The following is a 72089-nucleotide window of genomic DNA, read 5'->3' as shown; positions in this document are numbered from 1 at the left end:
CTGTGGATAGTTAGAAGCATGTGTGCCAGTGTGGGACAGTATATTGGTGTCCTATTGCTTGTATTCAATAGGTGGTGGAAAACCTGAAGTGTCTGGGGGTGTGAGAGCGCTGTGTTTGGGGGCGATTCCGTTGGTCTATAACCTGTGTGATAGGTAGAGAGAGACTGCGGGCTGAAATCTTGTGTGACCTCATACAGCGAACACCCCAAAGTCACGGCAGCTGGGAGCGTGTTCGTGACAATCACCTTTAGTGGCCCGAAAATTGAATCAACAATCTTAGACTGTACCAAGGATAAACTGTCTCTATTCAATTCTTTATTCTTGTCCATATTAGTCTGAATCAGTCACACACCGGGTGATCAGACGGCGAACCCGATCCCCAACAGACTTACCTGCTCATGTCGGTGCTCCACTCCGTCCTGTGCACCGCCATCTTGGATTCGGGTGTGTGCATGCACAGACCCGTTCTCTGTAAAAAAAACCCCTCTCCTGCTCCACTATTGGCCAGACAAATTGGCTCCAAATTTAAAAGGCACCTCCCTTGGACACCCGGTGCCTGTTATTTTAGTCACCTTCCTGGTGCTAGTCGTGGCTCCCTCCTTGCCTACCTGGTTGTCTGCAGAACTGACGCTCTATCCACTCTTCCAGTGTTACTATTCTGATTGTCCGCAGAGCTGACCCTCTACAGTTGTCCACAGAGCTGACTCTCTCCACTCCATTCCTGTGTGGTACTCGGCTTGATTGCAGAGCTGACACTCCATCTCCTGGTCCTGTGTGATAATATTAAAGTATTTTCATCATTTTTCAATAAGCATTGTCTAAGCCCTAGGTTCCCAAACTGTGCGCCAAGGCTGCCAGGGATACCGCGGCACTGTCACCCAGCATCCTCCTCCCTCCTCGCTTCTGACAAGTGGCAGGAGAGAGGAGGATACTGGGCCCTGGGTGCCTTCGGATTGATAAGTTCTTTTTGTTTGTTTTTTTTCTCTCTTCCTGGCCATGGCGGGATGCAAAGGGGGCAGAGCGAAGATGCAGAGGAGGCAGAGAGGGCAGAGCGAGGATGCAGAGGGGCCACAGCGAGGATGCAGAGGGGGCACAGAGAGGATGCAGAGGGGGCACAGAGAGGATGCAGAGGGGGCAGAGTGTGGATGCAGAGGGGGCAGAGAGGGCAGAGTGAGAATGCAGAGAGAGCACAGTGAGGATGCAGAGGAGCACAGTGAGGATGCAGAGGAGCACAGTGGGGATGCAGAGGAGCAGAGTGAGTGGATGCAGGGGGGGCACAGGGAGTGTGGATGCAGAGGGGTACAGAGTGTGTGGATGCAGAGGGGGCACAGAGTGTGTGGATGCAGAGGGGACACAGAGTGTGTGTGGATGAAGAGGGGGCACAGAGTGTGTGTGGATGCAGAGGGGGCACAGAGTGTGTGGAAGCAGAGGGGGCACAGAGTGTGTGGAAGCAGAGGGGACACAGAGCGTGTGGATGCAGAGGAGGCACAGAGTGTGTGGATGCAGGGGGCACAGAGAGTGTGGATGCAGAGAGGGCACAGAGTGTGTGGATGCAGAGGGGGCACACAGTGTGTGGATGCAGAGCGGACACAGAGTGTATGGATGCAGGGGGCACAGAGAGTGTGGATGCAGAGGGGTACAGAGTGTGGAGATGATGCAGGGGCACATTGTGTGTGGAGATGATGCAGGAGCACAGAGTGAATTAGCTGTAAATTATTCTTTGACAGAAATATAATTGAAAAAAATATATAAAAATATTATTTTCCCTTTCTGTCTTGACCTAAATACTTATTACGTTTTTTGACCCAGCTACTTATAAAATGGGACTGATCGGTAATTATTTTGGAGGGGTGCCTTGAAAAAATTAAGGAGACTCTAAGGGTGCCGCAAACTGCAAAAGTTTGGGAACCACTGGTCTAAGCAATTTATGTGGTTCCAAAGCACAAGCAATTTATTTAGCAAAAAGCAAAAGTTTAGCAGCTCAATAAACAAGTACAATACAGCCGATAACAAATACATACATACATACATACACCGTGCTCGCTGCGCTACGCTGGTACCAGCTACAGTCCTTCAGTCCAGAAGACTGGTCAGAAATGACTGTTTATCTGGTTCCAGCGAGCTGTATATAAACACTTAGTGATATAGTGAAAACAATACAGATGAGTTGGCTTGCTTCCCTAGGTTCAGACTTCCGGAGGGTCCAGTGCAATGCAGGTCATTGGCCAATTCAAACAACCCCTCCAAGGGTGGGGCTCAACATTCCAAAGGTGGGGGTCTGCTCTCCAGATGATGCACTCCGATTTTCCCACCCAGAATCCAGTTTAAACTAGTCTATTTACACTACACGGACAATATCATTCTAATCATTTATACCCGACAATCTATAACTACCATACGCAATGTGCGTTTTGTTTGGCGATTGCACTGGATGTCTGTGAATAAATTGGGGATTAGAATGATACTAAACATGATATGTTTCCTGTAACCTGAACCTTAAATATCACTAAAGTGTACATATAACCTTAATATATATAACTATAAACCAAATACCATCTGCTCATAAACGACTGTGGAATGGAACCATTATAAATATATGAAATATGTACATAAGTAAATGTGAGAGTGCAAGTGTATGCATACATGTTTTATCGTGCGATCATGCCATGACACGTAACACATGGCGTACTGCTCGCAATCGCAGAGTAAAACAATATTAATCAATATACTTTCTTTTATCCAATTATACGACTTTGACAGCTCCACACTTTGATAGTACAATAAACTATCAACTTAAAGATTTTATATGTAGGATCTCAGTACCACGTTTCATTGCTCTATAACAGTGGTTCCCAAACTTTCTCAGCTCGAGGCACCCTTAGGGTCACCATAATTTTTCCAAGGCACCTCTAAGCAAAAATAATTACCGGGTAGTCCCGTTTTTTAAGTAGTTGGGTCGTAAGATGTATTTAGACCCCTTCACCATCACATTGTGCCCCTTTATCATATCACTCTGTGTCCCCCTCTTCGCTATCTCACACCCTGTGTCCCCCTCTTCGCCATCTCACTCTGACCCCCCTTCAGCGTCTCTCTCGGTCCCCCTCCTTCAGCGTCTCTCTCTGTCCCCCTCCTTTAGTGTCTCTCTGCCCTCCTCCTTCAGTGTCTCTGTCCCCCTCCTTCAGCGTCTCTGTCCCCCTCCTTCAGCGTCTGTCTGCCCTCCTCCTTCAGTGTCTCTCTCTGTCCCCCTCCTTCAGTGTCTCTCTCTGTCCCCCTCCTTCAGTGTCTCTCTCTGCCCTCCTCCTTCAGTGTCTATCTCTGCCCTTCTCCTTCAGTGTCTCTCTCTGTCCCCCTCCTTCAGTGTCTCTCTCTGTCCCCCTCCTTCAGTGTCTCTCTGTCCACCTCCTTCAGCGTCTCTGTCCCCCTCCTTCAGCCTGTCTCTCTGTCCCCCTCCTTCAGCCTGTCGCTCTGTGCCCCCTTCAGCCTCTGTGTCTCCCTTCAGTGTCTCTCTGTCCCCTTCAGCCTCTCTGTGTCCCCCTTCAGCGTCTCTCTCTGTCCCCCTTCAGTGTCTCTCTGTCCCCTTCAGCCTGTGTCCCCCTTCAGCCTCTCTCTGTCCCCTTTCAGCCTCTCTGTGTCTTCCTTCAGCCTCTCTCTGTCCCCCTTCAGCCTCTCTCTGTCCCCTTCAGCCTCTCTCTGTCCCCTTCAGCGTCTATCTGTCCCCTTCAGCCTCTCTCTGTCCCCTTCAGCGTCTATCTGTCCCCTTCAGCGTCTCTCTGTCCCCTTCAGCGTCTATCTGTCCTCTTCAGCGTCTATCTGTCCCCTTCAGCGTCTATCTGTCCCATCCAGTGTCTCTCTGTCCCCTTCAGCCTCTCTCTGTCCCCTTCAGCCTCGCTCTGTCCCTTCAGCCTCGCTCTGTCCCCTTCAGCTTCTCTCTGTCCCCTACAGCGTCTATCTGTCCCCTTTAGCGTCTCTCTGTCCCCTTCAGCCTCTCTCTGTCCCCTTCAGCGTCTATCTGTCCCCTTCAACATCTATCTGTCCCCTTCAGCGTCTCTCTGTCCCCTTCAGCGTCTATCTGTCCCCTTCAGCGTCTCTCTGTCCCCTTCAGTGTCTATCTGTTCCCTTCAGCGTCTCTCTGTCCCCTTCAGCGTCAATCTGTCCCCTTCAGCCTCTCTCTGTCCCCTTCAGCCTCTCTCTGTCCCCTTCAGCGTCTCTCTGTCCCCTTCAGCCTCTCTGTGTCCCCCTTCAGCGTCTCTCTCTGTCCCCCTTCAGTGTCTCTCTGTCCCCTTCAGCCTGTGTCCCCCTTCAGCCTCTCTCTGTCCCCTTTCAGCCTCTCTCTGTCCCCTTCAGCCTCTCTCTGTCCCGTTCAGCCTCGCTCTGTCCCCTTCAGAGTCTCTCTGTCCCCTTCAGCCTCTCTCTGTCCCCTTCAGCCTCTCTCTGTCCCCTTCAGCGTCTCTCTGTCCCCTTCAGCGTCTATCTGTCCCCTTCAGCGTCTCTCTGTCCCCTTCAGCATCTATCTGTCCCCTTCAGCGTCTCTCTGTCCCCTTCAGCGTGTCTCTCAGTGCCCCCCTTCACTTACCTTCTTCCCTGACATCTTCTCTGCTGATGCTCACTGAGACTGCCGGACATGATGAGGTCACGCCCCCGGCAGTCAGTGAGGAGGAGGATCCTGCGCTGGATGTTGGGTAAGTTGTTTTTTTTTGTTTGTTTTTTCTATTTTCTTTTTTTTTCTAGGCGATCCCGACGCCCCTGTGACACCCCAGGGAGCCGCGGCGCACAGTCTGGGAACCGCCGCTCTATAATGTAAGTCCCCCTTTGTGTATGACCACACTGTCTGTAGATCTCAGACAGGTTACCATAAAAGAGAGTCAATCCTAGAAACAATTTTACTTTTACTATAGAACATATATCTCTGGAGCTTGGAGATAACCTTTGTATGCCCTTCAAGGGTGCAATAGAACATGTATCAACAATATAGAATATTTTACAACAGTTCTTTATGCCTAATAGGTTCATCTGTCCAACGCATGTCTTTAAGCTCAGACAACATTTAAACACTGCATGTTCACCAATAACATCATCAACCTAAGGTAAAATATACACTCCAATAATATTAACATATCCTTTCTTCAACACTTGTGGGGCAGGCAATTGTCTTTTCGTTCTTCCCAGTCTCCCAATACTCCACTTTCTTTGTACGTGAAACAGTGATCGGCCTGCCAAATATTGGGAGACTTCAAACTAAGGGACCTAGCTGTTTTACCTTTCCCCTAGTGACCTCCCAACCCATAATTTGGGTACCTCAGGAATAATTAGTGGAAAGAGAACTAGTCCTACTCGATATAATCTATGAGGCACGTGAAAGCACACCCAGCACTTAGTTTGGTCTAAAACCTTACCCATCCAAGAATGATAATCATTCTCAAGGATGCCTGCTCAAGTCCGAATATTACTGAACTGGCATCGCTGGATGTACCTCTCTTCAACTATGGGGTCAACACACTTACGGATGTAATACTCCTCAGACAATAGCCCCTCACACTTTCTGCAAGCTCCAAGGCTTCAAAATTTACCTTCTACCCCTGAATTGAATAGAGTAATTGGCTGGACTGATTGTGCTAACACCTTCTCCTTCATCCCCAACTCCTCAATATTACTACCTGAACCAGCCTCTGTCACTCGTTCACAATTGAAAGAATTGACTGTCTTGAAAAGAGAATGAGAGAGAGAAACACAGAACAGGAAAAACAGGAAAAACTACTACTTCATGCTGGACAACTGTCTTTGCAAAAAGTCCTTGGCTCAGGTGTTGCTAACTGCAATTGGGGTCTCCCAGGACAGATTCACGAGTGTAATTGGAACCTTCTCTGGGTGTTGGCTCCTCTGCAGCGGATGAAATGGGTACCAGCATCTCTCTGCTATCCCTAAGGATGTGATGCTTGTCGTCAATACTTTGTACATGTCTGTCAAACAACCTAAGCATGGGAAATTACAATTCCACAACTTACACTCCCAGTCCAACATCATAACCATTAGTGTAACATCTCAGGAGACAGTGTTTTGAACGTTCTTGTTTGCTGTCTCACTATTTGCTTTTCCTCTCAAGGTCTAGAACAGTGTCTCCGTTACAATCTCATCACAAGAAAAAGTCAAAAACATTTCAAAAGGCAACAGGTTAAGAGGCAGTTTAGGAGTGATTTTGATAGTGGGGAGAACTAGTGGCCAAAGCTACCAGCCGCTCCAATCAAGTTTCAACCCTCATTCTATTCAATTCGTTCTAACCAGTACCGTTAAGTTATTTTCCCACTGGTTTGTGGTTAATCAAAAGTATGTAACTTACTATCACTGCTCATACGTTATACAGTTATTACCAATAACACGAATACCCCTATCACCTTTTATAACTCTAGGGATACCACATTCAATAATAAAAGCCCTGAGTATGACACAGTAATACATTAGGATCATTTCATTACACCTTTACCCAGATATATTTCATCGGTACACCAGTGCATACTTGAGGATCCTGCAAGGTGGTAATTGGATGACATGGATTTGTTTTACCCGGAGAAAGTCCATCTGTAGGAGGGGTATGGGATGGCTCTATTGGTATCATCTTCCTGAAACTCTCTCAATCAAGACAGGACATGGCCTTCCTACCAGCTTGAGAAGAAACATCTGATGCACCCCAATATACTCTTACCAGCTAGCACATACCGTACCTTCTGTACCCAGCTGAGCCAGACCATGTGCTGCCTCCGCTAGGTCTGAAACATACACTCTGGGAGCTACTGGTCTACCTTGTACATCTCTCCAGGGTCCAGAAGACTCCTGACCACCTCCCTTCACCTTCCAGACTGTTTATTCTTCAGGTAACACAAATCTCATATATTAAGTCATTTGTGTGTGTATGTGTGTGTGTGTGTTTACACAATTTAAAACAATACAAAGAAAAAATAAACATGGATTTGTCGGCTGTCACATAAAACCCTGCTGTGTATTTGACAGCCATGTCCGCCCTGGTGTGACAGTCAAGTACAGTCGTGTGTGTAAGTGTGGACTTAACTAACAGCTACTTCAGTTAGTAACTGTGTCACTGTCACAAGTCCTCTATGTAATGTCCTACTTATGTACTACCATTGCTATAAAAAGTTCTTCAGTCGCCTCAACGTCACCCCCTAGACTAGAAAAATACTGAAGACCAGTGTATATCAATTGATTTTCCCTCTGCCAACTCACATGTCATTTTCAATACCACACATTCAGCTACTTGGCTAAGTGAGAAGGGCAAAGGGGTCTATCTCTATAACACTTTCTTCAAATATATAACAGTATCCAGTACATGTCTGTCTAACAGTAAAAAAATATAAAACATGAAAATTTTACATTTTCTAGGGTTTCACATTATGTCAGGTCTTGTTTCAAAAATCCTACTCCAATGTTCTACACAGAGATGCATATCTCTATGACTACTTAATTTACCTTAAGCTAGTCTCCTGTCCCCACCCTTTGTGCATATATATAAAAGGCACACTTTGCACAGGAGACAAAAAGGCAGATATGCAATCTATAAAACATGAATCATATTCCACAACAAAAACCTCTGCTTAAAATCAGCAGCTTCTATAAGCAAAAAAACAAACCCTTAGCTACTTCCATTACGATGTCAATGTAGTGTGTGTTACCCCTGACTCTGTCTGATGTCACAAATGTCTTAGCCCCATGAATGAGACCACGTGTATGTGTTTTCGTATCTTCTTTACATGAAAAGAGTGAGATACTGACAAGGGAAGTAAGGACTGTGAAATAGGAAAGCAAAGAAATAATAAGAACACAAGGATTCGAAAACAAACAGAAAAGCAGAAAAGGAGATTTTACAGCAAACATGACAGCTGGATCAGACACTATGGGAAAATGGCTCTACTTATTCCACTAATCCCCTTAGCTATTCACTAAACTATGACTCCTCCCCGTACTTAACTGGGGGGTCTTACGTCACCCGTCCAATCTAGTGTCATCCATCGCTAGCTCATATGGAACTCGGTATCACCATAGCTATATACCTTTGCGACAGACTTCCTGACTTATAATAGAGAAGTGCAAAATTAACCCTTAGTGACACATACTTTGTATCTCACATGTGTTTCTACCTGAAATACATAAAACAACATTTAGAGCATAGTATGTACATACTTCATTTTGAATAATGACTTTCAGCCAAATAAAATATCATGTGTCACTGCAACCTAAAACAAAGAGTGTTACAATGATCCATTGTTAATTTGTCTTTCAGGAGAAATTTTTGTACTCCTCTATTAATCTCCTTGATTACCAAGCATATATCTTTTTTGTTTGCCTTTATCTATGAAAAAAAAAGAACAAGATAGTTATTTTCAAACAACAAAGAAAACAAACATTTTCATTCCTTACCATCGGCCAGCGATCATGAAAGTAAACGCAAGACAACTTAAAACAAACAAGCAATATACCTTTAAGTCAATTTCTTTCTAAACCTGCACACTGATACTTACTACTGATTAGCATTTGCCTTGCCTGGTCCTAATCTGCTAGCTTTCGCTCTAATATTTTCTATTTTCTTTACAATCTTTCCTCAAGTGTCCCTTCTTAAGACAGTTAAAACACTTTAAAGATTTCTGTTTCTTTCGTCCCTTATAGTGGGTTTTATAAATCTGAGGTTGTGAATGTGATCTTTCTAAAGTCTGGATACTCATCATCATTAGCCTATCACTCTGCACCTTTTCCCTTTTACAAATGTTTTTATCGTGTTCTACGGCAGACTCTCTAATTTAATTTACCGTGAGACCTTCCAATAAGGCAACAAGGTTTGTATACTAGTCTTTAGATCCTCCCTAAGACCATCCATTAATACTGCAACAGCTACTTCCCTGTGTTCCACATTTTCCTTTATATTTGGTATCCCTGTGTACTTAGTCATGGTTGCCAAAGCCCTAGCAAAATAGTCAGCTGCAATCTCACTACCTTTTTGTTTAATAGTGAAAATTTTTCTCCAGTCCACTATAACTGGAAAATATATGGCCAACTGTGAAATTATATGTCTAATATTTCCTGATTATCATCTTCGGTTAAGGATCTATCGTCCTCCAACACACAATCCTTAATGAACTTTTTTATATCAGTATTGAGAGGAGGACAGGACTTAGACACCACTCGCCAATCTTTATTAGTAGGCTCATGTGCATTACCTAAATGTCTAATAAATTTCTGATACTTGTCCAAATCTTTTTCTAGGATCAGGGAAATCAGACATAATTGAAAACAGTTCAGTCCTAGTCCATGGAAAATGCATTGCTACATGTTTTATAGGAACTACACCATCTTTGTCCGCCTTCCCATTGGGAACTGCTGCTGTGCGGACAGGATGTAAACCTACCAAATCACTACATTTTGGATTACTTGCTGCAATTACTGTTGCAGTACAATGAATGTCCCCCTTTCTATTCATTTCTATATTATTCTTACCAATTTCCCTACAATCTACTTTGCACGCAGCGGCTAGATTGATTTTCCTTACTAACCATTATTCCTCTGCTGAGCCACTCTGCCAATCTTTACATTGGCTGCCTGTATTTCAACGAACCCAATATAAAATTCTACGAACATACAAGGCCATCAACAAAATTGCACCGACATACATTTCCTCACTTGTCTCAAAATATCTCCCAACTCGATACCTCCGTTCTGCACAAGATCTACGTCTCTCTTCCACTCTCATCACATCCTCCCACTCTCGGTTACAGGACTTTTTTAAGGCTGCACCCACTTTGTGGAATTCCCTCCCACGCACAGTAAGACTTTCCTCTAGTCTTCAAACCTTCAAGCGTTCACTGAAAACCCACCTCTTCAGATAAGGTTATGATATTTCTTAGCCACCATCTTAATTTCCCTAGATTACCCTATTACCATCCTCTACACTGCTAACGCAAGACAACAACCCTCTGACCAATATTGCAACACACACAGCCCACTCAATACTTTTACCTTTGCATTCTAGCTGGTCCATTGTGCAATATGATGTAGCACATGTCCGTCTGTTTCTAACTCCCATTGTCCTATAGATTGTAAGCTTGCGAGCAGGGTTCTCTTAACTCTCTGTCTGTATGTATTACCCAGTATTGGCTTATCAATGTTTGTTCCCAATTGTAAAGCTCTACGGAATTTGCTGGCGCTATATAAATAAATGATGATGACGATGATGGTTGATATTATAAGTTATATACACGTTAGTGATATTCAAGGTTCAGATCACAGGAAACATATCATGTCTGGTATCATTCTAATCCCCAATTTATTCGCAGACTCCCGGTTCTATCGTCAAACAGAACACAAATTGCGTATGGTAGTTATAGATTGTAGGGAATAAATGATTAGAATGATATTGTCTGTGTTTGTAAATAGACTGGTTTAAACTGGATTCTTGGTGGGAAAATTGGAATGCATCTGCAGGAGAGCTGACCCCCACCCTTGGATATTTTCGTTTGAACTGGCCAATGACCTGCATTACACTGGACCCTCCTGAAGCCTGAACCTATTGAAGCAAGCCACATCATCTGTATTGTTTCACTGTATTCACTAACTGTATATAAGCAGGAGCTCTGGACCCAGTAGTCAGTCTACTTGACTACAGCCTTCAGACCTGAATGACTGTACACTGGATCGAGAGTGCCTGCGATAAGTAACGGCTGTACTTATTTTATTCTTACTTTTTACTCTGCTACATTTTGCTAATAAATTGAATTGTGCTTTGGAACCACATCACTGGAAGTGGACAATCGTTATTGGACAGCAATTAGACGCTCATAACAAATTGGGGGCTCACGGCGGAGGTTACCCTACCGGACTATATGCAAGGCCTACGGATTTCGGTTCCTCAACAACGGGTGGAGACGCATCATATACAAGTAAGAACGCAATATGTTAAAAACCTATTGTTCATTCTGTGTTGTGAAACCGAATGTCCGTTTTTGCATAATCTAAAGAACTTGAATCTAGGGACAAGAAAGAGAATTGTTTCTTTTTATTGTCGTTTTGCGTTTTAAATGTATTGCATTGCATAGCGTATGTGTATTTCCTGCATTGCGTATGTGTACTTCCGGTGTTGTTGCCACATGTTTAAGCAGTAGTTTTGATAGACTATTATATATGTATAATATTATCACTTGTTAAAACCTCTGAAAAGATATTACTATTGTTTGGGAAATTGATTTCCTGTGCTGAAAACAAAAAAGTGTATATTGTGTGATTGTTTGATTCCACTTTGTGGAATTCCCTCCAACGCACAGTAAGACTTTCCTCTAGTCTTCAAACCTTCAAGCGTTCACTGAAAACCCACCTCTTCAGATAAGGTTATGATATTTCTTAGCCACCATCTTAATTTCCCTAGATTACCCTATTACCATCCTCTACACTGCTAACGCAAGACAACAACCCTCTGACCAATATTGCAACACACACAGCCCACTCAATACTTTTACCTTTGCATTCTAGCTGGTCCATTGTGCAATATGATGTAGCACATGTCCGTCTGTTTCTAACTCCCATTGTCCTATAGATTGTAAGCTTGCGAGCAGGGTTCTCTTAACTCTCTGTCTGTATGTATTACCCAGTATTGGCTTATCAATGTTTGTTCCCAATTGTAAAGCTCTACGGAATTTGCTGGCGCTATATAAATAAATGATGATGACGATGATGGTTGATATTATAAGTTATATACACGTTAGTGATATTCAAGGTTCAGATCACAGGAAACATATCATGTCTGGTATCATTCTAATCCCCAATTTATTCGCAGACTCCCGGTTCTATCGTCAAACAGAACACAAATTGCGTATGGTAGTTATAGATTGTAGGGAATAAATGATTAGAATGATATTGTCTGTGTTTGTAAATAGACTGGTTTAAACTGGATTCTTGGTGGGAAAATTGGAATGCATCTGCAGGAGAGCTGACCCCCACCCTTGGATATTTTCGTTTGAACTGGCCAATGACCTGCATTACACTGGACCCTCCTGAAGCCTGAACCTATTGAAGCAAGCCACATCATCTGTATTGTTTCACTGTATTCACTAACTGTATATAAGCAGGAGCTCTGGACCCAGTAGTCAGTCTACTTGACTACAGCCTTCAGACCTGAATGACTGTACACTGGATCGAGAGTGCCTGCGATAAGTAACGGCTGTACTTATTTTATTCTTACTTTTTACTCTGCTACATTTTGCTAATAAATTGAATTGTGCTTTGGAACCACATCACTGGAAGTGGACAATCGTTATTGGACAGCAATTAGACGCTCATAACAAATTGGGGGCTCACGGCGGAGGTTACCCTACCGGACTATATGCAAGGCCTACGGATTTCGGTTCCTCAACAACGGGTGGAGACGCATCATATACAAGTAAGAACGCAATATGTTAAAAACCTATTGTTCATTCTGTGTTGTGAAACCGAATGTCCGTTTTTGCATAATCTAAAGAACTTGAATCTAGGGACAAGAAAGAGAATTGTTTCTTTTTATTGTCGTTTTGCGTTTTAAATGTATTGCATTGCATAGCGTATGTGTATTTCCTGCATTGCGTATGTGTACTTCCGGTGTTGTTGCCACATGTTTAAGCAGTAGTTTTGATAGACTATTATATATGTATAATATTATCACTTGTTAAAACCTCTGAAAAGATATTACTATTGTTTGGGAAATTGATTTCCTGTGCTGAAAACAAAAAAGTGTATATTGTGTGATTGTGTGATTAGAAGAGTTGATTTATTGTCTTAGAGAGACAGAGAGTATTGGTTGCTGTCTGACGAGGCAGGTTGCACAACTGGTGATTGGTATACGGGGCAGGTATACTGGTGGCAAAAACAGGGAAGTTTTCGCAAGCGTGCCCAACAGTAATCGCATCGCTTACTGAAAATTAGTATCTTTAAGTGGTGCAATCGGATTGTACGGTATAGAGACCGTGATTGTGACTTGGGAGAGCAGCTGGAGGAATTACGCTGGCAAGATAGGTAACTCTGATTCTACCAGTTGGTAACAAACTCAACAGATTTGTTGGAGAGACAGAGTATCGAGGAGCTGATACTTCTGTGGTTCACGTTCATATTTCTGTGTTATGGGTTCCTCATTTGGTACGAGAAGAAGTGAGTGGGACGCAGCTTGAGCAATCCGTCCACGGCCATTAAAGATCTCTAGCAGTAGTTGCATGTGGCAGAGTGTTGAAAGAATTTGCTGGAGAGATAGGGTATCGAGGATCTGATATCCCTGTGGTCCGCATTGAGATTTCTGGCTCAACATAGGTGCTAAGTGTACACTAGAGATGGTCAATGTAATGCCTAAGAAAAGGCCGATTGGTCCAGCGAGGTTTCTTATGTTTAAGAAATATGGTGCGTACATAACGGCGTACTGTGACAAATTGGTCAAGATGACCAAAGATTGTGTGATGCCTTTTCCAAAGATCAGTAGTTTTAATTCAGAGGTATTGAATCTTGTTAGAGATAAAGTACGGTTGATTAAATCAACAAAAGTAAGAATTGAACATAATGACTGTTTAAAATTGTGGCAACTGAAAGGGTACACGTGGCAAGGAGCACGTGCACAGCGGAAGTAGGCATGGCACAAAGCACACACACAGAGGAAGTAGCCGCTGAGAAGCGTGGAGAACCGAGCGCAAGCACACCCCCGCTCCGTATGCGGTTGGGGGCATAAGTACAGCCGTTACCAAAAATTAAATGAACAGGTTATATCCTGTTTTAAGCCAATTTAAAACAAATGTTTCTGAAGAAGAGGATGAACCCACTGTAATTTCAGCTATTGCTCATGCTATTAACATACTGGAGGTACAGCACAGACAAGGCAAGGGAGCGTTCCCACCAGCAGGGGCAGCGGCTGAAATAAGTGAGAGTAGTGGAGTAAGTACAAGGGAGAACATTCAGGGTACTGAAGCAGCAATTCATGTGATTAATCCTGAATGTAGTGATCCGGTTGGTGCTTATCCTGTCCGCACAATAGCAGTTCCTAATGGGAAAGCTGACAAGGACGGTATAGTTCCTATATAAAATGTTGCAATGCCTTGTCGTTGGACTAGATCGGAACTACGTTCAATTATGACTGATTTCCCAGATCCTAGAAAAGAGTTGGCCAGATGTCAGAAATTTGTCAAAGACTTAGGAAATGCGCACGAGCCAACCAATAAAGATTGGCGAGTGGTGTTGAGGGCCTGTCTTCCTTCCAATACTGACATACAAAAGTTTCTTAAGGATTGTTTGTTGGAGGAAGACAGAACCGTAACAGACGAGGATAACCAAGAGAATATTAAGAAAATTTTCTCACATTTGGCCATCTATTTTCTAGTAGTAGTGAATTGGAGCAAGATTTTCACTATCAAGCAAAAGGAGAGTGAAACTGCAGCTGATTATTTTTCTAGAGCCCTGTCAGCAATGACACAGTTCCAGGGCTGGACTTGGACTTAAAATCAGCCCTTTCATTTAAAGCACACAGGCCCACGTGTTCTAGGCTCCATGCACTATATTGTTGCACACTGATAGTGTGCGTTGCTGGTGCAGTACAACATGATTTTGTATGAGTGTGTGTGTGTGGGATTATTTATTTCTCCTAATATCCCTCAACATTATATTGTTAGCACCTATTTTACATCAATAAATACCACGACAATACATTATTAGTACCCAAATTACAGCAATAAATAACCCCCCACACACACTCCTACTACATCAATGCCCACCCACATTACAGCAACCAGCATCACCCCCACATTACAGCAACCAGCATCACCACCACATTACAGCAACCAGCATCACCCCCACATTACAGCAATCGGCATCACCCCCCACATTACAGCAACAGGCATCATCCCCCACATTACAGCAACAGGCATCATCCCCCACATTACAGCAACCGGCATCATTCCCCACATTACAGCAACAGACATCATCCCCCACATTACAGCAACAGGCATCATCCCCCACATTACAGCAACAGGCATCATTCCCCACATTAAAGCAACAGACATCATCCCCCACATTACAGCAACAGGCATCATACCCCACATTACAGAAACCGGCATCATCCCCACTACAACAATGCCACCCCATACTACAGCAATACCACCAATTATACAGGCGCCACTGTAGGAAACCAATGTTTTGCTTTTTTCAAATCTCCCAAAAAATAGCAACAACAGAATACTTACACACATATAGTTAACAGGTACCCTTTTCCCTCAATTAAATAGTAATGGCAGAATTTTTATGAATCATTCCACATGAAATAAAACTCTAACAAATATATCAGAAAAAACATAATTATTGAATGATCATTTGAACCCACATGGCCACATTAAAAGTATTTCCATCTACAAAAAAATGTCAGAGAAAAATATTTTTTATACTACAGTAACTGGATATGCGTCTTTTCTATTCATTTTAAATAATACAGTATATTAATTAAGGGGGATAGAGTAGGGGGGTGAGAGATAATTGGATGTGATCCATCAGTTTGATTAGATAGAAAACATTTAGTTTATTTACCTGGAGACATCTACCCCCTCGACTCACAGGCAGGGCAGAAAAGAGGAATTTTGGGCCCCAGTACAGCAACTTCTTTGGGCCCCCGTCATATTCAACAATGAGAGACTTGCCTTTGGCAGAAGTTCATATTTTGCCACACCGTAGTGCGTCCAGTTCATATTATGCCACACCGTAGAGCGCCCAGTTCATATTATACCACACCGTAGTTCGCCCAGTTCATATTATACCACATCGTAGTGCCCCCCAGGTCATATTATGCCACACTGTAGTGCCCCCAGGTCATATTTTGCCACATAATATTACCCTCAATTCATATTTGGCCATGCAGTAGTGCCCACAAATCATATACCATACAGTAGTGCCCCCAAATCATATTATGCCACAATAGTGCCCCCAAATAACATTATGCCATACAGTAGTGCCCCCAAAAACCATTATGCCATACAGTAGTGCTCAGACAAAAAACTCATTCACAAATAAAAATTGGTACAGCATATCAGATACTGAGAGTGTGAGTCCTAGAAGCAACTTATTACACCATTTTCAATGCAAACAAAAATAGATGTATTGACACAATCATAGATAACATTTATGACAAGCAGTGCTTTTTCCTCTTAATTAAAAGTCTTTGCACAGATAAATATGCAAGAAAATTACAGCGCAATAGTCAGCAATGCATAGTGATTTAAACGTCATTGGATACACAGTAGTGTCCCCAGTTCAACAAAGGATGGTTAAAAACATATTGCACACGAGAAGATATATGAACTTACCTGATTATGGCATCCTGTTTTCTGTTCTCCTAATGGGCGCGCTGGGCGAGAAGGGATCAGCAGCTGTAAGCTCACACAGCCAGTCAGGAGCAGGGACCGAGGGCAGTGGTCAAAGTGGAAATGTAGAAGTGGGGGTATGGAAAATATAAGGGAATGGAGTATAAAGGCTTGATCTTTTATTTTTTTTTAACACGTGTCCCCTCTGTGCATTCCCATTTTTCATTACTCTTGTGTTTTATGATGGCTGCTTCCTTGACATTCCCATTTTTAAGATGTCTCTCCCTTTACACTTTCTTTTACCTATACCCCTGCACCATCTTCTCCTTTGTTCCTCTCATTTTACCCCCTTCACCCCTGGCTCTCACCCCTCTTCCTGCACCCCCATCCCCCTGGCTCTCTCACCCTTCTTCCAGCAGCCCCTTCCCCCTGGCTCTCTTACCCCTCTTCCAGCACCCCTTCCCCCTGGCTCTCACCCTCTTCCAGCACCCCCTTCCCTCCTGGCTCTCACTCCTCTTTCAGCACCCCCTTCCCTCCTGGCTCTCACTCCTCTTCCAACACCCCCTTCCCCCCTGGCTCTCCCACACTCGTGAAAACCCTGCCCCCCCTCCTGTGAGAAACATGCCCCCCGCGCCCCCTGTGCAAAAATCGTGGCACCACCCTCCCGTGAAAATCGCGGCACCTTCCCCCCCCCCCCCCGCGACCCCTCTGCGAAAATCGCGGCACCTGCCCCCTGGTAACCCCTGTGTAAAAATTGCGGCTCCCCCCGCGATCCCCTCCCTATTCAGAAAAAAAAAACTGTGTCCACAGTGCACTGGATAATGGGGAGGCAGCAGAGGAGCAGTCGCCCGTCGCGCAACAAAGGTGGCTGGTTCCTGGGCAGGAGCCAGCCACCAGGAATCCAAGAAGTGTCGGCCAGCCCATCTAGCCATCGGCCCTTCTGGCATTTTCCAGAAGGGTCCGATAGCCAGTCTGGCCCTGCACAGTTCACTGGGATATCAGACATAAAAGAGGATCCACATCACAGGGAAGTGGCTGTAACAGTTTTAATTGATGGTCTCAGAGAAAATCTAAAGACAAGGGTACAAACCTCAACACCTAGTTGGAGAGGCATCACGGTAGATACTCTTAGAGAGACTGCCGTGGTGCATGATAAGAACATTTTTAGAAAGAAAGAAGAGAAGAGTGATAGGTTGATGACAGTAAGTATACAAGTTTTAGAGGGACTGCACACACGACCACAAGCTTACAACACACATAAAAGGAGACATATTGCAGCGAAGTGTTCCTACTGCAATGAAGAAGGACATATCATGAAAGATTGCAGAAAGGAAAGAGACAGGACACCTAGAGGGGGATCACATAGATACCCACAAAGGAGAAACACACATAGGTTAGAAAACTCACAGCTACCCGCGCATGTTATAGCAGCAAATGCTGCGCGGGAAACTGATAGTCAGCGCTAGGGGTCAGGTCATACCTGTATTCTATAGCCAGTGAGGTTAACTGGGAGTCTAAGGGAAGAACCTACAATGATAGTTGACATAGCTGGTAGGAAACAAACTTTACTTGTAGATACAGGGGCGGCCAGATCAGTGATAACCTCTCCTTTAAATTTACAGGTAACTAGCAAAACTGTTCCAGCTATGGCGGTAACGGGGAGAGTGTTACATTACCCTTTGACTAAACCTGCAGAAGTTACAATCAGGCCTCTGCATACCAAGCATTCATTTCTCTTGGCTGCAGCAGCTCCTTCTAACTTACTAGGAAGGGATTTGTTGTGCAAAATGGGATGTGTCATATACTGTACCCCTGATGGTGTATTCCTAGACATACCAAAGAAGGTTGCACATGAGGTACAGGACATATGGAACACCCCACAAAAGTTACTATTACACTCTACCATTATAGAACAAAGTCCATCTCAGGTAAAGGGAATGTTGTTGCAAATACCGGGTTCCCTATGGACCAAAGATGGACAGGACACTGGATTGATAGCAAATGTAGCTCCTGTGATGGTAAATCTAAAAAGTGGTATAAAAGCTCCAAAAATCCCACAGTATCCATTGAAACCGGAGGTGGAATTAGGGGTGTATCCTGTTATTGAGAGGCTGTTGCAACAAACATATTACCCAGGCTTGGCTGAGGCAGCACATGGTCTGACTCATCTGGGCAAAGAAGGTATGTGCAAATTAGTGAGAGCATATTGGTGTGTGTCACGGCCACTAGGAGTCTTTACCCAGGTATCACCAGATGATGGACTTACCAGAGCAGTATAGTTGGTAATATGGTACTCTGGTAGCGGGGTGACCACAGAACAGGAGACAGCAGATGGTAAGAGAATGCTTGAGAAAAGTCTATGACTAGCAGCACTGGTAATAGGTAGATAACTGTACACGAGGAACTAGATGGAAAAGGAAACGTGAGGGTAGTCAGTGGTCTGCGTATAGCAAGTTGTGCCACTGCTATAGTGAGGAGGAATGTCCAGGAGTAACGAGGAGGTGGTGAGAGTCAGCGGTCTGCGTATAGCAAGTTGTACCACTGTCTAGGTGAAGGAATGGAATCCAGGTGAAGGTATCAGGGGAGTCAGTGGTCTGCGTTAGCAAGTTGTACCACTGCTATGTGAGAGGATACTTGAAACTAGTGTCACAGGGAACAGGAGACAGTGGTCTGCATCTAGCAAGTTGTACCACTGCAATATATATGTGAGGAGGAGCACGAGGAGATGAATGCAATGCAGAGTATACATGGGTACACAGAACTTGATCCCACGATGATATGCACAATATAATGATAACTGAGCAGCACTGCACAAATATACAGAGTCACAATAACTATCCAGGCAAATAGGAAATACAGTCAAATGATAGCAATAGTCTCAGTGGATAGGGAACTCCGGAGGAGAACAAACTCAGTCCAGCTAGATATGCAATACACAAGCACAGTCAATGAGAAGTATGCATATCGCGGTTCAGGAGAGCAGGCTGTCAGAGAGACTTGCAGGGAAACCTGAGCGGCTGAAGGCCGGCAGGAGGAGAGACCACTGGAAGGTGGAAGCGGTAACCAAGTTGGTGCAGCGCACGGTAGGTAGACCAGCAAGAACTAGGCAATACTCAGGAAGCAGTAGTATATGGAACTGGACACCTGGAGAACACGGGAGAGTTGAGGCGGTCTGATAAGCAGTAGCTGAGATGAAAGCAGCGGAGCGATGAAGACAGGCGAGTTGAAATGAGCAGGAACACTGTAGAAGCACGGAGACAGCGGATAGGAATCAGCTGGCTGCAGACACGATGAACACTGGAGAGTTGAGGTGAGCAGGACTCTGTAGAAGCACGGAGACAGCGGATAGGAATCAGCTGGCTGCAGACACGATGAACACTGGAGAGTTGAGGTGAGCAGGACTCTGTAGAAGCACGGAGGCAGCGGATAGGAATCAGCTGGTGCAGTCACGATGAACACAGGAGAGTTGAAGTGAGCAGGATACTGTAGAAGCACGGAGGCAGCGGATAGGAATCAGCTGGTGCAGTCACGATGAACACAGGAGAGTTGAAGTGAGCAGGATACTGTAGAAGCACGGAGGCAGCGGATAGGAATCAGCTGGTGCAGTCACGATGAACACAGGAGAGTTGAAGTGAGCAGGATACTGTAGAAGCACGGAGGCAGCGGATAGGAATCAGCTGGTGCAGTAACGATGAACACAGGAGAGTTGAAGTGAGCAGGATACTGTAGAAGCACGGAGGCAGCGGATAGGAATCAGCTGGTGCAGTCACGATGAACACAGGAGAGTTGAAGTGGTCTGGAAACCACAAACGAACAACAGGAATCAGCAGGAGCTGAATACACGAGGAAACACAGGAACACCTTCAGAGGCTCATGGGGAATGAGATTCCAAGATCAGGCAACGAGGTATTAACCACAGGTGCTTTAAATAGGGAGTGTTGCCTGATCAGCCAATTAACTAAAAGCAACAGGTACTGAAGGTTTGAAAGGGCTGCACATGCGCAGACCCTCAGGATGGTGGACGACCACGGTTCCTAAACCCACGAGAAGCGGCACTCACAGTCCGGTGAGTGACAGTGTGCACCTGGTTTTTCTTCTCAAGCCGATAAGAAGGCTTACTTCTTGTTTGAGGAAAAATGTTGGGAAGACAATACCAACTGAGCCATCCCATATCCCTCCAACAGATGGACCTTTTCAGGTAATACAAATTGACTATATAAAATTAAAACCCTGCAGGAATTTCAAATATGTGTTAGTGTGTACTGATGTGTTTTCCAGTTGGGTAGAAGCATATCCAGCTGCCACTAATACTGCCGTCTTCACTACAAAGAAAATTGTTCAGGTGTTTGTGTGTAGGTACGGTATCCCTAGAATCATAGAAAGTGATAGGAGTACCCACTTTACCGGTGATATCTTTCAGAACATGTATAACCTGTTAGGAACTCCCAAGCCAGTACAGTGAAACTCGGGGACTACTCAGAAGGCCCGGTGTTCGCTGGAGCCCCTAGTGGTGGGGACAGACTTGGCTGCGGGCCGACCGAGGGTCGAGTAACGTATACTGACTTAAAGGAGAACCCAGGAGTGGAGTGATTGGCAGGCTGTAGTGAAGAGGGGATCCAAGGTCAAAGGTCACTAGCACAGGTACAAAATCCGGGGACAAGCAAAAGGTCAAACACACAGGCAAAAGGAGCAAAATCCGGAATCCAGGCAAAAGGGTCAGGGTCAGAAGCGAAGGTTCAACGGTCCAGGAACAAGCAAAGGTCAAAACACGGGTAGTCAATCAAAGCTAATAGTAACCAACAGAGAGAACAAGCAGGCAACAGAACTGAGGACAGAACGCTATAACCGGCAGTGAGGCTGCAGACCTCACTGCCCTAAATACCACAAGCCACCAATCAGAGCCTAGCTCTGAGCCTCACACAGCCCCCATACTAATTAAATTAATCAGCCCACAGGTTGTGTTAAATTGCGCGCATGCGCCCGGCCACTAGTACCGCCAGGACGCAGAGCCAGATTAGAAGCGTCGGACCGTTGCCTTGGCAACGGCCGACCAGGAACTGAAAATGACGTCCCGGTCATCAAGGTGACGGCCGGGACGCCAGAGGACCCAGGAAGCGAGCCGTGGCGGCTCGTAACAGTACCCCCCCTTGAGGAGGGGTTAAGGAACCCCGACACCCAGGTTTAGTGGGAAATTTCCTGAAAAATTCTTTAATGAGTCTCCCAGCATGGAGACGCCTCCGCGGTATCCAACATCGCTCCTCAGGGCCATAACCCTTCCAGTGCACAAGGAACTGAACTTGGCCTTGGACCCTCCTTGAGTCAAGGATTCTTTCAATGACATATTCCTGGTCTCCATTCACAACCAAAGGCCGAGGCCTGCTAGAGGAAGGCTGACTGAATCTGCTGGGAGCAACGACTTTCTTCAGAAGCGAACAATGGAATGTCGAGGGTATTTTTAAAGAAGGTGGGAGTTTCAGCCTTAAAGCCACTGGATTTATCTTTTTCTCAATTAAAAATGGTCCAATGTATCGGGGCCCCAGTTTCGTGCAAGGTTGCCTCAACTTGATGTTCCGCGTGGACAACCAAACCCGATCCCCCACTTTCAGAGAACATGGCACACGATGGCGGTCAGCGAAAACCTTGGATTTTTGAGAGGCTTGACCCAGTGCAGAGTGAAAATTTTTCCAGACAGATCTCAACCTGGCCATAAAAGCAGGTGTTCCAGAATCCCCACTGGGAACAGCAGTAGAGAAAGAGTTGGACTTTGGGTGAAATCCGAGGTTGCAGAAGAACGGGGATGTGTGTATTGTGGAATGGCAGGAATTGTTTTAAGCGAATTCCGCCCAGGGCAAGAGAGTCCTGTTCCAAGGACTGGTTGGTTCTTTCTGTCTGTCCATTCGACTGCGGGTGATACGCTGAGGACAGACTGATACTGATCCCAATGGACTTACAAAAAGATCCCCAAAATCATGCAACAAACTGAGATCCTCGGTCCGAGACGATGTCTTCAGGAAGACCGTGGAGACGAAAGATATGGGTCAGAAACAAGGTAGCCAAGGTCCTGGCATCCGGTAGTTTGGGTAAGGATATTAAATGTGCCAACTTACTGAATCGGTCCACGACTACCGAAATGGTGTTATGGCCCGCAGATACTGGAAGGTCAACAATAAAATCCATCGAAAGATGGGACCAAGGCCTGCTTTGAGCAGGCAAGGGTAGCAGTAGACCAGAAGGGCGGTTTCTAGCAGATTTATTTCTGGCACACTCAGGACAGGCACGGACGTAAGTCTCCACATCATCCGATAAGGTGGGCCACCAAAGCCAGCGAGAAAGAATTTTGATAGTCCTACGAATTCCTGGATGACCAGCAGAGCGGTTGTTGTGACCCTCTATGAGGACAGGTTTCCTTAGATGAACCGGGACAAATAACTTGTTGAGAGGTGTCTGAACTGGAGCAATTTTCTGGAAGTGTCGGATAGTGGCTCCCAGATCCTGGATGAGTCCGAGATGAATTGAAGTTGAAGGAACAATAGACCGCAAGTCAGGAGACTGAGGATGATGGGCCAAAAAACTTCGGGACAAAGAATCAGCCTTAATATTTTTTGAACCTGGACGAAATGTGATGATGAACCTAAATCTGGTGAAAAATAGGGCCCAGCGAGCCTGCCTGGGATTCAGAGTTTTTGCGGTCTGAATATATTGGAGGTTTTTATGGTCTGTGAAGATGGTAATGGTGTGTGCAGCTCCCTCCAACCAATGTCGCCATTCCTCCAATGCCAACTTAATGGCCAATAATTCACGGTTTCCGACGTCATAATTACATTCCGCAGGCAGAAACTTTCTCGAGAAAAATGCACAAGGATGTAACTTTTTACTCTGTGGGTCTTTCTGAGAGAGAATGGCACCAGCACCGACATCCGAAGCGTCCACCTCCACAATGAACAGAAGTCCTGGGTCAGGGTGTCTAAGGACTGGAGCGGAAATGAAGGCAGCTTTGAGAGCTGAGAAACTTGCCAGTGCTTCTGCGCACCACTCCGCTGGGTTAGCTCCTTTTCGAGTGAGGGCAGTGATAGGAGCCACTAACGAGGAGAATGAACCAATAAACCTTCGGTAATAATTGGCGAACCCAAGGAATCTTTGGATCGCCTTCAAGTTAGTAGGTAGGACCCAATCTTGAATTGCCTGCACCTTGGCGGGATCCATAGCGAATCCTGATGAGGAGATGATGTAACCCAGGAATGCCACTGTGGACACCTTAAATTCGCATTTCTCCCATTTTGCGTACAGGTGATGTTCTCGTAATTTCAATAAAACCTGGCGGACTTGCTGACGATGCTGAGATAAGGATTCAAAATAAATTAGGATGTCATCCAAATAAACAACAACTGTTTTTCCCAAGAACTCACGTAATACATCGTTAATCAGGTCCTGAAAGACTGCCGGAGCGTTACACAAACCGAATGGCATTACGAGATATTCGTAATGTCCCGAGTGGGTATTAAAGACAGTCTTCCACTCATCCCCCTTCTTGATTCGGATTAGATTGTAGGCCCCTCGGAGGTCAATCTTAGAGAATACAGTAGCTGTTTTCAGTTGATCGAACAGGACAGAGATCAAGGGTAAAGGATACATGTTCTTAATCGTGATTTTATTCAGTCCACGGAAATCGATGCAAGGCCTCAGGCTGCCATCTTTTTTGGAAACGAAAAAACAACCTGCGCCTACAGGAGATTTAGAAGGGCGGATGAACCCTTTCTTCAGGTTTTCTTGTACGTATAGTTCCATGGCCTGTGTTTCAGGAAGGGATAGTGACTATAACCGCCCTTTGGGCAACTTAGAACCGGGTACCAATTCAATTGCGCAGTCATATTCCCGGTGTATGGGAGTGAATCAGCTTTCTTCTTGCAAAAAACATCACTGAAGTCCTGGTAGGGTACCGGCAACAATTCTAGACTAGGCTGTATAATTCCAAGAGGCAATGCTGGATCGTTCCAGGCACTATCAACGAACCATCGCGGGAATTCCGCGCAATATTCCTCTGCAGAGCGACGTCCTTGCCTCAACGCTCGGAGGTGCGACTCAGCTGAGGCTACCCTGTCTGGGTCATCGTACAATAAACCCAAAGCTTGGAAAAAGGCATCCACGGACTGCAAAGCTGGGCTGGTTGAAGGCAAGGAGAAGGCCCAAGACTGAGGGTCACCCTGGAGTAAAGAGATGATGATTCCTACCCTTTGTTGTTCAGAACCAGAGGAACGTGGTTTCAGGCGGAAGTACAGCTTGCAGCTCTGTTTGAAGTTACGGATGGCTGTCCTGCTTCCAGAGAATCGGTCAGGCAAGTTCATTTTAGGCTCCGGTGTTTCACCAGCGGGAACTTGCTGGAGCTGCAGGTCTCTGGAAACCCCTTCTTGGGCTGCCAGGCACTGGTATAAATTCTGCACCACTTGAGAAATCGCCTGTATCTGATTTGCCAAGATCTGAGCTGGAGACAGGTTTGACTCGTCGTCGTCCATGGCCGAATAATACCAATCTTCCTGGGCCGGTTATAATGTTAGGAACTCCCAAGCCAGTACAGTGAAACTCGGGGACTACTCTGAAGGCCTAGTGTTCGCTGGAGCCCCTAGTGGTGGGGACAGACTTGGCTGCGGGCCGACCGAGGGTCGAGTAACGTATACTGACTTAAAGGAGAACCCAGGAGTGGAGTGATTGGCAGGCTGTAGTGAAGAGGGGATCCAAGGTCAAAGGTCACTAGCACAGGTACAAAATCCGGGGACAAGCGAAAGGTCAAAAACACAGGCAAAAGGAACGAAATCCGGAATTCAGGCAAACGGGTCAGGGTCAGAAGCAAAGGTTCAACGGTCCAGGAACAAGCAAAGGTGAAAACACGGGTAGTCAATCAAAGCTAATAGTAACCAACAGAGAGAACAAGCAGGCAGCAGAACTGAGGACAGAACGCTATAACCGGCAGTGAGGCTGCAGACCTCACTGCCCTAAATACCACAAGCCACCAATTAGAGCCTAGCTCGGAGCCTCACACAGCCCCCATACTAATTAAATTAATCAGCCCACAGGCTATGTTAAATTGCGCGCATGCGCCCGTCCACTAGTACCGCCGGGACGCAGCGCCAGATTAGAAGCGTCGGACCGTTGCCTTGACAACGGCCGACCAGGAACTGGAAATGACAGAGGACCCAGGAAGCGAGCCGCGGCGGCTCGTAACATAAACTCATAGGAATCAATAGCAGACTTCATACTCCTTACCGACCACAAGCCATTGGTAAGGTGGAAAGGGTAAACGGTACCATATGGAACAAGCTGAGTAAGATAATGGCTGAAACTGGGTTGGCGTGGCCAGAAGCTTTGCCACTAGTCCTCCAAAGCATCAAAACCACTCCCAGACCGACAACCTCATTTGATTGTAAGTCCACAAGATGACTTGAAGTGTAATAATGAAGTGACTGTGCAATATCTCATAAAAATGAGCAGACAAACAACAACAACTGAAAATGCTGTCACCTGGTATGCCAGAAACGAACTGTCATGATGTTGAACCAGGGGAATATGTTATGATCCGCAATTTCTTACGCTCAGGTTGTTTAACAGACCATTGGGAAGTCCCGTACCAAGTTTTGATGACCAGTACCACATTTCTGAAGGTTGCAGAAAAGAGACACTCTGGTCCATTCTACTCACTAAAGGAAAGTCAGTAGCCCGGAGAAAGTACGAGATAAAGCTGAGACCGACGACACTGATCTGTCACTCGTAAACCTGTTCCGGGAGATCTAAAGCCTACAGTTAAGACACCTAAGCCAAGGACATTGCCCAGACTATCATCCCAGCAATGGAGTTTCGATTTTTGTTTTTCTTTTGTTCCAGGATTTTTCTTGTTTTTATTTTTTATAGGACATCCTATTTTTGTGAAGGATGGATGACAGAGACGGGATCTGGTAGTGATGCCGATGAGATGGAGTTGGAGGAAAGGTTGATAGAACCAACAGTACAGCCCTTTATCAAGCTCGGTCCAGGGGTTATGATAAGGTCTGCTAGACTCTCAAGGTCATCAATAGGCAGGAATGTTGATGGGCATCATAGAATAGGACATGTCAACAGACATAAGAAAGTATCCATTGGAAAAGTCCCTATAGGTTATTGTAAAATTATTATCCATGCTGACACTTGTCTCGATCAATTGGAGACACTAGGCATGGGTAGTTTTGTCAAAACTTTGTGTGATATCATCAATGATCGTACTGTACCTTATGTCCTTCCAGATGATGTGTACTATGTTTGTGGGAGAAAGGCTTATTCCTGGTTGACTCTGATTTCCAAGAGTTTGTGCTTTTTAGGTAACCTGGTTCCCGAAGTCATGACCATTACACATGAAGAAATGATGGATATCCATAGGACTACATCACCACCATACATACACACACAGTATGAACATCGTGGCAAACGAAACATGATTCCTGATAAAGAACCCATAGCTACAAAATTGATTAGTGAAACCACTGGTTTCCAGTTTATGGTGGCTTTAGATCCCACCAGGATCGCTCGGGGAACTTTAAATTTTAAGTATATTCAGGACCTAGCTAAATTGATAGACAATATTACCGAGATGTATGATGACACTTTCAGGTATACGGGTAGAGAGCTACAGGCTTATAAAAAGGAGCTGGTGCAACATAGACTGGTGTTGAATCTCACATCTATTACTGGTGGATATTGTGTGACATTGTCCACTGAGTTTGGTGTCAAATATTGCACGTACGTCACCAATAATACTGATGACCCCAAGTTAGTCATAGACCAGAAAATGGAGGAAATTCGGCAACTGAAATGGGGATTTCAAAGGAACCATAATTCTTCATTATATGAGATTGGAGAAAAGGTGGCAGGATGGTTCTCATGGTTGAATCCTGTAAAATGGTTCTCTGGTCTAGGAGAGTGGATACAGGAAATGGTTGCTAGCATAGGTAAGCTCCTTCTCCTTATAATTGGTGTCATCTTAGTAATTATGTGTCAGATGTGTTCCTACTGTGTGTAAGTGTGGAGTGTGGTGCAATCTACTAAGGTAAACACTGAAAATAAGACTGAAATGGTGGTGAGGGATACGGAAATCATGGTCTGTGAGGAAATACATTACAATCCTGACATTGAGAATATGATATAGGTGACAGTTTCTTAAACTATCAAAGGGTGGAGCTGTCGAAGTCAGCTAATGGGATAAAGTTATTTCAATTAATATCTAACAACTTGATTGTCTTTGTCCGAAATTATGCGTATAGCACACTATGTGAACATGGCAGACGATGGTGGCCAGCGAAAGCCTTGGATTTTTGAGAGGCTTGACCCAGTGCAGAGTGCACCTTTTTCCAGACAGATCTCAACCTGGCCATAAAAGCAGGTGTTCCAGAATCCCCACTGGGAACAGCAGTAGAGAAAGAGTTGGACTTTGGGTGAAATCCGAGGTTGCAGAAGAACGGGGATGTGTGTATTGTGGAATGGCAGGAATTGTTGTAAGCGAATTCCGCCCAGGGCAAGAGAGAGGACCAGTTATCGTGAAATTTCGAAACATAGATGCGTAAAAACTGTTCCAAGGACTGGTTGGTTCTTTCTGTCTGTCCATTCGACTGCGGGTGATACGCTGAGGACAGACTGATACTGATCCCAATGGACTTACAAAAAGATCCCCAAAATCATGCAATAAACTGAGATCCTCGGTCCGAGACGATGTCTTCAGGAAGACCGTGGAGACGAAAGATATGGGTCAGAAACAAGGTAGCCAAAGTCCTGGCATCCGGTAGTTTGGGTAAGGATATTAAATGTGCCAACTTACTGAATCGGTCCACGACTACCGAAATGGTGTTATGGCCCGCAGATACTGGAAGGTCAACAATAAAATCCATCGAAAGATGGGACCAAGGCCTGCTTGGAGCAGGCAAGGGTAGCAGTAGACCAGAAGGGCGGTTTCTAGCAGATTTATTTCTGGCACACTCAGGACAGGCACGGACGTAAGTCTCCACATCATCCGATAAGGTGGGCCACCAAAGCCAGCGAGAAAGAATTTCGATAGTCCTACGAATTCCTGGATGACCAGCAGAGCGGTTGTTGTGACCCTCTATGAGGACAGGTTTCCTTAGATGAACCGGGACAAATAACTTGTTGAGAGGTGTCTGAACTGGAGCAATTTTCTGGAAGTGTCGGATAGTGGCTCCCAGATCCTGGATGAGTCCGAGATGAATTGAAGTTGAAGGAACAATAGACCGCAAGTCAGGAGACTGAGGATGATGGGCCAAAAAACTTCGGGACAAAGAATCAGCCTTAATATTTTTTGAACCTGGACGAAATGTGATGATGAACCTAAATCTGGTGAAAAATAGGGCCCAGCGAGCCTGCCTGGGATTCAGAGTTTTTGCGGTCTGAATATATTGGAGGTTTTTATGGTCTGTGAAGATGGTAATGGTGTGTGCAGCTCCTTCCAACCAATGTCGCCATTCCTCTAATGCCAACTTAATGGCCAATAATTCACGGTTTCCGACGTCATAATTACATTCTGCAGGCAGAAACTTTCTCGAGAAAAATGCACAAGGATGTAACTTTTTACTCTGTGGGTCTTTCTGAGAGAGATTGGCACCAGCACCGACATCCGAAGCGCTCACCTCCACAATGAACGGAAGTCCTGGGTCAGGGTGTCTAAGGACTGGAGCGGAAATGAAGGCAGCTTTGAGAGCTGAGAAACTTGCCAGTGCTTCTGCGCACCACTCCGCTGGGTTAGCTCCTTTTCGAGTGAGGGCAGTGATAGGAGCCACTAACGAGGAGAATGAACCAATAAACCTTCGGTAATAATTGGCGAACCCAAGGAATCTTTGGATCGCCTTCAAGTTAGTAGGTAGGACCCAATCTTGAATTGCCTGCACCTTGGCGGGATCCATAGCGAATCCTGATGAGGAGATGATGTAACCAAGGAATGCCACTGTGGACACCTCAAATTCGCATTTCTCCCATTTTGCGTACAGGTGATATTCTCGTAATTTCAATAAAACCTGGCGGACTTGCTGACGATGCTGAGATAAGGATTAAGAATAAATTAGGATGTCATCCAAATAAACAACAACTGTTTTTCCCAAGAACTCACGTAATACATCGTTAATCAGGTCCTGAAAGACTGCCGGAGCGTTACACAAACCGAATGGCATTACGAGATATTCGTAATGTCCCGAGTGGGTATTAAAGGCAGTCTTCCACTCATCCCCCTTCTTGATTCGGATTAGATTGTAGGCCCCTCGGAGGTCAATCTTAGAGAATACAGTAGCTGTTTTCAGTTGATCGAACAGGACAGAGATCAAGGGTAAAGGATACATGTTCTTAATCGTGATTTTATTCAGTCCACGGAAATCGATGCAAGGCGTCAGGCTGCCATCTTTTTTGGAAACAAAAAAAAACAACCTGCACCTACAGGAGATTTAGAAGGGCGGATGAACCCTTTCTTCAGGTTTTCTTGTATGTATAGTTCCATGGCCTGTGTTTCAGAAAGGGATAGTGAATATAACCGCCCTTTGGGCAACTTAGAACCGGGTACCAATTCAATTGCGCAGTCATATTCCCGGTGTGGTGGGAGTGAATCAGCTTTCATCTTGCCTGAAGTCCTGGTAGGGTACCGGCAACAATTCTGGACTAGGCTGTATAATTCCAAGAGGCAGGGTCAAGCAGGACGTAGAGCACCCGGGACTCCAACGGACAATTTCCCCTGTTTTCCAGTCAATAAGGGGGTTATGACTGCGAAGCCAAGGATACCCCAGAATCAATGGAGCAGAGGGACAGGTAATTAAGTAAAAGGAGAGTTCCTCGGTATGGAGGGCTCCTACAGACAACCGAACCATTGGAGTCCTAGCAAGAATTCTTCCCCCGGGCAAGGGGTTACCATCTAACCCACAGGTGGAAATGCTTGATCCTAGCTTGATATCCGGAATGTTGAGCTCACGAGCCAAATTTATGTCCAGGAAGTTGCCAGCCGCACCACTATCCAGAAATGCTGACAGATCCATGGATTTACCACGGAAGACCAATCGTCCAGGCACTAACAAGGAATTCTCTGAAGAGATAATCTGAAGACCTAAGCACACCTCTTCATCTGCACTTAGGCTTTGGAGTTTCCCGGCTTATTGGGACACAGACGTACTAAGTGGCCAGGTTGACCACAATACATACAGAGACCTAGTGAGCGTCTCCTGGAATGTTCATCTGGAGGTAAGCGGTAAGCGTCCACCTGCATGGGTTCAGGAGAGTCGGGCAGAGTGGCACAGGAGCTGAAGGATATATCAACAGGTACAGATGATTCCCGTTCAGTCTTCCTTTCTCTGATCCGACGATCAATTTTAATAACGAGTTGCATCAACTCCTCCAGTGACTCGGATACCGGATACTGGACTAAGGAGTCCTTAATCTGCTCGGTAAGTCCCAAGCGAAATTGACTTCGCAATGCTGGATCGTTCCAGGCACTATCAACGGACCATCGCCGGAATTCCACGCAATATTCCTCCGCAGAGCGACGTCCTTGCCTCAACGCTCGGAGGTGCGACTCAGCTGAGGCTACCCTGTCTGGGTCATCGTACAATAAACCCAAAGCTTGATAAAAGGCATCCACGGACTGCAAGGCTGGGCTGGCAAGGAGAAGGCCCAAGACTGAGGGTCACCCTGGAGTAAAGAGATGATGATTCCTACCCTTTGTTGTTCAGAACCAGAGGAACGTGGTTTCAGGCGGAAGTACAGCTTGCAGCTCTGTTTGAAGTTACGGAAGGCTGTCCTGCTTCCAGAGAATCGGTCAGGCAAGTTCATTTTAGGCTCCGGTGTTTCACCAGCGGGAACTTGCTGGAGCTACAGGTCTCTGGAAACCCCTTCTTGGGCTGCCAGGCACTGGGATAAATTCTGCACCACTTGAGAAATCGCCTGTATCTGATTTGCCAAGATCTGAGCTAGAGACAGGTTTGACTCGTCGTCGTCCATGGCCGAATAATACCAATCTTCCTGGGCCGGTTATAATGTTAGAAACTCCCAAGCCAGTACAGTGAAACTCGGGGACTACTCTGAAGGCCCGGTGTTTGCTGGAGCCCCTAGTGGTGGGGACAGACTTGGCTGCGGGCCGACCGAGGGTCGAGTAACGTATACTGACTTAAAGGAGAACCCAGGAGTGGAGTGATTGGCAGGCTGTAGTGAAGAGGGGATCCAAGATCAAAGGTCACTAGCACAGGTACAAAATCCGGGGACAAGCGAAAGGTCAAAAACACAGGCAAAAGGAGCAAAATCCGGAATCCAGGCAAACGGGTCAGGGTCAGAAGCGAAGGTTCAACGGTCCAGGAACAAGCAAAGGTGAAAACACGGGTAGTCAATCAAAGCTAATAGTAACCAACAGAGAGAACAAGCAGGCAGCAGAACTGAGGACAGAACGCTATAACCGGCAGTGAAGCTGCAGACCTCACTGCCCTAAATACCACAAGCCACCAATCAGAGCCTAGCTCTGAGCCTCACACAGCCCCCATACTAATTAAATTAATCAGCCCACAGGCTGTGTTAAATTGCGCGCATGCGCCCGGCCACTAGTACCGCCGGGACGCAGCGCCAGATTAGAAGCGTCGGACCGTTTCCTTGGCAACGGCTGAACAGGAATTGGAAATGACAGAGGACCCAGGAAGCTCATGGGAATCAATAGCAGACTTCATACTCCTTACCGACCACAAGCCATTGGTAAGGTGGAAAGGGTAAACGGTACCATATGGAACAAGCTGAGTAAGATAATGGCTGAAACTGGGTTGGCGTGGCCAGAAGCTTTGCCACTAGTCCTCCAAAGCATCAAAACCACTCCCAGACCGACAACCTCATTTGATTGTAAGTCCACAAGATGACTTGAAGTGTAATAATGAAGTGACTGTGCAATATCTCATAAAAATGAGCAGACAAACAACAACAACTGAAAATGCTGTCACCTGGTATGCCAGAAACGAACTGTCATGATGTTGAACCAGGGGAATATGTTATGATCCGCAATTTCTTACGCTCAGGTTGTTTAACAGACCATTGGGAAGTCCCGTACCAATGTTTGATGACCAGTACCACATTTCTGAAGGTTGCAGAAAAGAGACACTCGGGTCCATTCCACTCACTAAAGGAAAGTCAGTAGCCCGGAGAAAGTACGAGATAAAGCTGAGACCGACGACACTGATCTGTCACTCGTAAACCTGTTCCGGGAGATCTAAAGCCTACAGTTAAGACACCTAAGCCAAGGACATTGCCCAGACTATCATCCCAGCAATGGAGTTTCGATTTTTGTTTTTCTTTTGTTCCAGGATTTTTCTTGTTTTTATTTTTTATAGGACATCCTATTTTTGTGAAGGATGGATGACAGAGACGGGATCTGGTACTGATGCCGATGAGATGGAGTTGGAGGAAAGGTTGATAGAACCAACAGTACAGCCCTTTATCAAGCTCGGTCCAGGGGTTATGAAAAGGTCTGCTAGACTCTCAAGGTCATCAATAGGCAGGAATGTTGATGGGCATCATAGAATAGGACGTGTCAACAGACATAAGAAAGTATCCATTGGAAAAGTCCCTATAGGTTATTGTAAAATTATTATCCATGCTGACACTTGTCTCGATCAATTGGAGACACTAGGCATGGGTAGTTTTGTCAAAACTTTGTGTGATATCATCAATGATCGTACTGTACCTTATGTCCTTCCAGATGATGTGTACTATGTTTGTGGGAGAAAGGCTTATTCCTGGTTGACTCTGATTTCCAAGAGTTTATGCTTTTTAGGTAACCTGGTTCCCGAAGTCATGACCATTACACATGAAGAAATGATGGATATCCATAGGACTACATCATCACCATACATACACACACAGTATGAACATCGTGGGAAGCGAAACATGATTCCTGATAAAGAACCCATAGCTACAAAATTGATTAGTGAAACCACTGGTTTCCAGGTTATGGTGGCTTTAGATCCCACCAGGATCGTTCGGGGAACTTTAAATTTTAAGTATATTCAGGACCTAGCTAAATTGATAGACAATATTACCGAGATGTATGATGACACTTTCAGGTATACGGGTAGAGAGCTACAGGCTTATAAAAAGGAGTTGGTGCAACATAGACTGGTGTTGAATCTCACATCTATTACTGGTGGATATTGTGTGACATTGTCCACTGAGTTTGGTGTCAAATATTGCACGTACGTCACCAATAATACTGATGACCCCAAGTTAGTCATAGACCAGAAAATGGAGGAAATTCGGCAACTGAAATGGGGATTTCAAAGGAACCATAATTCTTCATTATATGAGATTGGAGAAAAGGTGGCAGGATGGTTCTCATGGTTGAATCCTGTAAAATGGTTCTCTGGTCTAGGAGAGTGGATACAGGAAATGGTTGCTAGCATAGGTAAGCTCCTTCTCCTTATAATTGGTGTCATCTTAGTAATTATGTGTCAGATGTGTTCCTACTGTGTGTAAGTGTGGAGTGTGGTGCAATCTACTAAGGTAAACACTGAAAATAAGACTGAAATGGTGGTGAGGGATACGGAAATCATGGTCTGTGAGGAAATACATTACAATCCTGACATCGAGAATATGATTAGGTGACAGTTTCTTACACTATCAAAGGGCGGAGCTGTCGAAGTCAGCTAATGGGATAAAGTAATTTCAATTAATATCTAACAACTTGATTGTCTTTGTCCGAAATTATGCGTATAGCACACTACGGTGTGGAGGAGGGTATTCAGCCGCAACACGGGTCAACAAAGTTTTACACACATTCACACGAACATGCACATTTGTAACTAGCTCATATTAAATGTAGTTGCAACACATAGTTATTTATTTCAAAGTGTAGCAATGTTTATGGTTGATATTATAAGTTACATACACGTTAGTGATATTCAAGGTTCAGGTCACATGAAACATATCATGTCTGGTATCATTCTAATCCCCAATTAATTTGCAGACGTCCGATTCTATCGCCAAACAGAACGCACATTGCGTATGGTAGTTATAGATTGTAGGGAATAAATGATTAGAATGATATTGTTTGTGTTTGTAAATAGACTGGTTTAAATTGGATTCTTGGCGGGAAAATTGGAATGCATCTCCAGGAGAGCTGACCCCCACTATTGGATATTTTCGTTTGAACTGGCCAATGACCTGCATTACACTGGACCCTCCTGAAGCCTGAACCTATGGAAGCAAGCCACGTCATCTGTATTGTTTCACTGTATTCACTAACTGTATATGAGCAGGAGCTCTGGACCCAGTAGTCAGTCTACTTGACCACAGCCTTCAGACCTGAATGATTGTACACTGGATCCAGAGCGCCTGCGATAAGTAATGGCTGTACTTATTTTATTCTCACTTGTTGCTCTGCTTCATTTTGCTAAGAAATCGAATTGGGCTTTGGAACCACATCACTGGAAGTGGACAATCGTTATTGAACAGCAATTAGACGCTCATAACAGATGACACAGAGATCTCCAGAATTTTGATACGAATTGGACTCCGCGGTCAGATCGGTCAGAGACAATTTCCATGGGGCATCCATGTAAGCAAAAGATTTATTTTTAACGAAGTGTTGTACCAATACTGCTGAAGATGGTAAGCCAACCAAGGGGACGAAATGTGCCATAGACAATCACCCAGATGGTGTTACATTTTTTGTTAGTGGGTATGTCCGTGATGAAATCCATGGATATATGAGTCCATGGTTTAGTGGGCAATGGAAGAGGATGGAGAAGACTCAATGGAGGCTGACGAGGAGATTTGTGTTGGGCACACACAGCGTAAGTGGCTACAAATACATTAACTTCTGACTGATATTTAGGCCACCAGTATTGGCGAGAAATCAATTCACAGGTCTTATGAGTCCCTAGATGTCCAGAAAAATGTGAAGCAAGGAACCATGGGAGAAGTCTTTTCCGCAAATAGGGAGGGACAAAGGTTTTCCCCGGAGGAGGAGTAGACAGCGTAGTCGCTTGGAGACATTTAGGATCCAAGATGAGACGTTCAAGGAGATCCTCAGGTTCAGCATTCTCAAAGGCTCGAGACAAGGAATCAGCTTTTTTATTTTTAAGCCCTGGTTTGAAGGTCACATAAAGATCGAAATGTGAGAAGAACAATGACCACCATGCTTGACGGGGATTTAGGCACTGAGCAGACTGGAGGTAGAGAAGGTTTTTATGATGTGTGAATACTGTGACCGAGTGACGAGCCCTCTCCAGACGATAGCGCCATTCGCATAAGGCTAATTTAATAGCTAGCAGCTCCTTGTCACCTATGATGCAGTTCCTCTCAGCAGGTAGAAATTTCCGAGAATAGAAAACACAAGGATGACATTTGCCTTGACTGGACCTCTGAGACAGAACTGCTCCAACTCCAATCCTAGAAGCATCAACTTCAAGAAGAAAAGGGAGGGACAGATCAGGTTATTTTAGGATAGGAGCGGAGGAAAAGGCTTGCTTGAGAAAGGAGAAGGCCTCGACAGCCTTTGGTGACCACTGATGGATTTAGACTCCTCTCCTAGTGAGAGCAATTAAAGGGGCCACGATGGTAGAATATCCCGAGATAAAGCGCCTGTAGTAGTTGGCAAATCCAAGAAATCGTTGAATGGTCTTGAGGGTGTAAGGGTGAGGCCATTCCAGGATAGCCCGAATCTTCTCAGGATCCATCTGAAGTCCTGATCCAGAGACAATGTACCCAAGAAGGGTAGCCTGGGAGCTTCGAACATTTCTCCAGTTTGCAATATAACTGGTTCTTTGTCGAGAGAGGACTTCGGCAACATGCAGGCGATGAGAATGGAGATCCCTTGAGAAGATTAAGGTGTCGTCAAGGTACACCACCACGACGGAATACAATAGATCGCTGAAGATCTCATTGACATAGCTCCGAAACACTGCTGGAGCATTACAGAGTCCGAAAGGCATCAATAGGTTTTCGTAGTGGCCATCCCGTGTATTGAACGCAGTCTTCCACTCATCCCCGGCTTGTATCCTGATGAGGTTATAGGCCCCACAAAGGTCCAATTTGGTGAAAATTAGGGCACCTTTGATACAATCAAATAGCTTGGTTATTAGTGGAATGGGATATCATTTTTTGATGGTAATGGAATTTAGGCCTCTGTAGTCAATGCAAGGGCGCAGGGTACCTTCCTTTTTTCTTCACAAAGAAGAAACCGGCTCCAGCTGCAGAAGGGGAGGACCTAATAAAACCCCGTTGTAAATTCTACTTGATGTATAAGGTGGTGGCATTGGTTTCAGGCAAGAAAAAAGGTAGACTCTGCCTCTAGGAGGAATTTTCCCAGGTAATAGATTGATGGGGCAATCCCATGCCCGATGAGGAGGTAGTTGTTCAGAGTATGTTTTATTAAAGACATCTGCAAACGACGAATATTGGGAGGGAAGCATGGAGGTAGTAGGGTCCATTCCGGTATGGAGAGTCCTCAGTGGTTTTACTTGGGTAAGGCATCTTCCTGAGCAGGCTGTTCCCCAAACCAGAAGTTTAGAGAAAGGCCAGTCCAAGTGCGGTGAATGGAGGTGAAGCCAAGGTAGGCCTAGAACAATAGGACTCATAGCCAAAGGAAGGAAGAGAAAATATTTTTTTCCCGAAGTCCCCTATCTGTAGGGAGAGTACATTGGTACAGTGGTGAATACGGCAATTTACCAGAGGAGCACCATCAATACCGGTAATGACAATTGGTTTCTTCAGAGGCACGGAAGGCAGAGCCAGTTGTTTCACTAAGGACATTCAAATTAAATTCCCGGCAGCACCAGAGTCTAGTAGAGCATAGGACTGAACAGATCCAGAGGACCAATGTAGGGTGACTAGAAAGGAGCATGTTTGGTTAAAAGAAAAATCTGGAGAGAAGTTAAATGTCCTTAGCCTGGCCTCCCCTGAGCAAGCTAAGGTCTGTCGTTTCCTGATCGTTTAGGACATGATTTGAGAAGGTGCCCAGGGTCTCCGCAATAATTACATAATTTATTCTTAATTCTCCTTTCTCTCTTCCGGGGTTAGGTGATAGCGGCCCAACTGCATCTGTTCATCGGAAGAATTGGGTGATAGACACTGAGGCGCCAGTCGGAGAGGTGGATGTCTGGGAAACTCTTTTCTCAGAAGATCTTTCTCGGAACCGTAGGTCCACCCTGTTACACAGGGAAATTAATGAATCAAGAGTAGCAGGTAATTCCTGGGAGGATAGGGCATCCTTCACTTTATCAGAAAGGCCCTGCCAAAAGGTGGCTACCAAGGCTCTTCGTTCCACTGAAGTTCTGAAGACAAGGTCCGGAATTCAATAACATATTGTGCCACAGAACGTATGCCCTGGCGTAGCTGGAGAATACTAGAAGCTGCGGAAATAACCCGACCAGGTTCTTCAAAGATCTTCCGAAAAGTCATGATAAAGGCAGAGGAGTCATTGAGGAGGTTATCGTTCCACTCCCAGAAAGGGAAAGCCCAGGCCAACACTTGTCCAGATAACAGGGATATGATGTAGGCGACCTTGGACCTAGAGGTAGAAAAGATCTGCGGAAGGAGTTCAAATTGAATTGAACATTGGTTCAAAAATCCCCTACAGAACTTGGGATCCCCATCAAATTTGGAAGGAGTGGGGAAGCGTAATGTGGAAGAAGCAGGAGATGCCTCGAATACAAGAGGCTGAGTCGGAACTTGAACTGCGGCTGGAGGTGAAGGAGTTACTTGAAGAGCATCCAAGCGGGTGGCCAGAGATTGCAAACTTTGTAATACTTGCACTTGTATAGTATCTTGCCATTCTAACCTTCCAACAAAATGTTGGAGTAGATCTTTAGCTGAAGGTTCTCTATCAGGATCCGTCATGACTGGTTCTTAATGTCAGGATTCACTAGGATGAGTGGGATCCTTCTGTTCTGCCTGGGATTGATGGTACTTTACCCAGAATCTATCAGAGTGGAAGGTTTTCACCAGAGGTTCCCGCAAGGGATTTGGGCTTGGCAGTTTCCACCTTGCAGGTCGCGGCCCTCTAGGGGAATTCCCAGTGAGCGGTGATAGAGAACCTAGTATTGAGAAGAATGTAGGCACTAGATAGCCACAAATGAGTAGGATTACTGAATGATGCTCAGTGATAGTCCACAGAGAGATGATTTGCAGCAGCACTGTCACGGTTGACTTAATGGAAATTGATCCCTAGGCTCTACTGAACATTGCTAGGCCCACCCATGGGCGCAGAGTCTAACAGGTAGGTGGTTTTCACCAGGAACCCCCGCAAGGAGGTATGGTCTTAACTGCACCAAACCTGCAGGTCGCGGTTCTGTGAGTGAGTGTACAGCAGAACTATGTGGGGGAGACAGGTGAAGTAGATGGAGACTATGGAATCCACAGATAAGTGGTACAGATACAGGAACAGCAATAATATAGGCTGATCATCATCAGCCAATGAGTCACTAGGAGAATAGGAGCTCTGCGGTATAACAACGAGAGAACAGGAGCTGGCACAATGGTGTACTCAGGAGCAGGTAGTAGAGATACTGGAACAGCGAAAGTTCAACAATAGACATAGGCTGAGCACACTGAAGAAGCGGAGGTAACTCAGGACAACGGCTGATGAATCATAGAAGTAGTTGTGGGAGGCAGCAGTGAGAGAACAGAGGCTGTCACAATGAAGTACTTTGGAGATGGTAAGAGAGGTACTGGAGCAGCGATGGTTCAGCACAGGCCACGAACTGAGAGCAGGCTGGAATAGCGGAGGTAACTCGTGGAAACAGCTGACAATGACAGTCCACAATGACCCAGATGGTATAGCATCCTTTACTGTGTGGAATGTCAGTAACGAAGTCCATATTGATATGAGTCCAGGGTTTGGTGGGTATGGACAAGGGTTGTAATGGACCCTTGTCACAAGTGTAGCAGCACCTTTGAGTGGTAGCGATGAGAGAACCGGAGCTGTCACGATGAAGTACACTGGAGATGGTAAGAGAGGTACTGGAGCAGGGATGGTTCTGCACAGGCCACGAACTGAGAGCAGACTGGAACACAGGCAAACTACAAGGAGAACAGGAACCAGAACCACAGGCTGCAGAAGAACCTTGAAGAACAGGCATCATACAGGTGAATCCAGGAGGTTTAAATAGTGCTCCAGAAGTGCTTAGCCAATGAAAAAGAGGGAGGAGGTCCTGAAGTGTAATAGGCTTGCACCTGCACAGATCTAAATATAGCTGAATGAATGAACTGAAGAGTGTCTGATGCTGGGACATGAAAGTTTCCAGATGAATGGAATGCAGGTAACGAGACAGGTACTATTTGCGGGACCAGAGTGTTACAGTACCCCCGCCCCCCCCCCCCCCCACTTTAAAAGTGGCCACTGGACGCTTAAACAAAGTCTTCCGTGGAAACTGAGCATGGAATCTTCAGAGCAAAGCTGGAGCATGGATGTTTGAAGCGTTGACCCAAGAGCGTTCTTCTGGACCAAAGCCCTTCCAATCTACCAGATACTTGGTGGTTCCTATGGAGATCTTGGAATCCAGGATCTGTGTGATCTCAAACTCCTGTTGCTCAGAAACTTTGGGTACTGTGGAGGAGGATACTGGAACGGAGAACAGTTGATAATGAGGGGTTTGAGAAGAGAAATATGGAAGGAGTTGGAAATATGAAGGGAAGCGGGAAGCTGAAGCTTGTAGGACACTGGGTTGATGACCTGAAGTATTTTATAGGGTCCAATGAAGCGGGGAGCAAACTTCATGGAGGGAAACTTGAGGCGAATATTCTGAGTTGATAGCCAGACCTTGTTTCCCACCTTGAGTGCTGGAACCGCTCGGCGCCTCTTGTCTGCAAATGTCTTATAACAAGAGGAAGACTTTTTAAGATTTGCAACCACTTTAGTCCATATGGTGGAAAAGTCCCGAATGGTATCCTCAACAGCCGGAACATGGGTGGGTGGGAGAGAAGAAAATTTGGGAAACAGAGGATGAAGCCCAGTAACCGTAAAGAATGGCGAAGAAGCAGAAGACTCATGGAAGAGATTGTTATGTGCAAACTCGGCCCATGGTAGGAGGTCAACCCAATTGTCCTGGGAGGCGGAAGAGAATAACCTGATGAATGTCTCCAGATTCTGATTCACCCTTTTAGTTTGGACATTGGATTGTGGGTGATAGACCGAGGAAAAGCTGAGTTGTATACCGAGGGATTTACAGAGAGCATGCCAGAACTTAGAGGTGAATTGAACCCCTCTGTCAGATACAATTTCCATGGGACAACCGTGCAGACGAAAGATTTCTTTTATGAAGTGTTGAGTGAGGACTGATGAAGACAGCAGTCCAGTGAGAGGAACAAAGTGGACCGTTTTAGAGAAGCGGTCCACAATGACCCAGATGGTATAGCATCCTTTACTGTGTGTAAGGTCAGTAACGAAGTCCATACTGATATGAGTCCAGGGTTTGGTGAATATGGACAAGGGTTGTAATGGACCCATAGGACTCGCACAAAGACTTTTATGTTGGGCACATACATTACAACCGGCTACAAAATCTTTGACGTCTGGTCGAATAGTGGGCCACCAATAAGAGCAGGGTACCAACTCATAGGTCTTGAGACACCACGTGTGTCCGGAGAATCTGGAGGCATGACACCAGTGGAGTAATGTTTTCGAAGACAAGCAGGAACAAATGTTTTCCCGGGAGGAGGAGAATTGGTCGCAGTGAGTCCTAGCAAACAATTAGGATCCAAGATCGGATGACTGAGAGGTAGATCAGAGTTCAGGTCAGAGTTGAAGGCCCTGGAAAGTGCATCTGCTCTCTTGTTAAGATGACCTGTCTTGAAGGTCACACAGAGGTTAAAACGAGAGAAGAACAGTGACCAACGAGTCTGGCGAGGGTTGAGGCACTGAGCAGATTGTAGATATAGCACATTTTTATGGTCAGTAAATATGGTAATCACATGCTGAGACCCCTCCAGAAGATAGCGCCATTCTGACAGAGCCAACTTCATGGCCAACAGCTCCCTGTCTCCAATCGTGTAATTCCATTCTGCGGATAGAAACTTGCGAGAGAAAAAGGCACAAGAAAGAAGTTTGTTAGGAGGATACTTCTGGGCGAGTACTGCTCCTACTCCAATAGCAGAGGCGTCCACTTCTAGAGAAAATGGTTGTGAGAGATTGGGTTGCCTGAGGATGGGTGCAGAAGAGAAGGCCTGTTTCAGAAATGTGAATGTCTCCAAGGCTCCCTCCATCCAATCCTTGGTATTGGCCGCTTTTTTCGTGAGGGCTATGATGGGAGCAACAATGGTGGAATACCCCTGGATAAATTGTCTCTAGTAGTTAGAGAACCCTAAGAAGCGTTGCACCTCTTTAAGGGTGGCGGGACGTGGCCAATTTGAGATTGCTCGAACCTTTTCAGGGTCCATCTTTAGCCCAGAACGGGAGATGATATACCCTAGAAATGGCATGGAGGAAGCTTCAATGGAGCACTTCTCTAACTTACAATACAGTTGGTACTTCCGGAGCCTAGACAGAAACTCAATGACATGTTGGTGATGTGAATGAACATCCTGGGAGAAGATGATGATGTCATCCAGGTAGATGACAACAGATGAATAGAGCAGGTCTCTGAAGATCTCATTAATAAAACTTTGGAACACAGCTGGAGCATTACAAAGTCCGAAGGGCATAACTAAGTATTTGTAATGACCGTCATGGGTATTAAATGCTGTCTTCCATTCGTCTCCGGAGCGTATGCAGATCAGGTTGTAGGCCCCCTCGTAGGTCTAGTTTAGAGAAGACTTTGGTCCCCTTCTTGTGGTCAAACATTCGGTGATGAGAGGGATGGGGTACCGATTTTTTATCATGACCGCATTGAGACCTCAGTAATCAATACAGGGGTGGAGACAAAAAAGAAACCAGCTCCGGCTGGAGAGACAGATGGCCTGATGAAGCCCCTCTGTAGATTTCCTTTGACGTATACTGACATGGTTGAGGTTTCAGGCTGGGAAAGTGGAAAGACTCTTCCTCTGGGAGGATTAGTACCCGGGAGCAATTCTATCGGACAATCCCAAGGGCAGTGGGGGGGGGGGAGGGGCAAAAGCTCAGCTTGGACCTTATTGAATAAATCCGCAAATTCTTGATACTGAGGAGGTAATCCCGGGAGAAACGTTGTGATAGCGGAAGATAGAATCTTAACTTACTTCATTTGAGCTAGGCAGTTGGTCCCGGCAATGAGATCCCCAGGCCAGAATTTCAGAGGTATTCCAATCCAAGCTAGGAAAATGTATACGGAGCCAGGGCAGGCCTAAGATAATGGGAGTGGTAGAGTGCAGAACCCCAATACGGAGAGTAAGTGGTTTAGTTTGGTAGCGAACCATACTTCCCGGGAGTTGAGAACCATCAATGGCAGTGATGGTAACAGGTGCCTCTAAGGGTAAAACAGGAATAGAACATTGAGATACTAGAGACTAGGAAATAAAATTCCCTGCAGCACCCGAATCCACTAGTGCTTGAGAGAATTCTTCAGAGGAACCCCATAATATGGAGAATGTTAGAAATAAAGCTATAGTTCAACACGGCCAGAGACTGAGAGCAGACTGGAGTAGCGGAGGTAACAGCTGATGAGTCACAAATGTAGTAGCGGCTCTGAGTGGTAGTGATGAGAGAAATGAAGCTGTCACGATGATGTACACTGGAGATGGTAATAGAGGTACTGGAGCAGCGATAGTTCAACACGACCAGAGACTGAGAGCAGGCTGTAGTAGCGGAGGTAACTCGTGGTAACAACAGATGAGTCACAGATGTAGTAGCGGCTCTGAGTGGTAGTGATGAGAGAACTGAAGCTGTCACGATGATGTACACTGGATGATGTACAATGGATAATGTACACTGGAGATGGTAAGAGAGGTACTGGAGCAGCGATTGTTCCACACGGCCAGAGACTGAGAGTAGGCTGGAGTAGCGGAGGTAACTCGTGATAGCAGCTGAGGAGTCACAGGTGTAATAGCGGCTGTGAGTGGTAACGATGAGTGAACCGGAGCTGTCACAATGAAGTACACTGGAAATGGTAAGAGAGGTACTGGAACAGAAATGGTTCAGCACAGACCACGAACTGAGAGCAGACTGGAACACAGGCAAACCACAAGGAGAACAGGAACCAGAACCACAGGCTGCAGGAAGTGAGCTTGAAGAGCAGGCAACAGACAGGTGAATCCAGGAGGTTTAAATAGTGCTCCAGAAGTGCTTAGCCAATCAAAAAGAGGGAGGAGGTCCTGAAGTGCAATAGGCTGCACCTGCACAGATCTGAATATAGCTGAATGAATGAACTGGAGAATGTCTGATGCTGGGACATGGCAGTTTCCAGATGAATGGACTGCAGGTAACGAGGCAGGTACTATCTGTGGGACCTTAGCGTTACACTCTCCTACTACTTCTACAGTCTCTTACTTTACTTGCTAGTCCTGTTCTCTTTCCTCACCTCACTTTTAACCTGTCACAGTCCTTACCTTCTGCCATACTATCATTTGTCTTTTGTACGCAATATTTCTCTCCTATTTCATGACTCTGCAAGGTCTTAATTATTATCTCCTGTACCATATTACTCTGCATTCAGCACTTCCACCCATTCCACCACATAGCTCCCCACATCACTACTCCATACTACAGACCCAAGCCTATTCACTCTATCCCTTCACTCCCCCCTCCACCACATATCATCCTGTCTCCTCCGAGCATCCACTCCCGCCAACCTTATTCCCAACTCTTACTCACCTTCCCCTGTCCTATGCACTCTGGAATACAAGATCTGTGTGCATCTAACTCACTCCCATTCATGACCTCTTCCTCTCTCATTCCTATGGTCTCCTGGCCCTTACAGAAATGTGGATCTCCCCCTCAAATACTGCTTCCCCCGCTGTACTTTCCCATGGGGGGCTCTCCTTCTCCCACAGTCCTCATTCTGGGGACCGCCAAGGAGATGTTGTAGGTGTTCTACTGTCTTTTGGCTACAACTTCACTGTTATTCTTCCTGAACCCTCCCTCTCCTTCTCCTCCTTTGAAGTTCACTCCACCCGCCTCTTCTCCCCTCCGGTCATCTACCGTCTCCCTGGCCCATCCTCTCAATTTCTTGATAACTTTGCCTCCTGGCTTTCCCATTTCCTCTCTTCTGATCTTCCCACTATTATTATTGGGGATTTTAACATCCATACTGACTCTCATATTACTACTGCTGCCTCTAATTTCCTCACTCTCACTTCCTCCCATGGCCTCTCACAATGGACAACTTCTGCCACCCACCGTGATTGTCACTCCCTGGACCTAGTGTTCTCCTATCTCTGTAACATCTCCAACTTCTCCAATTCTGTCTTCCCCCTCTCTGCCACCCAAAGTTGCTTGCACGCTGCATCCCATCAACTGCATTGACCCCATCATCTTTGCGTCCTCTCTCGAACCCTTACTTGCTCCCATTTCTTCCCTATCATGTCCCAACGCTGCTTACTCTCTTTACAAAACCACAGTCTCTGTTGCCCTTGATACTGGAGCCCCTGCCACCCCTTCATCCCCACCAATCTAAACCCCAACCCTGGCACTCCCCTCTTACTCGTCTCCTCCAAAAGTGCTCCCATTCTTCTGAACGTCAATGGAGGAAATCCCGCTCCATTGCTGACTTCACTCACTATAAATTCATCCTTTCCTCCTACTATTCTGCCCTGTCTTGTCAAACAAACCTATTTCACACCCCTCATCTCCTACCTGTCCAATGAACCCTGACGCGTCTTTGCTACCATTAATTCTGTACTGTATCCTCCCCCACCTCCTCCCACCTTGTCCATCACCGCTCTTGACCGCCAACTACTTCAAAGATAAAATTGACTCTATACACAATGATCTCTGTTCTCGTCAGACTTGCCTCCCCCCACCTGTCCTCTCTATTACTCACTCTGCCACCCTTGGCTCCTGCCCACCTATTACTGTGCCTGAGATCCTCTCTCTTCTCTCCTCCTCTTCTTCTACAACCTGTCCTCTTGATACTTTCCCCTCCAAGTTTCTTCGCTCCCTCTCTTCCAATGCCTGTTGTCACCTTGCGCACCTCTTTAACCTCTCACTCTCCATTGGTATCTTCCCCTCAGCCATCAAGAATGCTCTCATCTCAGCTATTCTCAAGAAACCTTCCCATAACCCATCCTCTCTCTCCAATTATTGCCCCATATCTCTGCTTTCCTTTGCTTCTAAAGTTCTTGAACGACTTGTTCTTCTGACCAACTTTCTCTCCTCCCACTCTCTTTTTGACCCACTCCAGTCTGGCTTCCGTCCCCTTTACTCAATTGAAACTGAGCTAAGTCCAATGGTCACTTCTCCCTTCTGGTACTCCTCGATCTCTCTGCTGCTTTTGACAACGTCGATCATTCTCATCTTCTCACCACCCTTCACTCCATAGGTCTTCGTGAAATAGCGCTCTCCTGGTTTGCCTCCTACCTCTCTGGCCACTCTTTTAGTGTGTCTGTTTCTGGCTCTTTCTTCCCCCTCTTCCCTTTTCTATTGGAGTCTCACAAGGTTCTGTCCTTGGCCCTCTGCTCTTCCCTCTCTACACCACAATCATTTGGCCTCCAATACCACCTCTATGCTGCTGACATACAAATCTATCTTTCCTTCCCTGACCTCTCCCCTGCTGTCCTAACCCAGGTATCTAGCTGTCTCTCTGCTGTAACTACCTGGATGTCACAGCACTTACTGAAACTCAACATCTCCAAATCCGAGCTCATCATCTTTCCTCCTGCTAATGTTGCTATCTCTCCCAATATCTCCCTCTTGGTTAACAATACTGCTCTTTCTCCTGTCACCCAAGCCCGCTGCCTTGGAGTCACTCTTTATTCAGCCCTCAGCTTTACCCCTCATATCCAGACCCTTACCAAAACCTGCCACTTCTGCCTCCGTAACATTGCTAAAGTCCGTACCTTCCTCTCAGGAAGCAACCAAAATCCTGGTCCATTCACTCTTCATTTCTCGTCTCGGCAATTGCAACCTCCTTCTCACTGGTCTTCCTTGTTCTCGCACTTCTGACCTTCAATCCATACAGAATACTGCGACTAGGCTCATCTTCCTGTCCCATCGCACTTCTTCCACTTCTCCTCTGCGTAAATCCCTTCATTGGCTCCCTATCTGTTTCAGAATTCAGTACAAGCTCCTTACCCTCACTTACAAAGCCCTTACCATCACTTCTCCCCCTTACATCTCTAACCTTGTTTCCAGGTACATACCTACCTGGCCACTCTGCTCCGCCTCTGACCTCCGCCTCTGACCTCCGCCCCCCCATTACCTCCTCCCATGCTTGTCCCCAAGACTTCTGCCGTGCTGCCCCTAATCTTTGGAACTCTCTACCCCATCTGACTCGACTCTCCCCAACCTTCAGTTCTTCAAGCGCTTACTGAAAACTCACCTTTTCAAGCGCGTCTATTCTACCACCTCCTAACCATTATATCCATCACCATTTCTTTCTTGTCTGCCATCTAAAAAAAAATTCCCAGTTGGTCCTACTGTCTCTCACCACCTCTCCATTTAGAATGTAAGCCCTCATGGGCAGGGTCCTCTCTACCTATTGTTCCACGTCTGTCTCCTTTCCCTCGTACATCTCATCACGTCTTTTGCGGCACTCTGTGTGATTCCTCATAGCATTACTCACACTCATCTGTGCTGCTGACATGTATTACCTCATCTACGTATTTGTTACTTGCTTCTGTATCCGGCGCTACGGAATCTGTCACGCCTTATAAATAAATAAAAAATAATAATATTCACACTTATCTGTGATTTTCTAAAACCTGCTGTGATTTCCTGCATCTTGTTTTTAGACGCAGAAAATCTAGTGGCAAGTATCAATCAAACCTACCTGTGCCTTCAGGTGCTGGATCCCCACACATCAAAAGGTCTAATTAACATGAGATTAACATGTGTCCTTTCTTCAGACAGCTTCAGAATACACATTCCCAAAGAAAGTCACAAAATCCCAAACAAGTCATTTCCCCACATCACGATACACAAAAGATTTCCTCCACAAAGGCTTATTGTATCAGATTTATACCTCAGAAATCATGCATTTCCTCCAGCAAGGCTAAAACAAACGAGTTTCGTCCCTGGTCTCAGAAATAAAGATTTCCCTTAAAAAAATATACACAATATAAAAAATAAGTGCATTTGCATTTATATAAATAAGCTCCCTGCGCTATTTCCTTTAAATAAATTTATACCATAAGTTACTTATAAGTGATTCAGTCACAGGCAGCATGCTCATGAATTTCAGACCATTCTTCATCTAATAGGGTTTCGCCAAGGTCACGTTCCCATGCTAGTTCATGGGGCTCCTGGGAGCAAGTTTATAATAGTAGTAGTAGTAGTAGGCGGGCAGGAGGAAAGGCGAGATTTAACTGTATTACGGAAGCTCATTTTAAGGCTATGTGTATGTTTATTTAAATAACCATTTATGCATTATTGGAAGATAAATACAACATCATAAGTGTACCCAGATTACTAAAGTAAAAAACACCAGTGTACATAAAGAAATTATATATTTCCTAACTAAATTTAAATCAGCATAAATAACACAGTCTGCACAATGTAACTTGTCTGTGTTGGAAAATACAAAAAAGGCAATTCACCATAAATGCAAACCAAAAAAACATTTTTGTCTTCCTTTTTTTTTCTTTGTTCAGGAAATTTGGGCTAGCTGGTTGATGTACATGTGCCACTACTGATCTTCCCACTGCTACGCACAGGAGTTTATCCCCTGGAGAGAATTCTGGGGAGTTGAATAACGGTATTTCAGGAAGATTGTGCTTTTGAGAGGAGTCCTATATGGTTAAAGTGTGTGAGATAACTGGATGGGGCAGGGATCATTTCGGGCGACGAGCCCTTGGGAGCCATAGGAGAGTAGACGGCAAGAGCAAACCCAGACCCTCAGTCTCAATATTAGACCAGACTCTGGAAGTTGCAAAGCCACACCACATAACACATTGAGCAAGTTAGGCAGAGAGGTAGTAGTGTCAGAAGTCCCCAATCCCCCTCCCCACAAGGATCTTTGAAGGACTTTAAGCCAGACTTTGTGGCATTTACCAGACCAAATGAATTTATAGACGTGGAACCAGAGAAACTTGAAAACGTATCGGGGAACACTGATGGGCAGGGTCTGGAAAAGATAAAGCAGTAAAGCAGTCTACGGAGGATATTCATCTTAACTGCATTAATACGGCCGATCCAAGAAATATGAAGGTGTGACCAAGTGGTAAGATCTAGTTTTATTTGGGCAAGCATGCAAGGGAAATTTGCCTGATGAAGGTGGCGGTAGTGTTTGTTAATAAAGATCCTGAGGTACTTGATTTTTTGAAAAGGTACTGAAATGGGAAAGAGCTCTCAAGCAGCAACTTGTTTGGGGTTGGAACATAAAAGTCCAGAACCTCAGTCTTGTCCGAGTTGATCTTTTAGCCTAAAAAATGGCCATAGAGGTCCAACTCCGTCTAACGGGAAGCTAATGAAGTAGTCGAGTGGGTGATGGACAATAGGAAGTCATTGGCATAGAGCGTGATTTTATGGGCAGAGGGGCCCATGAGTATGCCGGCTACCTCATGAATGGCCCGGATCCTAGCAGCCAAAGGCTCAATAACGAGAGTAAATATAAGCGAGTAGAGGGGGCAACCTTGACGCACGCTATTTGAAATAACAAAGGGTGCCAAGGTCAGACCATTTGTAGAGATTGTAGCCGATGCACGTGGCTAAGTGGTTAGCACTTCTGCCTCACAGCACTGGGGTCATGAGTTCAATTCCCGACCATGGCCTTATCTGTGTGGAGTTTGCATGTTGTCCCCGTGTTTGCGTGGGTTTCCTCAGGTTACTCCGATTTACTCCCACACTCCAAAAACATTCTAGTAGGTTAATTGGCTGCTATCAAATTGACCCTAGTCTCTGTTTGTGTGTGTAGAGAATCTAGACTGTAAGCTCCAATGGGACAGGGACTGATGTGAATGAGTTCTCTGTACAGCACTGTGGAATTAGTGGCACTGTATAAATAGATGATGATGATGATGGAGAGTGATATAGGACCGACATGCCATTCAAAATCTTGCCAGAGAACCAGATTGCTCGGAGCACTCAGTTCATAAAAGACTAGGGGGTATATTTACTAAACTGCAGGTTTAAAAAAGTGGAGATGTTGCCTATAGCAACCAATCTGATTCTAGCTGTCATTTTGCAGAATGCACTAAATAAATGAAAGCTAGAATCTGATTGGTTGCTATAGGCAACATCTCCACCTTTCCAAACCCGCAGTTTAGTAACTCTAGCCCTAGGAATGCAATTGAATGTCTTATCTGTGTCGAGAGCCATTTTTGCATAAAGTTTCAAATCAATGTTCACTAGGGATATAGACCTGTAGCTAGCACAAATAGAATGGTTTTTCCCCGGTTTCAGAATAACAACAATATTTGCCCTTGTGGTGGTGGAGTTAAAGAAAGCCCCGTTGAGTACTTTGTTAAAGAATTTCGTCAGGTGTTGACCGAGAACCCCAGCGATCTGTTTGTAGTACTGTGGGGTGAGACCATCAGGACCCAGAGCAGACAATGCTTTCAGAGACTTACGTTCCAGACAGGACACCTCCTCAGCAGCCTTTATCCTAGAGGTTGCAGATAGGCTAATTAAGTGACCCCGGGAAGTGGCTTTGTGGGCCTCCCAAATGATCCCTGGGGCTATATCAGGGGTTGAGTTCTCCACAAAGTAACTATAGATAGAGGTTTTAATGTCTGGATAGGTGGATTGAATAAGCAAGAGAGAGTCATTTAAGAGCCATCTACTGCTCTGTGGTGGCTATTTAAAAGAATCATGGAGGGAGAATACACCTGAATGATTAGTCCAGGAGAGAGGGGTAATGCCTGCTTAAGTCACATGAGGGGTGACCAGAGTGATAGGAGCAGAATGTAGGGAGCCCCCAAAAAGCAGGAAGGTCCTGAAACAATTGCCTGTCCATATCGCAGAAGGAAAGAACAGATTGATCTCTAGTAGCTGTGAGGATATGGTCTCTAGTATGAAAGTAATGCAAGTGAACAATGATATCCCAAGGAGGTTGATCACGGGAAGGCTTAGCTCTCAGAGCCGCTACATAAGGTAGTCTGCGTCTGAGAGATCCAGGAGGAGATGAAGGGAAAGGGCCTTGACAAAAGCTTATAGATCTGCCGACAAAACGTCTTCAACAACATTTTTTATGTGGATTTTGTTGCAGCGAGAACGATTTTCAGAGTCCTTATTTCTCCTTCAAGGCCTTAACTTCATAATGAAGGTAGGAGAGTTCCTTGTCAAGTACAGACAGGGAGCGGCAAAGGTCGTCTTTGCTTGAATCCAGGGCATCTCTCCTGTTACCCAGTGAAATACTGTTTGGATTTGAATTCATCCACCTTAACTCCCTAAAGAGATTAGTCATCACTGCTTGAATCTAAGGGTCGAGCCCCACTTCAGTGGACAGCGAGGGGCCGACACCTCATGACGATCCGATTGAGGAGAAGAGGCTTTGGTATTCGATCTGAAGAAATTGTCCGAAGTCCCTGATGCTACTTTCTTTGATTTCTTAGACATGGTGAGATCAACGGGATCAATTAGTCACCGTACTGAAGTAAAAAGGGCAGGAAAAGTGAGGAGGGTAGAGGAAAGGTGGTAGGAGATTGCACACTGATCTCACCTCTTATGAGAGGGGTCTACCCAGGTCTGGGCAGGATGGCAAAGTACACATAGTTACTGCAGACAATGTGACCAGCGGAGTATGAGAAATAATTGTAATGGAAGTCTAAAAAAGTCAGATGTCTGTGTTAAGGCAGATTGTATATCTTAACAGTAAAACAGTCCTGTGCAATCTTAAAAACAGCCACCAGGTGGCAGCAGTGTTATACAAATCATCAGGTTTGTACACTATAGTTAAGGAGAATCAGTTGTAATAAACTAGAATAGCAGGTAATCAGTATGCTAAATGTGAAAGCAGGGCTGAGTGGGTAACACCAAAACCCCTGAGTATTAATAGTTCAAGAGCTGATGGCATAAGCAACCCTGAGCCATAGGTACAAAACGATGAAGTGATGTGGCCCAAGGTACTGACCTAGAGACAGCTGGCATGATTCAGGCTGCTTGAGCACATATTCAGCGTTCACAGGCCAAGTGGATGGGAAGCCCTAGTGACGTACTCAGGGCAGTAGCGCAGGTCGGAGCCTGATTTGGTTTAAGTTGTGTTGGACATGATTTATCTGTATTATTGTTATATATGTAGGGACGTCAAAGTCAGACTTGTGTGAACGTATGCGTGTTTGTTGGCGAATAGTATGCACCTGCTCGGGGTCTAGTTTACCTGTCATTGCTGACCCATTAGCAGACACAATTTAGCATTAGGATCAACATGTGATCGGAACGTATGCTGCCTCTCACCTTCATACTCTCTGCCATTTAAACACTGCAATAAAGCTGTGATTACAGCATGTGCCCAGTCTGCTGCTATGACTAATTTACTGGTATGTTGGCTTTATATATTTTAAGCTATTACTAGGGTTGGTTTGGTTTCTACTTTTTAAAGTGTCTGTTTACTGGTAGCCTATCGTTTATCATTTTATTATTTTTTGGGGGTCTTTCCCCCTGAGACATATGCATCTTTTTTTTTGTCATACTTTGTTTCATGTTACAGTTTGTTTGTTGGGGCTGTTTACTAAAAAATTTTTTATTTACTCTATCTTTTCTTTAGTTTTCCATTGGCATTGCTGTTGAACAGTCTGTCTAAAAGGACATTGACATCAAAGGACCACCCTCCATTTTGTGGTAAGTTAAAGGCCCTAGGTTTGCAACCTGACATAGCATATAAGGAGAAGGGATAATTTCTTATCCTCCCTGAGACATATGTATGTGTTCGTTTGTTTTTGTTTTTCTTGCTTTGTTTAATGTCTGGTCATGTGTCACAATGGCAAATTGTGTTCTCTGTCTTTTGTTAAAATATTTTTTTTCTCTTTTTTCAGCCCCATTATGAGTTTGGCCAACCTACTTGTCGGTGTAAGTATATTGTAAATGTTTCCTGTGCAAACAGGAGTGACATTTCCAAAATTATGAGGTAATGTATTTTTTTTTAACATACTTCTCTCTCAAATATAGCGTTTCTTAGAAATGGCCGAGGCACATGTGGCAGCACAGGAGGGCAACCAGCGTTGACGCCTCCAAAACCAGCAACTACTCCATCGTCACCAAATTGTCAATTTCAGCATTACTGAAATTGGGCTGGGTTTTTTTTTTCGCCGCAACAGATGATGAGCCGGAAGGTTGACTTGACTCTTGTTCAGACTATTAAAGTAATTCTATCGTTGTCAAATAAGCATTGCATAAATGATTGTATTGTGTTTCCAAAACACAAAGTAATTTATTTTAGCAGATGCAATAATTTAACAATTCAATACATGATAATAATACAGTACAGCCAATACCAAAAGATAAATACATACCGCGCTCCCACTGGCACCAGCGAGCAGTATTTCACTCTTGAATACTGTGGTCAGAGTAGACTGAAGCCAGTGGGAGTACAGCTATATTATATACACTCAGTGTTACAGAGAGAACAATGCAGATGAAGTGGCTTGCTTCTATAGGTCCAGACTTCAGGAGGGTCCAGTGTAAACAGGTCATAGGCTAGTTCAAACAACCCCCTCTAAGGCTGAGGGTCAATATTCCAGATGATTCTCTCACCCAGAAACCAGTTTAATCTAGTCTATTTACACATTACAGTAAGCATCACTTTTAAGTATTTATTACCTAACATCACTAACTAGAGTATGCAATGTGCGATCTCTTCGGCAAAAGAATCGGACAACTGCTGATGAATAGGGGATTAAAATGATACCAGACATGACACATTTCCTATAACCTGGACCTTAAATGACACTAAAGTGTATATATAATAATAATTTATAAACTAATAATAAACTAAATACTATCTGCTCATAAATCACTGTGGAATGGAATCTATATAAATATGAAATATATATAAATAACTAAATGTTGTAGTGCGAGTGTGTGCGTGCGTATTTTACCGTGCGATCGCAGTATGTCACGTGTAGCGTGGCATACTGAGTGCAATTGCACGATAAAACAATATTAACCAATATACTTTTGTTCATCCAATTATACAACTTCAACAAGACATCTCTACAAATTCAAATAAAATAAGTTTAGTCCATCACTATACCAAAAAGGCGCTTACCTAGGCCCATGCAACTTACCACAAAATGGAGGGTTGTCCTTTGATGTCAATGTCCTGTTAGACTGTTCAACAGCAATGGAATACTAAAGAAGAAAAAAGAAGGGGCAGTTATTCCTTCTCCTTATATGCTATGTCAGGTTGCAGACCTAGGGCCATGATACTTACCACAAAATTAACCGATCAAATCCTATTCCTGACAGGAAGAATTTTGTCATCCATGCATAAATTGTCAAGGCCGACAAATCGAATGCAGTGCAAGTTTTATAGTGGTACCGATGCGTTTTCTTGCGTAGGCACCAGCATGCTAGGCCCTCCTATTGGTGGGAAAGTTCATGTAATTGACAGGTGAGTCAGCCATCACCGACGTGCTCTGTAAACCAATAGGTAGGCAGGATATTAAAGTGTCATTTCTGAGACAAAATGAGAGCTGCGACTTTCTCATGTACCGAACTGCGGGTCCTTACAGCAACACTGGACAGTTGTTTTCAACCCGCAAGTCGGTATGTGAGCAATGGAGAGAATGTCGCTGGCTATCGAGCCGTACGCAGGCGTCTGCGCTTGAAATTGGGAAAGCGCCACTCCATTGTCCAATTGCAGTGCAGATGGAGCGATCTGCGGAGAAGGCAGCCGACCTCCTCACAGAATTAAGGGCAGAAATAGATGCTCGTAAGTCTGCCCAAAACACAGTATAATATGCAAATGACTCAGCACACACAAAATATGGAGAATGTTGCAAAGGCCTCTTTTGTATCTATTCCCCAATAATTGTTATATCATTATTATTATTATTATTATTATTATTATTATTATTATTATTATTATTATTATTACATCAAGTATAATATACTATTATATACTTTATACTTTATTATGGCTCTTTGGTTTCAAATGTTAACCATTTCATTTATTTAACATGACTGGGATTTACCATTGAAAGCTACCATTAGCTGCATGTTTGTGTATGTGGAAGAAAATAAAAATTAAAAGTAATATAACATCATATTCTCCAACAGGACGCCAACGCAGCTCCTGACACCACCGCAGCAATGAGCAACAACAGGTGGTCCCACAGGAGGCGGCAGTGGTGGAGGAGCCAGTGACCGAGGAACAGCCACAAGAGTAGTCAGCGGTGAGGAGGAGTCACCAGTGGAGGAGGAGACAGCGGTGGCGGAAGATCTTTCTATGTCCCCAATCCTCTTCCAGAGCCAGCTTGAAGCCCCCTCTCAGCAGCCACAGGTGCTGGTGGAAGAAAGGAAGTACAGGGTCATTTTCACATAGTTGAGTTTTGACATTGTTTGATTTTTACGAGATAGACGTTGGACATGAGAAACAGTTTTCCCTGCCCATTCACAGTAGAGGCCATCCTAAGTTTCCCCAATGGGGAAACTGCTCCCCCCCACTTCTTGTCTTGTGTGCAGCTGGCTGTGTTCAAAATTGCAGCCTAGAGGGTGAGACTCTGCTTGGCAAGATTTGTAAGGAAAAAAAACATAAAAAAAACACACATTGCAGGGGATACTGTATACTTCTTATTACTACTACGTTCAGCAGAATTAAAAAAATTGGCCCAGTTTTTTGGTAACATCCCATTTCTGAACTATACAGAGCTTGAAAAATACATACTCATATGTACAGGAACCTAGACCTAGAATTTCACCACATGAAAGTATTAAGAGTGCATTTACTAAACTTTTGTCCTTTGTTTTTTGCAGCGGATGAGGAGTTGATGGGTCCAACCAGACCACAAAGCCAGAGGCTGCTGATAGAACTTGAAAAACAACAGAAAAAATTTAAAAAATATATATAAACAAAAAGCAAAACAAAAAAATATCTAAAAAAAATATTATCTAAATTCAATGTTTGATATTGTTTGGATTTGTACATTAAAATTGGTTAGTTTGATAGAAAAACTGGTGTGTGTGATTTTATTTACAAAATAGGAATAGGCCAAGCACGGTATAATAGGGTCACAACTTGCATCCGGTTTATACTGTAATAAGCCAAAAACATATCAGTTATTTCATTTTAACCAAATGTGCACTATTATAAAGTCTATATGTTATACAAAATGAGTTCAGGCAATCAAGTTATTTGAACTTTACTATTTGAACTTTTGATAAGTTTCTGGCATTCCTTATGTGCAGCAGAATGGTTGGGACCAACCTAGTGAAAAACAGCAACAGAACCCAGCCCACCCTGGACCTGGATCACATCTTTAAAACTACTGTCGAAGTCAGCAAATTGGATAAAGTCATTTCAATAAATATCGAGCAAACTTGATTGTCTTTGTCTGAAATTATGAGTAGAGCACGCTACGCCGTGGAAGGGCGTATCCAGCCGCAACACGTGGCAATAACAGTTTTTACACTTTTGTATACATTCGCACAGACACACATTTGTAAATAGTACATGTCACGAGGAAGGTATCTGCACCTGCAAGTATTGGCACAACTACACTAGGAGGCGCGGAGTCTAACACGCCGCCGGTTTTCACCAGGAACCCCCGCAAGGAAGTTTGGACTTCGCGGCGAACAACGCCCTCCCAGGTAGCTACTTGCGAGATGATGGAGATAATCGATGTCGTACAGGCAGGAGGTCAGAACCAGACGGGTGGAGAAGGTACCAACTCAGAAAGCGAAGATTAGTCAGCAGGCCGAGGTCAGAAACGGAGATTACTATGCAGGACAGTAGAAGGATCCAAAAGTGAAGTCAGGGAGAGCCGGGTCAGTAACGGGAAACAAATGGCAGGTAAGCTGTAATTTAACAGGAACGCTGGAGGTTAGAATACTAGTTGCTCTGGCACCCTATTGGTGTCAGAGCAGGTCTTATTTAGTGGGTGATCGTCTCTCATCGGTGGGCAGTGGTTCGGCGGTCAGACGCGCTGACCGCCGACCGGAAGTTCCACTGTGCGTCCCACCGCTATGGCGACGGGCGTGCATGCGCACCCGACCGCCGGGGAAGCGTCCCCATTGCTTAGCAACAGGGCACTCTGACATAATCAGGTGTGCGTCCCCGCCTAGCGGGGAAGTGCGGGGGCGGCGCCTGATGGTACCCCCCTCCTCACAATTGGAGGAAACATCGGACAAAGAGCGCCGTTTAAGGAAGGCGGCTAATAATCGTGGGGCATGCAAGTCTTCTTTAAAAACCCAAGACCTCTCCTCCGGTCCGAAGCCCCTCCAGTGCACCAGATACTGTAAACATCCTCGGAATTTACGTTCAGCAAGAACCTGACTAACCTCATATTCGTCCCCAATATGGTTGGAATAGCTTGAGGAACAGGAGTGACCTGAGAAAATTTGTTGAGTACCAGGGGTTTAAGGAGGGAGATATGGAAGGTGTTATGGATCTTCAGCGCAGGAGGAAGTTGGAGTCTAACAGTAACTGGGTTAATCACCTGACTTACTACAAAAGGACCAATAAAGCGGGGTGCCAGTTTCATGGAGTGAACCCGTAGTCTCAAATTCCGAGTGGACGACCACACCTTGTCCCCAACCTGGAGGATTGGCACAAGTCTTCTATGATGATCAGCGGAAGACTTATAACGACGTCCAGATTTTAGCAGGTTCTGCTTCGTGGAAACCCATAGTTTAGCCATATCTTGAGTCATGGCATGGGCAGCAGGAACTGTGGGAGGTGGGGAAGAAAAAGTGGGGAGAATAGGATGGGTCCCATACACAGTAAAGAAGGGTGAATATCCAGAAGAAGAATGACTATGATTGTTATAGGCAAATTCTGCCCAAGGCAGCAGAAGACTCCAATTGGACTGGTTGTGTGAGGAAAAGCAGTGGAGAAATAATTCCAAGTCTTGATTTACCCGCTCTGTCTGGCCGTTGGTCTGTGGGTGATATCCAGAGGAGAATTTAAGAGCAATACCCAAATCTTTGCAAAAGGCCCTCCAGAAACGGGAGATGAACTGCACGCCACGGTCAGAGATTATCTCCTGAGAGCAACCGTGGAGGCGAAAGATCTCTTTGATAAAGGCTTGAGCTAATTTGTAAGTTGATGGAAGACCTTTTTGTGGAACGAAATGGGCCATCTTGGAGAACCTGTCCACTGTTACCCAAATGGTGTTGAAGCCACAGCTTGGAGGTAAATCAGTGATGAAGTCCATCGAAATGCTAGACCATGGATGATCAGGGATCGGGAGAGGTTGTAAAAGTGCTGCGGGAAGTTGCCTAGGTACTTTATTCTGGGCACAGGTAGTTTAAGAGGCTACGAACTCCTGAACGTCAGTACAGACAGTAGGCCACCAATAATGTCGAGATAGCAGGGAGAGGGTCTTCTCTGTACCGGCATGACCAGCAAATTTAGAAACATGTGCCCAACGGAGCGCCTTCAGGCGTAGATGAGGTTCCAGAAAGGAGCACCCGACTGGAGGTGTACGAGTGATAGCCACAATGCAAGAAGGCTCAATCACCGGAGGAGGTTCAATAGTAGGAGGAGTATCGTAGATGTCAAATGAACGGGAGAGAGCATCAGCCTTGGAATTCAGAATACCAGCACGGTAGGTGAGTTTAAGATTAAACCGAGCAAAAAATGAGGACCATCTGGCTTGACGGGGGTTTAGACACCGGGCATCCCGAAGGTAGATTATGTTGTTATGATCGGTAAAGACAGTCACCGGGTGAAGAGCGCCCTCCAAAAGATGACGCCATTCCTCAAGCGCGGATTTCACTGTGAGTAACTCTTTATCTCCTATGCCATAGTTGGACTCGGAAGGGGAGTACTTCCTCGAAAAGAAACCACAGGGGAGTAGTTTTCCAGAGATAGATTCCTGCGACAGAACTGCCCCAACACCAACTGAGGAAGCATCAACTTCGACTAGGAATGGTCTGTTTTGATCGGGCTGAGCAAGTACAGAAGCGGAAGAGAAGGCCTTCTTTAGTACTTCAAAGGCGGAGACAGCCTCTGGGGACCAAACCTGAGGGTTAGCTGACCTCCTGGTCAGGGCAGTGATGGGAGCGATGATGGAGGAGAATAGTGGTATAAACTGTCGATAGTAGTTTGCGAAGCCAATAAATCTTTGAATAGCTTTTAGTCCCACAGGTCTTGGCCACTTAAGGATTGCAGATAACTTTACTGGATCCATCTGCAGACCAGCCCCCGACACAATGTAGCCCAGGAAGGGAATCTGTGGCACCTCAAAAACGCACTTCTCTAGTTTGCAGTATAGTTTATTTGTGCGTAGGCGAGACAGGACCTCTTTTACATGACAACGATGGTTAACCAGATTGGAGGAAAAGATTAAGATATCATCTAGGTAAGCTACAACCGAGACGTAGAGAAGGTCTTGAAAAATCTTCTTAATAAAAGACTGGAACACAGCAAGAGCGTTACACAGCCCAAAGGGCATCACTAAATATTCAAAGTGTCCTTCCTTGGTACAGAAAGCAGTCTTCCACTCGTCTCCTGAGCGTATACGAATAAGATTGTATGCCCCCGCAGGTCTAGTTTGGTAAAGATCTTTGATCCAGCGATCCTGTCAAAGAGTTCAGAAATAAGTGGCAGCGGGTATCTGTTTTTGACGGTAATGGCATTCAATCGCCGGTAGTCAATACAAGGCCGTAAGGAGCCATCCTTCTTCTTTACAAAGAAAAATCCTGCGCCAGCAGGAGAGGTAGACTTCCTGATGAACCCACGCTGTAGATTCTCAGAAATATAGGTACTCATAGCAGAATTTTCGGGTAGAGATAATGGATAGATTCTGTCCTTAGGGAGTGGTTTATCTGGTAGAAGTTCAATAGCGCAATCCCAGGGACGGTGAGGAGGAAGGGTCTCTGCAGCGGCCTTGCAAAACACATCCTGGAAGGAGAGATAGGGAGATGGTAAATCAATCTGAGGAGACATCAAACGACAAGGAAAAGGGGACTGACCAGGTTTTAGGCCAGACAAACAAGACTTGAAACATCGGGGACCCCAAGAGGTAACCATCGCACGATTCCAATCGAATTGGGGAGAGTGAAGCTTGAGCCAAGGTAATCCTAGAATGACGGCATTCACTGAGCGAGGGAGAACCAGGAACTCGATGACTTCAGAATGTAGCACCCTTACCGTCAGCCGAATTGGAGTGCAGATATGGGAAACCGACCCGTTGGAGATCCGATTCCCATCCACCGCGTATCCATCCAGGAATAATGGCTGAGGCAATTTTAATGTGGATAATTGGAGTTGCGATGCCAGTGTGGCAGAGATGAAATTCCCGGCAGAGCCGGAATCCACAAAGGCTGAGGTCTCAAAAGGGCCGACAGGAGTTTCCAAGGAGATGAGCAAGAGGCAATCAGTGCCAGAAGTAGAGTAGGGAGTAGTAACCCCAACTCCTAAGACGGCCTCCCCGCCATCGACTAGGAGGGGGCATTTCCCGGTCTCTTGGTGCAAGAGGATATAACATGACCAGGGTCTCCGCAGTATAAACAAAGATTTTGCTTAAAGCGTCGCTGACGTTCCTCAGGTGTTAGTCGGGAACGGCCGATCTGCATGGGTTCCTCCATAGGCACGGGATTCTGGAATAGGGGAGCGAAATTGGATAAAGTCATTTCAATTAATATCGAGCAAACTTGACTGTCTTTGTCTGAAATTATGCGTAGAGCACGTGGGAGAGGATGAGGTTGCCGCGGCAACAGAAGTCGTCACAGGCACAGCCTGAGTAGAAGTCACTGAAGTCTGAAGGGACTCGAGACGTGCTGCGACTCCTTGAATACACTGAAGCAACTGCGCCTGCTCGGCTTCCTGTTTTTCAACTCTGTGAGCCAGGTGGAGGAGAATGTCTCGAGCAGATGGTTCGCCAGGCGTTTCGGTTGACATGGCCAGAGCAAACTGTCACGAGGAGGGTATCTGCACCTGCAAGTATTGGCACAACTACACTAGGAGGCGCGGAGTCTAACACGCCGCCGGTTTTCACCAGGGACCCCCGCAAGGAAGTTTGGACTTCACGGCGAACAACGTGCAGGTCGCGGCCCTCCCAGGTAGCTACTTGCGAGATGATGGAGATAATTGATGTCGTATAGGCAGGAGTCAGAACCAGGCGGGCGGAGAAGGTACCAAATCAGGAAGCGAAGATTAGTCAGCAGGCCGAGGTCAGAACCGGAGATTACTATGCAGGACAATAGGAGGATCCAAAAGCGAAGTCAGGGAGAGCCGGGTCAGTAACGGGAACCAAATGGCAGGTAAGCTGTAATATAACAGTAAACGCTGGAGGCTAGAATACTAGTTGCTCTGGCACCCTAGTGGTGTCAGAGCAGGTCTTATATAGTGGGTGATCGTCTCTCATCGGTGGGCAGTGGTTTGGCGGTCAGACGTGCTGACCGCCGACCGGAAGTTCCACTGTGCGTCTCGTCGCATGCGCACCCGACCGCTGGGGAAGCGTCCCAGTTGCTTAGCAACAGGGAGCTCTGACATAATCAGGCGTGTGTCCCCGCCTAGTGAGGAAGTGCGGGGGCGGCGCTTGATAGTACACATTAATCGTAGTCGCAGCACATAGTTATTTATGTCAAAATATAGTAGTGTTTATATGTGATATTATAAGTTATATGCATATTAGTGATACATATGGTTCAGGTTAAAGGAAATGTGTCATGTCTGATATTGATCCCCTTTACATCAGCAGCTGTCCGGTGCATTCGGCGAAGAGATCGCACATTGCATACTCTAGTTATTGATGTTAGGGAATAAACCTTTAATATGATGTTGACCATAAAATGCTAATGGACTGGTTGTAATTGGAGTTATGGCGGGAAGAACAGAGCACATGCCCTGGAGAGATAACCCACACCTTTGGATTCCTTAGATTGAACCAGCCTATGATCTACAACCCCCTGGACCTTCCTTAAACCTGGAAGAATAGAAGCAAGCCACATCATCTGCATTGTTTTACTGTATTTCTGTTTGCATATTAGCATGAGCCTTTCATCCAGTGATCAGACATCTTGTCCACAGACTTCAGGATTGAATGACTGTTCGCTTGATCCAGAGTGCCTGCGATAAGTAACGGCTGTACTTATTATTTTTTCGCTTTAATTATTCTGCTACTTTTTGAGAATAAATATTTGTGCGTTGGAAACACAAATCGAGATTCGACAATCGTTATTGGATAGCGACAAAACGTGCATAACACTACAGATAAGCTTTTATAAAAATGTAAAATTTTGAGTGCATTAACTATATGTGTTCTTGATGATTACAAAAGTTTGGTACAAAAATACTATATGTGACAGGATGGACCGTCTATGCCACCCTGTGTGTTGTTGCTTGGAACCAGCTGGGCTTACTTTGCCACCATTTCCTTTCATTATCCCAAATGCTCCCTCAAACCGTAGCGGGAGGGGCTTAAGCTGCTGCCACCACTGGACTCCTTACTGGCATCCAGAACCGCATTACTTCTGGGTAACTGTCATTGCTAGTGTACCACCTTGCTGGTGCACCTGTGCTGGTATCCCTGACCTCCTCCTATAGATCAGGGTTGCTGTGGATGGATCCCCCCTGGCCTATCACACTGACCACAGCTGCTGGGTAGCGGGCAGAACGGTGACACCGAAAAACTGGGTCCAAACCTCAGAACAGCCGGAAACGGATTAGAGTTGGGTCTAATCTGTGGGTCACAGGAAATTATAGCATGGAAGAAGTTGTGAAGCAGGTCTTGAAGCAAGTGATGTTTATTTAGCTCACGTATCCTGACAAGCACATTTCACACTGGTTGTAGGTACCAGTAATTAGAAAGTCAGATGGAACAATAATATATTTCAATGCAAACCAATCCTCTTTTAATACAGTTTGTGAGATTCAGCATGGCAAGAGGTAATCCAGCCTCCTGTCTCTTTAACCAATCTAGGCTGATTCATGCAACCTGCATGTGAATCAGCCCAAAGAGTTTAACACCTTTTCACACGGTGGAGAATACTTGCCCCCTGTCCACGAGCTGCAGGGAGAGGGGGGATAAGCCCACCCTTCTCCCTGGTGCCTGTCTGTCTGGGGCGAGAGATTTATCTTTTAAATCTCCCGCCGAAAACTACCTCCAGAGAACCTGTACCGAGGTCTGGCTCTCACCCCTGGCTGAAAATAGTACCATGGCAGAGCAGCCAGATGTCTCAGCAGCAATCCCTGCTCTGTCATTAGCTGAAGCTCTTTGAGATCAGCTATGTGGCTTAGCCTCCTGGGTCCCCCAGAAGGCACTGCATCCCTGGATCTACTTGTATCCAGGAGGCTACTGTGGAAGTCCCTCCGGCAGCCACTGAAGCTGCTCCATCAGCCCCTGCTGGACTACCAGGGACAATCTTTACATTTATTTTACACATGAACATTTCAAGATACATTTAAAATACACATATCTCTATACTTATTAAAATTACACATAGCTACACTCCTGGTGCCTAGCGCCGGGGGGTTAACCCCTTGACCAGATAAAGGAGGAACACAGAGTAGTAACAGGATACAGTACCAACCTCCATTAGTATCACAGATTGGCAGTGTAAAGGGATGGTGTAGTACCAGCTGTTGTCTGTGTGAGATGGAGCTAGAGAGCAGCACAGTGTCAGGGAAAATGCCAGAGCAAGATGGAGCAGTAAATCTGTAATGTGAAACACTGCAGACACAGGTTAGTCCAATGGAGCGGTTAGCTGGCACCACGATCCTGCGGATGGTAGGAGGTCTCTCAGATGAAAAGGCAGAGTCCGGATCAAAGTAGAAGTCAGGGCCATGAGCAAACAAGCAAGGTAAGTATTCAGGCAGAGATCAGGGTCACGAGCAAACAAGCAAGGTCGGTATCCAGGCAGAGGTCAGAACGGGTATCAATCAGGAAACTGGCAGACTAATCACAGAACCAGGAGCACGGAGAAGCAAGCGTGTGAATGCTATAACCGGCAAAGGCAGAATGAAACTGACAGGTATTTAAACCAGTAGTAGCCAATCAGGGCAGGTGTCAGAGCTGCAGGTGAGAGGAGTTCAGGTGATCACACTCAGGCTGAAAACAACACTGCAGCAGCCAAAAAGAGAACAGCAGTTGCCTGATGTTCCTAACACCAAGACCAGGGTTTTTAAGATGTCAACACAGCAGATTTATGAACACAGCGCCATGCTGACAGCTACTAATTGCGAAGACCCTGGTTGCTGGCACTACAGTTTGACGTCACTTAACAGAGACATCTACTATGTGGTATCCCTACTCATGTCAGAGACATCCGTGGTTATGGGAAAATGTGGCATCTGTTAGTTCTGCTCTTTTATTTACAAAACTATTCAATAAAAAATAAAAGCAAAGTCTTTTTCAAATATAATCACAATACATAAAATCAAAACTGTTTTCAAAATACTTTGTTATCTTGCAAGAGTGACAACAGGGGATTAGCGTATAGTGTAACCATTCTCTCTTTCCTGTACACCTTATGGAAAGATATACCTAAACATATATATTCTTAGGAGGAGGTTTTGTAAGGTGCTTTTGGGTTCTGTCTGTTGGAGTGAATATACACATAAGTAACAAGAACATAACCATTCTGTTCAGATATTGTTGATAGTTTTGCAGCTTAATTAGGAGAAAAGGCAATAGTAAAAGAGCAATAAGGGGGCATGGCTTGCAGCCATAGCTACTACGAAAACAAGTATGCATCATATGCCTTTTGGAATCCCCCTGTCCCCCAAGTTGACCATATGTGGTCCGTAAAGTGCCACACAGTAACGGGGAGACGGGCTGTAGACTGTTGAAGAGCCTATTGGGAAAAATCGCCACATACGGAGGACATCTAAGGCTTCAAGACCTACGAAAATTGGGTGCCCACATATAGTGGAATTTTATTTCACAAACCCCCGCCCCCCGTGTCTGGCAGGAAACAGTGAACAAAATATATAAATCAATGTTTTTTTTTTTTAAAAAAAGTGCCCCCCGCCCTTCCCAGTCATATTAATCCTAGTGGGGCAGCACCGTGGCTTAGTGGCTTAGTGACTAGCACTTCTGCCTCACAGCACTGAGGTCATGAGTTCGATTCCTGACCATGGCCTTATCTGTATGGAGTTTGCATGTTCTCCCCGCATTTGCGTGGGTTTCCTCCCGGTACTCCGGTTTCCTCCCACATCCAAAAACATACTGGTAGGTTAATTGGCCGCTATCAAATTGACCCTAGTCTGTGTCTGTCTGTCTGTCTGTCTGTGTGTATGTATGTTAAGGAATTTAGATTGTAAGCTCCTATGGGGCAGAGACTGATGTGAGGGAGTTCTCTGTACAGCGCTGCGGAATTAGTAGCGCTATATAAATAGCTGATGATGATGATAGTGCTGCCAGCCTAGTGCTGCTCTCAGGAAAATTGGGGGGACAAACAGTGCGAGGTCCCCAAGATTCTCATCCATCCAGCCCTAGGCCAGCTGGGGCTGGTGGCACCATAGCAGGGGAACCTGCAGTGGGGGCAGTGCCGTAACTAGACATTTTAGTGCCCTGGGCGAGACAGGGCATGGGCACTCCCCATCTAAGTAAGAGTGACATTTGCCAAGTGGGTGTGGCCAACCTAATGTGGGGATGTGGCTAGCACTTTACTTTAAATGTTAAAACAAAAAGATTTTTATTTTCTGGTTGCATGATTCACAGCACTGAACCATTCTAATTAACCAGCCAGTCTGAACTATTAAATAGGTTTCATTTTTACAAGTCACAGACTACAATTGCTAGATGAAGGTTTTAAGGTGGACCCATCTACACACTGTGCTGAGCCAATAATCGGCCTATCAATTTTAAAAGGAACTAGTGACATCACTGCATGAGGCACCAGATGCCTCACAAACATCACTAGCTCCATGTGAATTTAAAGGATGCCTTCTTATTCATGCAGACCATAAAGATGGCTGCCTGCTGAATGTGCAGATGACAGGGGCCACTTTAAACTCGCTGAAGAATTGAACCATATTCTCATACGCCTTATTATATACTGAAACACGAATTATTAGCAAACAGAGGCATGAGACCTAAAAGCGGTTCTACAAAAGAAAGACATCATGCAATACGGATCAGCATCAGTGTTTGAAAGACCACAACAGTTATATATTAGCTTTATTCCATCCCTAGCACGACTAAGAGCAAACGAATAAATAGGAAGCTGCCTTAGTAACTATACAACCCATCAAGACAAATGGCACAAGATTTCCAGAGACATTTACTTCCGTGTGCTCAATAGTTTAAAACAAGAAAAAATAGTATAAATGTGTTCTATTCTTCACACAATAACATCCATTCATGTGTATCAATTTAAAGAAACAAAAACACAGGAACAAAAAAAGTAGTGATGGCTTGTGCCATATCAAATAAAGAAACTTACAACTAAAAACGATTTCCCCCACTGCAATCTTTTTCTTTAAATACAACGTAACACAGAACTGAAGCACAGCTGAAAAAGAGGGAGAGAGAGAGAGAGAGAGAGAGAGAGAGAGAGAGGTCGCCCAGGGCCCAAGGCCTGCTGCACCCCCTTGGCCTTGGGCCCTGGGCGACTGCACCGCCCGCACATGCCTAGTTACGGCTCTGAGTAGAGGTCCCCCTGCCATGATGCTGACCAGCCCCAGGCTTCAGAAAAGCGCATTGTGAGACAGATGGCAAATGGACACTACGAAATACCTGGATCAGAGAATGAAGCACTGTTCTCCAAAAGTGCATTGATAATGAAGAAAGATACATTATAGTACTGTTAAAAAAATTATATTTTAATCAAGTATACATTTAATAGTATATTGTAGAATGAATATAATTATATTTTTTCTAGATAAAATGTTTAATGTATCTGTTTCATTACAAGGACATTTCCAGAATAATCTCCGAGAATGCCGATCACAGGACCAGCCCAAATGGGACCCTTGACGAATGAACCTTAAGAATATTGAAATGATGGGCTTGTCATTATACTTAACCATTCATTTCTCTGTATTCAAACAAAAAGTGTATGTTTACAATCAAATTTTAAAGGAACTTTTAGTGTGTTCAATATTGAAGCATAGTTATACATGCCACGCTTCAAATAAAAATAAAACCTTTTATATCCTTTTAATTTTCTTAGTATGAACTTATAATTATTGCTTTAATAGAAAACGTGTCCATACATATAAAACACAATATACTTTGCTACATTCGTAAGCACCCAGCTATCCTAACTGTTCTTTTTTACAGATGTACTTCAAAGAGTTGTAAATTGGGGAGGACAGAATCTGATAATTCGGAGAGACCTCAACATAGTCAGCGATCCATCCATGGAAACATCTGAGGTTAGTACTCAAAGACACACCAACATATCAAATGGCATTACATCATTCCACTCTAATCTTATTTTCTTCTCATATCATGAAAGATTGTTTTATCTGTCAGTTTGTTTTCACTGCAAAATCCACTCTGTTTAGACTGCTTAGACTGCTGTACTACTTGCTCAACCACTCCCCACCCATGCTACAGTTATTTCAGTCCCCTACCTCAGCACTGTGCTTTCAATTCTACTTTAAGCTTGGTCTGCCATCACAAGTAGGAAGAAATGAAACTGACTTTCAACCACTCTCCTCTCTCATGACTCTGCAAAAACTCAGCTACTCAATCACCTGCTCTTTATTACTCTCCATTCAACACTTCCACCCACTCCCCCATATGACTCCCTACATCATTTCTCTATACTATCCAGACATCCAGGAATACACTACATTTGCTGCGGCCTAGTTCTGCACTACCTATCTGATTACACAGGACATTGCAATTAGATTTAATTTACTAATTTTTGCTATTTGACTCATAAATCCCAATGCTTGCCAAAATATTTTTCTTTCTCTCTTTTCATGGCCTTATCTTTAGGACTATATCATCCCTCACCCATCCTGCAACACACACCTCTGTCCACATTGCCCCTTCATTACTTCACTCACCTCTAGTGAATACTCATTAATTATTTTCTTATTTAAATTCAATAACTTTAACAGCCTCACCATGTCGCCAGAAACTAAAAAGACACACATCTTACAATCATCTTTCCTACCTTTCTTCCTCCCTGCTTCTATTAGCTGGTGATATATCACCTAATCCAGGTCCCCCTCAATTCTCCCACACACATATATCTGAACACTACATAAATCCAGCAAACCTCAACAGCATCACCTGTCTCCCTTCTCTTCCAAAGTCCTTTAAATATGCCCTTTGGAATGCACGCTCTGTTTGTAACAAACTGAACTCCGTACATGATCTCTTCCTCTCAAACAACCTCAACCTTCTAGCAATAACAGAAACATGGCTCACACAATCATACACTACCTCACCTGCAGCCCTTTCACATAGTGGTCTCCATTTCACCCACACTCCCAGACCAGGAGGCAGACAAGGAGGGGGGTTTGGACTACTTCTCTCCCCAAAGTGCACATTCACAGTTCTACCAAATGTCCCATCACTCACATTCACTTCTTTTGAAGTACATGCTGTTAAGATCTTTAACCAGCTCTCTATGTGTGTTGCTGTCATCTATCGCCCCCCTGGTCCACACCAACAATTTCTTGAACACTTCTCTGTGTGACTCCCTCACTTCTTATCCTCTGACATCCCCACCATCATCATGGGTGATTTCAACATCCCTATTTCTAATCCATGTTCCAATGCTGCTTCCAAACTACTCTCTCTAACCTCCACACTTGACCTCTACCAGTGGATTTAATCCTCTACTCATCAGGATGGCCACTGTCTTGATCTTGTTTTCTCTAGACTTTGCTCAGTTTCTCATTTCCTTAACACTCCTTTCCCCCTCTCGGACTTCCATCAGTGCCCAGAATCTTGCTTCCTATTTCAAGGACAAAATTGATAAGATCAGACTTGAAATTATATCCTCTTCCTTGACAAGCAATCGGCTCAATTCCTTTGTAGCACCCTCTGACACTCCCTCTTCATTTGATCCCATAAATGAAGAGGAAGTTATTACTCTCTTCTCATCTTCCTACTCTACCTCCTGTCCTCTTAATCCCATTCCCTCACAAATTGGTAGGTCCCTGTCTCCTGTGCTCATTCCCCCTCTAACTAAAATCTGTAATCTATCTCTTTCTACTAGTATTTTTACATCACTATTCAAGCATGCAGTGATTACTCCCATTTTAAAAAAACAAAATTCTGACCCTAACTCTCTGGCAAATTACCGCCACATCTCTCAGCTCCCATGCTCCTCCAAGCTTCTCGAGAGAATTGCCTACACTCGCCTCACACACTTTCTTACAGCAAACAACCTATTGGATCCTCTTCAGTCAGGGTTTTGCTCTCAACACTCCACAGAGACTGCACTGACCATGGTTGTCAATGATTTGCTCACAGCAAAAAGTAATAACTATTACTCTCTTCTAATTCTCCTGGATCTCTCTGCTGCATTTGACACTGTTGACCACTCTCTCCTCATACAAATGCTACAATCCCTAGGTCTTGAAGGCACTGTCCTATCCTGGTTCTCATCCTACCTATCTAATCATGCTTTCAGTGTTAATTTCTCTGGATCCACCTCTGCTCCACTTACTTTATCAGTTGGAGTACCAAAAGGCTCAGTCCTAGGTCCTCTGCTATTCTCTATCTACACCACTTCTCTTGGAAAACTAATAAGCTTCTTTAGATTTCAGTATCATTTCTATGTGGATGATACACAAATCTATCTATCCTCTCCTGATCTTTCACTATCTGTGTTGTCTCGCCTTACTGACTGTCTTTCTGCCATTTCATCTTGGATGTCTTCTCGCCAATTCAAACTCAATATTTCAAAAACTGCATTAATAATATTCCTACCCAAAAACAGAAGCTTCCTGCCTGACATTTCTATTTCTGTTGATAACATGACCATAAATCCCACCTCGCAAGCTCGTTGCCTAGGTGTAATCCTTGACTCACAACTGTCGTTTATTCCCCACATCAACTCTATATCTAAATCATGTTGCATACACCTAAAGAACATTTCCATAATACGCACATAACTCACACAAGACACCGCAAAAACCTTAATTCATGCACTCATCATCTCCCGAATCAACTATTGCAATTCTCTCCTTTCTGGTCTTCCCAAAGTCAGACTTGAATCCCTACAATCTATTTTGCATGCAGCTGCTAGATTGATTTTCCCTGCAAACCGTTATTCCTCTGCTGAGCCACTCTGTCAGTCTCTACATTGGCTGCCTGTATTTCAACGAATCCAATATAAAATTCTTCTACTAACATACAAGGCCGTCAACAAAATTGCACCGACATACATTTCCTCACTTGTCTCAAAATATCTCCCAACTCGGCACCTCCGTTCTGCACAAGATCTACGTCTCTCTTCCACTCTCATCACATCCTCCCATTCTCGGTTACAAGACTTTTTCCGGGCTGCACCCACTTTGTGGAATTCCCTCCCTCGCACAGTAAGACTTTCCTCTAGTCTTCAAACCTTCAAGCATTCTCTGAAAACCCATCTCTTCAGACAATCTTATGATATTCCTCAACCACCATCTTAATCTCCCTAGATTACCCTATTACCATCCTCTACACAGCTAACGCAAGACAACAACCCTCTGACCAACATTGCCACACACACAGCCCACTCAATATTTTTACCTTTGCATTCTAGCTGGTCCATTGTGCAATATGATGTAGCACATGCCCTTGTGTTTCAAACTCCCATTGTCCTATAGATTGTAAGCTTGTGAGCAGGGTTCTCTTACCTCTATGTATGTATTACCCAGTATTGTCTTATTAATGTTTGTTCCCAATTGTAAAGCGCTACGGAATTTGCTGGCGCTATATAAATAAATGTTGATGATGATGATTACAGTCCTCACCACAAATCTTGACTTGGTAGACACATGCTGTCTTTTCAATCCCCTCCAGAGGGAAAACTCCTTCTACTTTCACCCCCATAGCAGACACTCCCACATTGGTTATTTCCCGATTCCCAACATTTATTCCCAAAGCTAAAAACAGCTCTTATAAAAAAGATATAATTATATAGGGCTATGCCCCTATAGCTATAACCTTGAAACTGGACACATGTAGACAACATGCAAGAAACTGGATATATCCAGGATAGTAATAAAGAAGTGGAAGTTGCTCAATCAATGTATAGGTGCTTGAAAGGGTGGGGTTATCCTGAAAGGAACAAACACACAGAAAGATCCCCCAAAACGCTGCTATAGCCAGCAACAGATCTGCCATTTCTACTGTAGATAAAAATGCAAAAGTCTTAGTTGCACACATTTGCAAATGAATGTTAAAGCCACCCGCCACTCCACGGCGCTTTTGCTAATAGGATGGTCCTAACTCTAAACAATGAGAGTCCCATATATTTTGGCCGCACATATGTGTTTTTAAATTGAGAGCTAACTTACCAAAGAGGTACCCCAGAAACCTCCAAATAGCAATCCAATGTCAGCACTCCCCTTCAGCTACTGACACCAACATGCCTCTCAGACAAATAAAGAAGTGGAAGTTGCTCAATCAATTTATAGGCTATAGCAGGTGCTTGAAAGGGTGGGGTTATCCTGAAAGGAACAAACACACAGAGAGATCCCCCAGCACACTGCTATAGCCAGCAACAGATCTGCCATCTGTTGCTGGCTATAGCAGCGTGCTGGGGGATCTCTCTGTGTGGATATCCAGGATAGCTTAGCCACCCTGAAACATTTGTTCAAAAGCACACCTGGCATTACTATGTACATAATATCATGCTTTTTGGGAAATATTAAAAAAGCCTTTATTTGAGGTCATTTCATATCTCTAGTACATAAATAAAATAATTTGCAAGTAAACTGTCAGAGCTGTAGACTCTAGTACAACTTATCAGCAATAAGACAACAAAAAAAATAAAAAAATAAAGTATCTTCAAGCCAAGCAAGTTTAGATCACTCTCCACAGAAAATTCTCAAAATAATATGTGCTTGATTCATTAAGGAAAACAAGGCAAAAAAGGTTACTCCTGGACAAAACCATGTTACAATGCAAGGGGTGCAAATTAGTTTATTATTTTGCACATAAGATAAATACTGACTGTTTTTTCATGTAGCACACAAATACTTAGTAGCTTTATTTGTACCCTGACATTTAAAGTTGATCTAGAATATGCCCTATCCCAACTTTAAATCTGCCATCACATTTTAAATTTACCCCCCCCTCCAATGCAACATGGTTGTGCCAAGGTGCAAAGTTACTAATTTTTTTTGCTTTACTTTCCTTAATGAATCAGGCCCTATGATTTTTAGAGAATTAAATACCACAGGTGGTGAAATGACGCAGATATTAGTGAATCTTGTTAAGGGGATAAAAAACAAAACCTGACTCTCACTTATACAAATGGATGATAGCACACAAATTTCGTAATTGCCATTTATATAGTACTACCAATAATTGTGTATAGCAGATAAGGATGAGCGGGCTCGGATTCGACGGGATCCGAGCACTGTTCGGGTATTTCCGGCGCCAAAAAAATGAAACTGAGGCTCTGACGTCCAAGTCTCGCGTCGGATCTCGCGTGACTCGGATTGCATAAATTCCCTGCTAGCGGCCGCCATTTTCATTTGG

Source organism: Mixophyes fleayi, chromosome 1 (assembly GCF_038048845.1).
Source record: "Mixophyes fleayi isolate aMixFle1 chromosome 1, aMixFle1.hap1, whole genome shotgun sequence".
In the NCBI taxonomy this organism is placed as follows: domain Eukaryota; kingdom Metazoa; phylum Chordata; class Amphibia; order Anura; family Limnodynastidae; genus Mixophyes; species Mixophyes fleayi.
Note: the sequence above shows the minus strand (reverse complement) of the source record.